The sequence below is a fragment of the Xenopus laevis genome, chromosome 9_10S, assembly GCF_017654675.1.
Source record: "Xenopus laevis strain J_2021 chromosome 9_10S, Xenopus_laevis_v10.1, whole genome shotgun sequence".
NCBI classification, from domain to species: Eukaryota; Metazoa; Chordata; class Amphibia; order Anura; family Pipidae; genus Xenopus; species Xenopus laevis.
The window spans coordinates 41,071,882-41,143,970 of NC_054388.1; the positions used below are offsets into that span (position 1 = coordinate 41,071,882).

Here is a 72,089-nt window from a genome sequence, read left to right on the forward strand (position 1 = left end):
CGAATTTGAATATCGAAATTTATCATGTACTGTCTCTTTAAAACTTCAACGTTGAACATTCGCCATATTAAACCTGCCGAATGCTGTTTTAGCCTATGGGGGACCTCCTAGAACCTATATGGAGTCAACTGGTGGAAAAACAAAGTTTGTTTTCTGTATTTTGGACCTTTACCCCCTTGAAAATACCCCATTCCTCTAGAAACCACAATCTCTCATCAATCTATAGGTATATGTACAATTTCCCATATTTGTATTATATTGTATTTATTTGTCTTCTAAAAGGTATACCTGGCTACTTTCTCTTAGGTAGGGTACTTGATAGTGGTGCAAGATGCTTCTTAAAAAAATATGTCAATGCATCTTGAAATCAAAATTAGAAACTGCTTTATTGCTGGACAAAAATATATTTCAAACTAGTAAATGGATGCTTAGTAAATAGAAGTTTAAATATATTTGTAGTCAGATTATAGGTAGTAAAGCAGGTGTCCAGGCCAAGCACACAAATCCTTATACTGGTGTCTCAAAGGGAATTTTCTTTAACTTGATGACTCTCTTTGGGTGTATGTAGACTGTGGAACCGCCCTCTCTAATCTAATTGGAGCAGAGGATTGCTCTTGATAACTGCCCAAAATCTTTCACTCATAGTGCAAGCTATAACAGAGGCTTGTCCTCACTAGACCTAGTCCACATTCACTGGAACTGCACTTATTCTGTCTGGCGTTAACTGCGGCAATCTCCTGCGGCAATCTCCTGCGGCAATCTCCTGCGGCAATCTCCTGCCTATGGGTCCACCATCTTCTTACTGATGCCTCCTGCCCAATACCTCCTATAAAGAAAGAAATACAAAGAAAAAATAAACCTGGTATTTTCTTTCTTTCTTTTTCTGCACTGAGGAACACCAACTGACACTCCTGGGCCAATAGGGGTTTTCCACATCCAACAAGACTGGTGTAGCCTTCATGGGTTTAAACACAGTAGGGTCAATCTGTAAATCTGCTGTGATGGAATATTCTAGTGCCTTAAAACAGTGCTGTCCAACTGGCGGCTCATGAGCTGCATTTGGCCCGCAACCTCCCTTTGTGTGGACCCACATGAAAGTCTGCCTGCTGTGACTGCTAACCTTGTGTAAGCTTTAAATGTTATCATTTGATTGGCCCCTGCATTGTTTACACCTCAAATTTAGACTATAAACTCCTGAATTGTTCACATCTGTAACACCTCTGTTGTTCATATCCCTAAAGCCATATACTGTTCATACCTCAGCCCAGACTGAAACTGCCCACATTGTTCACCTGTTTACACCTCATACAAACTGCTGGACGGGCACCAATATTGTGTCACTGTATGTAGCACAGTATGAACTGTTCATCTTATATTCCTGATAGGTTTACCTATCCTGCTCTACTCTGCCTGCCCTATGCTCCCTGTGTGTGTCATACTCTGCCTGTGTGTGCCATACTCTGCCTCCCCTATGCTTCCTGTGTGTGCCATACTCTGCCTGTGTGTGCCATACACTGCCTGTGTGTGCCATACTTTGCCTCCCCTATGCTTCCTGTGTGTGCCATGCTCTGCCTCCCCTATGCTCCCTGTGTGTGCCATACTCTGCCTCCCCTATGCTTCATGTGTGCCATACTCTACCTGCCACACTTTGCCTGCGTGTGCCCTATTCTGCCTGCCCTACGCTACCTGTGGGATGTGAGCCTGTAGGGTTTTTTTCTGTTTTTTTTTGTTGGTATTTGCAAATCATTGTTAGGGGCCCCTAAGGTGTTTAATCTTGTGTTGGGGGCGCAGCATTATCCACAGGGAAGAGGAATGGCATATGTATCGAAGGGTATGTTTTAATGAGTCTTACATTTTTTACATATGATTGATGAGTGACATCCCTGCAGTGAGCACCAACCATTTGTTTTTTTGGTGTGTTACCACCATTAATGTGGACATGGTCTTGTGCAGGCCCGGATTTGCGGCAAGGCCACATAGGCCCGGGCCTAGGGCGGCAAAAAAATAGGGGCGGCATGCCGCCCGGCCGCATTATGGGGACGTGTGCCTCCCCATTCAATTACAGCAGCTGCGCTGGCGTTTTTTGCCGGCGCGCTGGGAAGGGGAGGTGTCGGTGGGCGCTAGGACCGTGCGGCCGCCTGATCGGACCGCGCGGCCTAGGGGCGGCCGGCAATGAAATCCGGCGCTGGTCTTGTGATAACATGGGTGTTTTTTAAAGTGGGTGTGGCTTAAAAACACTGACTTCCATTATTGGCCCTCCACCATGTAGGTGTCACAGAAGTTGGACAGCACTGCCTTAGAATATATATTATTTTAGAATGTTGTATGTCAATAGTGAAATTTCCCTTATCAGCACTCTTATTGGGTCGTGATATAGAGGCAAATATCAGTCGACTATGAAGAGAAAACTCAAAGTGCATTAGAGGGGTGGGAGTAAAAGAAGAAGGACTAAAAATAGCACTTTAGGATTAAAATCAAGGTACTTACGTGAGCACAAGTCAACTACCAAGCACACGGATGTTGCAGAGCATAACAGTAATGTTCCAAGGAAGTTCATTTCAGTGAAAGTGAAGTGAATCGTGAGTAGGCAACTGAGAGTGAAAAACTGTGTAATGGGGATTTGGATAAAAAGACAAACCCAAATATTCATAGTTACTGTACATATTTATAGATAAAGTTCATTCTATTGTACAAATAAAGACATGTAAACCCTTAAAACAAATTAAAGGGTTTGTTCACCTTTCAGTTCATTTTTGTATATTATAGAATGTCCATTGCTAAGCAACTTTTTAAATGGTCTTCATTATTTATTTTTTATATATTTTTCAATGATTTACCTTTTTTTCCATAACTCTTTCAAGCTTTCAAATTGGGGTCACTGCCCCCCATCTAATAATGCTCTGTAAAGCTACAAATGTATTGTTATTGCTACTTTCACACTCTATCGCCAGGTGACAATTTGCTCTGGTGAATGGACGTTACTCAGCAAATTCAATGAAATGCGGATTTTACTGATCGTTACCTCATTCGCCAGACTTGCCTTCACCAGCTCAGACCAGGTGAAGTGTACTGGAGTGCATAGATCTTCCTCAATCTCCTGTTACTTATATTTTTTAGTGGAAAACACTCTAGTCCGAAAACGCTGGCGTCTTTTCCTTTTTTCAGAGTGATAGGCTGCAAAAGTCCTTAAAGGGATACTGTCATCAGAAAACACGTTTTTTTTCAAAACACATCAGTTAATAGTGCTACTCCAGCAGAATGCTGCACTGAAATCCATTTCTCAAAAGAGCAAACAGATTTTTTTATATTCAATTTTGAAATCTGACATGGGGCTAGACATTTTGTAAATTTCCCAGCTGCCCCTGGTCATGTGACTTGTGCCTGCACTTTAGGAGAGAAATGCTTTCTGGCAGGCTGCTGTTTTTCCTTCTCAATGTAACTGAATGTGTCTCAGTGGGACATGGGTTTTTACTATTAAGTGCTGTTCTTATATCTACCAGGCAGCTGTTATCTTGTGTTAGGGAGCTGCTATCTGGTTACCTTCCCATTGTTCTTTTGTTTGGCTGCTGGGGGGGAAAGGGAGGGGGTGATATCACTCCAACTTGCAGTACAGCAGTAAAGAGTGACTGAAGTTTATCAGAGCACAAGTCACATGACTTGGGGCAGCTGGGAAATTGACAATATGTCTAGCCTCATGTCAGATTTCAAAATTGAATATAAAAAAATCTGTTTGCTCTTTTGAGAAATGGATTTCAGTGAAGAATTCTGCTGGAGCAGCACTATTAACTTATTAATTTTGGGAAAAACATTTTTTCCCATGACAGTATCCCTTTAAAAATGTTTTTTGGGTAACCTGGTTCCCCCATACATTTCCTAACATATGGAACATTAACTATACAGTGGGCTCATGTGTAGGGCATTATAACAACTCTATTTTCTTTATTAAGGTTCCCTGGACTTGTGTAGGGTAATGTATTTGCAGCAACATATACATCTATTCAACTTTAAATTTCTCACCGTATGCAAATGAACCTGAGCGCAAGACCTCTAGCAAATTTGCGCTAGGCAGAAATGATCACTAGCGCATCTTCGCTTTCAATTGCTCGCATTGTCGAAGTGACGCTAGTGAAAAGTCGTGAACGTTCGGCACCCACAACGAAACTCCGCATTCCAGTGAATTAGCATTGTCTAAGAGAATTCTCGCCTGGCGAAGTGTAGCGATGGCGCAAAGCGGTCGCTGGCAAATTTTCGCCCTAGAGTGAATCTGCCCCTTTAAATGTCAATTCAAAGGTGAACAACTGCTTTAATGTAAAATTCAGAGAAAGTACGCTACCTTCTGGTTATTTTGACCAACTGGCTACTATCATCTAAAAATGCATTTCTGCTTAGAAAATAAAGCTAGCAATTCTCACAAATGATTTCTATTTTTGGTCAGTTATCCATTGTTTGCTTTAGACATTACAGGGCTCATCTACTTAACGAATACAAAGTAAAAGGGAATTGACCTTGGTTTTTTTTTTACCCACAATGTGACATATCCTTGCCAGAAATTCACTATAGTAAATTATTTTGACGCACGCCAATTTTGACACCCGCAAAATTTTTATAAGAGTCCCTATTTTGTCCAAATATATTAGTCAATGGGTGTAATTCTGATGAGTGACAAATTTTTATGCGTGCCCCCAAATTTTTTTGATGCGCTGGATTGTTCGCTGGCGAATTTACGCTACAGCAGGCACGCGTCTTTAAAAAATAGAGACGGTAGTTGAAAGACCGCAGTTCAAGGTGATGGGAGGGTAGAGTAGGAAGAAGAGCTCAACCCGAACCCGCCACGCCACCCGCATATTGGAGTTTGTTGAGTCCCTAGTTGCTGCACACCATTGCCCACCACCAGGGCCGCCAACAGGGGGGGACAGGGGGGACAAGTGTACCGGGCCCGGGCATGAAAGGGGGCCTGGCAGCGCTGCATTTTTTGAAGATCCTGGCCCGTACCTCTTGCCTCTGCGTTGTCGAATGCGGAAGTGCCGAAAAGCCGAAGCCGATGTGCCGAAAAGACCCGAAGTCATGAAAAAAGCAGAAGCGACGAAAAGACCCGAAGTCACGAAAACAGCCGAAGCCGAAGTCCTGAAGCGGGACAAAGACCCGAAGTCACGAAAACAGGCGAAATTGAAGTCCTGAAGTGGCGAAAAGACCCGAACTCACGAAAGGAGGCGAAGTTGAAGTACTGAAGCCATGAGTTCAATTCTACTGAACAGCAGTTTGTGTGTTTTTTTTCAATCCCCTGGCTACCAATTTATTATTTTAATATTCTATAGGCCCTTGCCACCAATCTTTTTTTAAAACATTTTTTTTTTGGGCCCCAATTTTTTTTTTAACATTGCCACCAATGTTTTATTTTATTTATTTTTTTTTAAAAAATTTTGTAATTTTTTTTTGGGGCCCCAATTTGTTTTTATTTAAATCGAATTGGGAGCAGAAACAGTAAATACTATTAGTAAGCATGTCGGAGACCTCTAGTGACCAAACAGAGGTAAAACCACAATCTCAAAAATTTCTCCAACACATGCTATTGAAGTAAAAAAATATATATTTTATTCACATCATTAGTTAAAAAACATGTATAGTATTCCCTCTAACGCCTGGCGTTAGAGGGAATACTATACATGTTTTTTAACTAATGATGTGAATAAAATATATATTTTTTTACTTCAATAGCATGTGTTGGAGAAATTTTTGAGATTCCCAATTTGTTTTTAACTTGTAAGGGGGCCCCTGCCACCAGTTTTGTTTTTTTTTCAAAAAACATTTTTTTTTTAATTTTTTTTTTGGGGCCCCAATTTGTTTTTAACTTATAAGGGGGCCCCTGCCACCAATGTTTTTTTTTTATTTTTTTTTGTTGGGGCCCCAAGTTTTGTTTAACTTATAAGGGGGCCCCTGCCACCTATTTTTTGTTTTTAAAAAAACATTTATTTTAAAATGTTTTTTTTTGGGGCCCCAATTTTTTATAAGGGGGCCCTGACCATCAATAGCTTTTTATAACTTGTGTGGGGGGGTTACTTTTTTAGCGCAGATGTCTGTGCGGTCTTTTAACTGCAATGTGGAGTGGGCGGGATATGGGGTGGAGCTTGGTTGTCAGTGTGGGCGGGGCCCAGGGGGCCCCAAAAATTTTGTTGTACGGGGCCCCGTGATTTCTAATGGCGCCCTGCCCACCACAACTGCCAACTGGAGCAGAGCCTATTGTCTTATTGGCCCAGTTTGACCCTCTGTGAAGTGCCAGAGACATTTCTGAATCTCAGTCCAGACAAGTAAGTACCTGTAAGCACAACACAAAAAGGAATCCCGGTACTTGCTACTCAGCCCTGATGCACCTTGCACTAAAGTAAGTGTAACCAGCAATCCCTAACTCTGTGGCAACTTGTCATATATGACTCCTTCTATACCACTAACAAGGACATTTTGATAATTTATTTATGTGATGTACGTATATCTAGAAATATCCCTGTATTCTTTTACGTATTCTGAATCCACTGTTCCGAATACATGGAAGAATACAGAGTTGACCACAAACAATAAATACAAATATTTGTGGTATTCCAGCAGAAAGTTATTGACAGATTTAGGAATAGTTTTCCTTTTAAGGACAAACATACTATCAACGGGGATTATATGTGTTTTTGCTGTTATTGAATCTTGAATTTGCTTTCCTGCCAATGACAAGTTCTGCTAGCTTGCTCTTATGTCATCTCTGCTATTATTTGTACAAGGCAGTTTTGGTTTGGTGACTTACGCCCCATGGGGACATTTCATTCCCAGTGACCTCATACAGGTCAGTGATTTATTATGATTCAAATGCTCCGTATAAAGCATACACTGGTAAGAAATATGATGGAAAAGGTTTTATGTTCGCAAAAAGTCAAGACGTTAGTTTCCTACCAGAAAACTCTGAACTTAAGCCTAGGCATCCTAATCAGTGTTACTATAACAAATAAGGGAAAGTTGTGCTCACCTCTATTTTTTAATCCATTAGGCGGGGGTGCAATGAGGCTGTGACCACAAAATACATATAGAAAAATACAAGAGTCCTCTGCACTCAACCCATTATCAATATATTTAAGACAGAGACATTTTGTGCATACTGCTACTGAAAAATGCCTTACCCTTTAAACAAAACAGGGATTGTTTGTCCATATATTGCAATATATTTAAGCTGGCCAACTACGTCAAAGTCATCCCATATCTGGCCAGTCCTATGCTCAATTTTCATCTGATTCATTAAGAATTGCTCATTATACATTTTACACAGGGACTAAGTTTTATCTGCAACTTACTTGCTGCTTTCAAAGTAAAACTCCCAAACTTGGCTGCCCTTTTATTAGACACCAGTGGGATCACCTGACTATAGCTGGGAAGGGTGGGAGCCACAACAATTCTTAATGAATCAGATGATTCATATATGGACAAACAATCCCTGTTTTGTTTAAAGGGTAAGGCATTTCCCACTGTTACTATAGGCACCATCTCTCCCTACTATACCTGCTATCCCACAGTCACAATCCCTTCCCAGAGACTATTATCCCACTGTTACTATAGGCACCATCTCTCCCTACTATACCTGCTATCCCACAGCCACACTCCCTTCTTAGAGACTATTATCCCACTGTTACTATAGGCACCATCTCTCCCTACTATACCTGCTATCCCACAGTCACAGTCCCTTCCCAGAGACTATTATCCCACTGTTACTATAGGCACAATCTCTCCCTACTATACCTGCTATCCACTGGCTGCACAGACGGGTAATAAATGTGAAGTGTATTATTGGGCAGTAGGTGAACTAAGCTCTGGGGTTTTCCCCCTTGAAGTGCCTCTGACCATTACAGTGGTAAGTAAATCTTTATTCTCCCATAATGCTTGTTAAAACAACACTGTGCCATTCTCCTATGACATAGCAGTATTTACTCAAGGAGTGGGCAAAGCCACTTGCTGAAGGATCTTATTTATCTTTCAACAGGTGATTAGTTTGTTTAAATTCTTCTTTACACTGAATAAATAGATTAAGTCAGGTCTCTGAAACAACATAATGGCACAAAAAGAGACTTCAAAAAGGCACAAGTTATATTTATAACAAGGGTTTATTTGCTCAAAAATAAAATAAAATACATAAGTTCAGTGGAAGGGCAACTGATCTGACCAAAGTAGCTACAAAAAGTATGAAAAAGAGGGGGGATTGATCAATTGATCACAGGGGCTTATGTAATATGGACGGGGTGTAAATGCTGCAGTGCTAAGGGTAAAAATGTAGCACTCTGTAGAGCTCATCAACCTTTCAAAATGCACCCCAGCTCGTCGACTCAGCACCTTATTAGCACCTTGTGCCCAATTAGAGGTGTAAAACACAATTTCCATGGGTGCAATGGAGCCCTTTACTTAAAAAATAGCAATCAAGTTTGCTTTTTGTTTGACACTCTAGTCTCAGAATTGCTGCAGCAGTCGTACAATAGTCATAGTAAGGCAGATGGTTCAGTAGGTGAAACGTTTACAGCTACAGATGACTGGAGAGGCCTGTAGCTATGAGAGTGAAATTTGCATGTTTAGAAGAGTGACAGAGAACCTGAACATGTGGCAATCACATTATCAGACTCTTATAGCTGGTGGCCTGGATGGTGAAGAGGCTTGGCGATAGCACATGGGGTGGGGGCAGGGCTATGAGAGGAGGAGCTACCTATGATGTAGATGGGGATGAGGTGCAATGTAGACGGGATAGCTTGAGTGGAGGTTGGTTGAGAAGGCAGTGTTAGAGAGTTGTCGGGAATATGCTTGCCATACATTAAGAGTCACTTATTTGGTAAAGATGTCAAATACGCAGATCTTCCCCCACTATGCTCACCTTGAGTTGTGCGATCCCACAGAAACAGATCACAACGTCAGGGATACAGGCCACCGGGGTGAGGACTACATCAACAAGCCAATTCAGTCATTGCGCCAATTAAACCTGTTCAATCACTATCTGCCCAATTGTTGGCAAGATATTGATAAAGTAGGTCCCCCTGAGTGATCTATACATGGGCAGATAAGATGCTGACTCAGACTAAAGGAGTCAAATCAGCAACTAAAATCTGCCCCTATCTCGGATAGCTGAGAGAGAGTTAAATTGGAAGGAATTGGGGTGGGCTGGAGGCAGAATCACTGGGGATTACAAATTTACTGGCAACAATTTTAACACTGGCACCGGTTCTGGCCTGTATGTTACCAGTTAGGTGGCAATCCTGATACATGATGGATTTTTTAAAAGCGATAGAGGATCAGAGGACTTTTTGGGTAGACAGATAAAGGGTAATGGGAAAAAGATCAACAATTAATAATTCTGTAAACTCTGCTCTCCAATGAAATTTTCAATGTCTTTCCAATTTTTCTTTATAATCCAGTAGCATGTGCGCAGGGCACACAGAGACAAGCTATCACAATGACAATAAAATTAGCAGAGACGGGGGATTTACAAATTCCAAACCACAGAGTTCAAATGTCACAAAAACTGAAAATAAATAAATAAAAAAGTTCTGTTTAAGGTGAATAATCCCTGAGGCAGAGCAAAGAAAACCAGTCAACCTTTAGCATCAAACGTGACAGAAAGATACACAGTGTTCTTTAGTGCTATGATACCAAACAAGTGCCGGACTAAAACTTTATCTTATTCATTTTTTCTAACATGGGGTTATAAAAAAAAGCCTCAATACAGGCAATCAGGACTTTTATAAAATAAAAAATGTTACAGAAAATAAGGTTTTTGAGTGAGTACAAGCTGGTGTGATTGCTAAAAGAGTGACACCTACTGGCTACATTAAGGTTTATACGGTGATATGGCAAAAGGGGTGTTTGTACTGGACATTTGTATATTCAGAAATTGCAGTGCAACTAGACACCCTTAAACTTTGAAAACAATACATTTTCATGAGGATATATTAAAACTTATTTTCTGTTGGTACATCCTTCTTCAGTGTTGGAATTGGGTAGCTTACGCACACAACATACAACCTGATGACAATGAATCACAAGACAACAGCTTCATTATTTCTTAATAAATAGTTAAATGCAGTATATATGTCAATTATCTTTTGTTCTCTCCACTAGCTTCTATTCCTTCACACTTCACTCTTGTTTTTCACGTTTTACCTTCTTCCTTTTTCTTCTCCTCTACCTCTCTCCCACCCATATCTTCCTTAACCTCTCATTCTCTCTTCTGATCTCCTTTCTCCTGTAATCTTTCCTTTCTATTCCTTAATTCCACTTCTCCTTTTGAGTTATACCTTAAAGGGCAACTATCGCGGAAAATGAAAATTTAATATAAGCTTAAGCATACTGAAATTAGAAACTTTCTAAGTACAATCAATTAAAAATTCTGTACAGTTTCTGAAATAATCAAGTTTAGCTTTGCTATCCCTCTCTCAGCATCTGTTTCTCCTCATTCTCTCTTCATTCAGGAGTTGGGTGTCAGATGTATGATCCAATATATCTTATAGGGGGGGGCTCTTTTTGCCTAGAAGATGTTCACTCTATTAAAATCACCAGAAATCCTGTCTCTCTACCTGCACAATTTGTTAGATTTTATTTGTACTGGAATCGGTTATTTAAATGAGCTCTAATACATCTGCTAGGAAAGGAAAGCCCCCTAAGATATATTGGATCTAACTGTCAATGAATATCTGACACCCAACTGCTGCATGAAGACAGAATGAAGAGAAACAGATGCTGAGAAAGGGATAGTGAATATAAACTGATTTTTTCAGAAACGGTTCATAATTTTTAATTGTATGTAGAAAGTTTCTTATTTCAGTATGAAGCTTATATTAAATGTTCATTTTCGTTATAGTTCCCCTTTAAGTTGCCCCACTTCCTTTTTATTTTGTTTTAATTTTTGCAGGACCAGAACTAAGGTAGGCAGAAGAGGTACATGCAGTGGCGTAACTAGAGTGTGCTGGATTCCCCCTGCAAAAAAATCTTCAGAGGGGCCCGGCACAACCCCAATCCCCACTCTGTTTTTACGATCTCCAGTTGTTCCTGTGTGTGTGCCTTTGTTTTTATCCACTTTAAATTTTTCTGGTTATAAGGTCAATCTCCCAACATCCTCCTTTTCTATGTCATTCTCTCTTCTGTTACATTAACTTCCCCCCTGCCTGCTCTCCACTTCTATAAAGAGCTAAACTAAGACACAACCACACAATCCTACCTGCATGCTGAAATATTATTTATTTGGTGCATGGGACCAGTCACCCAAAATAATTATTCCAAATCCTATTTTATCACATGTTAGTCAAGGAGAATGAAGTTTATTTACACTATATAAATTATTTGAATCTTGTTTCCTTCAGTCTGGGAATTCATAATTATAACAAGCAGGCAGGAGCCATTTTGTGGACACTGTTATTAAGGCAAGTCTTGTATCATCTCAGAATCTTGTTTGTGCACCAGAATGGGGGACCTGATGTCCATCCCCATGCCCTGGCTACACAATTAAATGATGAAGACAAGGGGGGAATGTGGGGAGAGCAGCGATATCTACGAAGTGCTGAATGGAAAGTGAAAGTAATTGCTTGCCCTGCCTCTATGCCGAAGGCATAGAGGAGGGGCAGGCAATATTTGATTGACAGCTGAGATTTTTAAATGAGCTTACAACAGCTATGAATGTTTTAATAAAAAAAACAATTTGGATTTCATGTTTAATTTGAAAAGGACTTTTATTATACAGATTTTTATGTCTGGGTGACAGGTCCACTTTAAAGGTGCCCCTTCAGAAATACTAAGCAGTACCATTGTGTCTGGAGCTACTTAAGAAAACCAGTCCCTGTCCTGAAAATTAGAGGAGGACATGAGGGCCCATCTGGATACCAACATTGGCTTTCTCTGTAGTTACTTCCCCTATGATTTTCCCAGGATCGCACGCATGAGCATCCATTGATGTTATGTCAAGAAGTACAGAATTCTGTGTGCCTAGATCCCAGAGTGCCCCACATGTGGCTGTATTGCCCCTTAATTGGGGCCCCTAGTCCCAGGCCTTTGTGGCCTTGTCATAAATCCTGGTCTGACCATAGCCGAGGAGGGAAGAAAAACATTAGGGCAAACAATATAGATATAGATATAGGCCAAGTGCACAGAAAGAGCACACACTTCAAAGTTTAAAGACTAAATGCACTCTGTTTATTAGAAGGGTTTACATTGCCTTTAATTTGTTGGAATAGTTCATTCTGCACTTGAAGATTATCATCTTATTTATTTTGCGTTTTGGAAACAATTTTAAATGCACTTAAGAGGTTGTCCGATATACAATACACATATTTATATTTAGATACAAAGAGCTGTGCTTGCTAGTATTTAGAAATGGAATTATGGGATGCTGAAGGCCATGATTCACCCCAGCTATGTATGTGATCTGCTAATTATATGCTAAACCCAATCCCTTTGGATATCAACTGGCTGGGACTATCATGGAATATTCAAGAGAGCTGGCCACTAAAAGTTTTTTTACATAGATATGGGTGATCATTTCTAAACACAGAGCACATTTGCTCCTGGGCAGCAACGCATAGTAACCATATCACAATAAGCTATACCCTCATGCTCAAATGTCTAAGGGAAACATTATGGCACCTCCTGATATACAGAGGGAAAATGTTCTGGGCATATGATAAACCATCTCCTCTAAAAAGGAAAATAGAAGGTAATTGTGTATAGTATAGAATCCCTTAAAAACAAAACAAAGTACCATTTACCAGCCTCACACTTTTCACTCCACCATCACAGTTACTTTTAGAGACAGAAGGAGGTTACTAAGTGTTCTGTTTATAAATCCGTGTGCCCTCCTGTGCTAAACACTGCCACGTTATTGCAGAACTCTATTGGCCGGTCACCGTTTCTGTGTCTTTAAGCATCTTGCGCTGCAGTATCACCCACTACCACTAGGTGATGTGTTACATGTTGTACAGTTTGAGCTGCTCCTTCAGATCCTCTTCAGACATTGTCCCGAAAGTGTTCTTGTTGTTTTCCATCAGTTGAAATATGGCTCCCAGCTGTTCCCTCTGAACCCTGGCAAGGACAACACAAATGCATCTGTTTTTGGACAACAGCAGTAAAATCCTAATATGAGATTCCAACTTTCACTTCATCTGCAGAGCTTGCAATCTATATGTAGAACATGCCAACAAGGGCTGCTGGGACTCTGGTAACTCCCACTTTAAATCTGAATAAACCATTTGACCTCAGTACTCTTATCCCTGATTTCAGGTAGGGAGAACAGACAGTTTGGGGTACCGTTGTAAGATTTTTTTATTTGGAACCTGGGTATTTTTGCATTGCTTCTAATTGGGAAAGGGGAAGCATCTACAGTACACAATACTTACCTTGGTACAGAGCTTTTATTCTCTGTGTTTCTCTCCTGGGCTGCCCTCTTACTCAGTGGTCATGTTGGGTTATTAGGTTATTATGCTCCTGTGTGTTAATATGTAGTTTGGCCACTAGAAGGAGATATTTCTTTAGGGCAGAGACACACGCTGCTAGTTTGGTAGATTAGTTGCCCAGTGACAAAACGCTTCTTCTTCGCGCAACTAATCTCCCCGTACTGCCTTTCCGCCGGCTTGAATGTAAATCGAAGGCGGGATGGCACTCGAAATGCTTCGTTTTCCAAAGTCGCCCATAGTTGCCTCACGAGGAAACCAAAATGGATCCAAGTGCTATCCTGCCGGTGATTTACATTCTAGCCAGCGGGCAGGCAGTTTGGGAAGATTAGTCACCTGAAGAAGCGATTTGTCAACTAATCTACCAAAATAGCAGCGTGTGTCTCTGCCCTAAAGAAGTTTGATGGAGAAATATCTCCTTCTAGTGGCCAAACCTAGATATTAACACGCAGGAGCATATACTAAGCTCCTCCTACCCGATCATGAGCAGGAGCAGCCGCAGAGCAGGAAGTACAGAGATTCAAAGCTGTGTCCCTAAGTAATGACCATAGGTGTGACTGTATTCACTGACTTAACGTTAAATTTCTATTTACTTATACTAAGGAAACTTCGCCCTATTGTCAGACCTGTAAATTATCAGTGATTCTAATTAACTTTTTAAGGGGGGAGCAAAATCATATAGGACCAATAGCCTTAAAGGGATTCCGTCATGAGTTTTAGGGTGTCGTTTTTATTACACTGTTTACATACAAATAATTAAAAATGCTGAACCAACAAGTTTATTTGCCATGCAGCAATAAAACATTTATCAGAGCACAAGTCCCATGATTGAGGGCACCTGGGAAACTGACAGCACATCTAGCCCTATGTCAGATTTCAACATTAAATATAAAACAAATCTGTTTGCTCATTTGAAAAATTGATTTCAGTGCACAATTCTGCCAGAACAGCGCTATGAACTCAAACAAGGACATGTTTTCTTGTGGCAGAATCCCTTTAAGGATTAGGTGTCTGTCCTTTTGTCTTTCTGCAGCATGAAAGCCAGAAAGTAGAAATTTACTCTCAATGTGGAAGGCGTTAGGAGACAGAGAGTGGTGAGCAGAGAGGGGGGGGGAAACTATAATATGAATTATCACTGATATAATATGCTACTACATAATCCTCATAGACCCCCAAACACACAGTAAGAATACAAGACAGAGCCTAGCAGACTCTAGTCAAAATCTGATATTTTATTCTATCATCCCAGAATGTACAGAAAATAACTGTGTGCATCTCGCTAATGCATCTATATAAACATAAGGTGCAACTTGCATAGTAATAAGCTGGCGATTGCATGTCCAACCTGGCACGCGGAAGCCATGTAAGACACTTTAAAAGTGGGGAGAATCAAAACCCCATCAAGAATAAAGAAACAAGACAGACTCTCATTGCATCCAGTATAAGTCCTTATCGGCTGAAGATTTTCTGCAACTCCCACCTTCTTGTCTATAAGATCTATGCATATCCCTTGGGGAATTAATACTTTTTTTTTTTTTTTAGCTTTTGGTGGGTTTGGGGTGGATAGGGAGATTTTTGTCATTTCAGAAAATCTCTTTAGCTGGTGTCTAAGGGAAACTTCATATCATCTTCAGATCTGTAAGGAGAGAGAGAAAAGGGAATAAGGTATTTCACATTGAATGAAATTGGCTAAAGGATTGCTATAGTCTTGTAGCACGTTGTGTTACCTTTTAGAGGTAATCAGGCAAGCTGGCATCGCTCTCTCTCTCTCTCTCTCTCTCTCTCTCTCTCTCTCTCTCTCTCTCTCTCTATATATATATATATATATAGGAATTAAGGAATGCCCTAGGCACACAATAGGCTATATCACCATACTGTATTGACAATATGGCAGCTATCCCAAGCTTTTTGTCTCTTTGTGTAATATTGGAAATCAGCTATGGGAAACATTAAGGCACGTCTCATTAAATATAAATATATACATATAGATATGTAAATATACAGAGAGGGAATGCTCTGGGCACACAGTCAGCTATACCTTCATACTGTACTGGGAAACAAAAAAAGCTACTCCTACCCATATGTAGAAATACAAATATACAGAGAAGGAATGTTCTGGGCACACAATACGCTATACCCTCATAATGAACGGTCTAAGGGAAACAATATGGCACCTCCTACCCATATGTATATATACAAATATACAGAGGAGGAATGTTCGCGGAACAATTTAATTTATGCCATCATACTCTACTGTTTAAGTGAAACATTATAGCATCATAAGTTTTTTCTGGAATACCAGGAAACCTCTAAGAATAAAATATGGTAGCCCTCCCTAAGGATGCGTATAAATACAGCTATACAGAGAAGGATTGGTCTGGACACAGAACAATCTATTTCATTCTACAATCAATTTATGGGTAACAAACAGGCAAAAATCTGCAGACTAAGAGTTGGGTGTGTAAACCTATTACCTAAAACAGTGAAGCTTTGAGAGTTTAATTTTCCAAAACCCCATTGTGGTTTGATAACACAAAACAAGAAATTTACTGGAGTCAATGAGGGGTAGTGGTAAAACAGCATGTGTAAGTTTTATATGGGTTCTCAAAATACACTGCATTTATAGAAATGGGATATGGGGGGGGGCTCCAGCTGTAAAAAGGGGTTGTTCACCTTCCAAACACTTTTTTTCAGTTCTGTTGTTTTTAGATTGTTCACCATAAACAAATACTTTTTCCATTTACTTTATCTTTTACCGTTTTCCCAAAATTAAAGGTTATAGTTGGATGTTCGTGTCTCTGGTGTCTCAGTCTGGCAGCTCAGTGATCCAGGAGCAGATTCTGAACTGTTACAATTTGCAACATTTAGTTGATACATTGAGTTGATACATTTCTCAGCAGTATCTGTGGAATATTAGCAACTATTGTATCAATTCTAACAGCTGCCTCGAATGAAACTCAGGGATTCTGCTCAGCAGGGCTAAAGATAACAAATGTATCAACTAAATGTATCAATTCAGAATAGTTAAAGGGTCAGCGACCCCCCCCCCCTCCCAGAGCTGCTTTAGAAGGGGAAAAATAAAACTTTACACTTCTATATTAGTAAAATCAGCACAAATAGAGAAAATAAAAAGTAATTGGAAAGAGTCTTAATTTCTGGTGAACTATCTGAAACCAACTGAACTGGAAAAAAAAAGTATTTGAAGGTGAACAACCGCTTTAAGGGACTAACATTTTGCAGCACAGCCAAATCAAAACACAATGCGGTTTGTTGTTAAGGACACTAGAGGGGAGCAGTGTTCTACTTAATTCTCACTAGAAAAGTACAGTAGTGCTGCTTGCTTTGAAATTAATTGTAGGCAACTGTTTACTTGAATATATTACGTTTAGTTATGTCATGACCAAGGGATGAAGCATGAGCTCTGGGCAAGGTCTATGAGGATCAGAGAGAAGAGTTATAGGAAGGGAGATATGAAGGAATAGGAAAAGTTATGGGGAGGCGTTAAAGGGGGTACTTAGGAGGAGTGATAGGAAAGTTCTGTCATATATATATATAGGTCTACTGAATAACACGCTATGGTAATTTATGTAAATATGGGTCACAGAACTCACAAAAAAAAAAATTCTGTATAGAAAAGTGTCTGAGTTTTTACTACTCCTTTTCTTTGGGTTAAAACATTAACCCCTTTTTGTGGTGGAGATACAGTAGTAATGGACTTTAAAAATGGTAAATAATACAGATGTGGGGAATTTGGGCTTGTGTAGCAGACAAATTAATGAGTAGTATGGGGGGGTGATAATCACTTACACGAGGGTGGGGGGAGCCGAATCTTACCACAAAGGAACATTGTTTGGGCACTGCCAATTTACAGGGATGTGAAGTCAGAGGTGAACTCAATCCTGAAAGGAAAATGCATTACACATATCACAGGAGTGTGCGTCATGAATCCTGCACCCACCATGCACTGTGGGAAGCCACTTTTCAGGCAGGGCACTTATTTGATCTTATCATACTTCATTTCCGCTCAATCAAAACATATTTGTCAAACCCCTCACATAGCAAAATTAAAAGAAGGCTTTTAAAGTGGATGACACCAGAATGAACATGTATGCCTCGATCATTGGCAGACAATAGATTGCAAGCTCTTCAATCCAGTACCTAGGGTGTATTTTTGTCTACAATATTTAACAGCGTGATTTGATATAAACACTAGAATTTCCAGCCTGCAGCTGTTATTCAGCTATACTGTAACTCTCTATAGCCCTTGAGGGCTGTTTGGAGTTGTTTTTTGCCAGCTGGAGGGCTGAAGTTTATAAATCTCATTTAGGACTGCAGTTCAGTTTGCAAAGAGCAGTTACCGTGTTCTTCCCCCCCCACTCATGCAGCATTTCTTTTCTTCCCACAATAACAATAAAATTGTGGCCACACACCGTTATATAGGCTGCACTTGTGGTTGCCTCAATAAATAAGTCTTTAGAAGCCTAAACTACATTTCCCAGCATCCCTAGAAAAGTTAATGGGTTGTGCAGAGAGTTGTTTGTTTTAATCCATACACCCCTAGAGATTACTCCATAGATAGAGATACTCATGTCAACATCACTGACCTTTGCTCTTCGTCTAGTTCATCTTTGGTAAATATCTTTTGGAATTCACTTCCACGCATCTTTCCAGGATGGTATTTAAAGGCAGAATCCTCATCATCTTAAAAAAAAAAAAATCACGGAAGAGCAGGAAGTGTCAATGCACAAGAAACAGACAGGCAAAAAGATGGAATACACCCTATTATATATACACCCATGGCTATTTAGAGCGTTTAGGTCAGTTTTACCCAGGCCACTATTTCTGATTTTCTACTAGTATGGTAATTTTTGGTATGGAACCTATGGTTTGAACCTGATCTCAACCTGGTAACTATTTGCCAGTAAGTCTGACATCTGTTGTGTTCAAATTAGTTATTCACATTGACGTTTGGGCATTGAAACATCACAAATGGTTTAGGGACGGATCATGTCAAATATATGTAATTGATCAAACATCCTCCCACCAGCCCAAGTAAATAGTGACTGTCTACTGCAACTTACAGCACCCCCTTGGCATTTGCCAGAACCCACAGACAGTTTGGGCCTGAATTGTACATGGATAGGGAACTGGCTAATAGATGTATCCATTTGCTGATGACAGAATTATGTAGGACAATTGAATCCAATCTAGATAGATGGATAGACAGACAGACTAAATCATTTAGTATCATACAAATATGTAAGAATGCCTCAATGTATTTCATAAAAGCAAGCACGAGCAAGGTTTAGTTTTCCTTTATATCTGCTCTTGTGGAAACTTATAACCAAGTCTCCAGGCAGCAATTCCAGGAATATGTCATTCTGCTGCATTGCTTATTTCCCCTGAGCCTACAAGCATCCCACTTTAGAACAGGCTCCCTTGTTCTCTGCCATTCACAGTACCCACTTCTCTTAAAGGAACAGGTCAAGGACCATTCCTACGATTGAAACATACTTGTTCTTGCAGTTTTTCTGAAAAGGGGTAACAATCGTTAATCTGTTGTTTTTTTCTTATCTATGGATAATATTAAATTTAAAGGATACCATATGCTCTTAAGTGAAACTTTTAGGGAACGTATTGGGTAATATTGAAAAATGTCACAGGAGATCCCCCCCAACTGTGGGGGGGGGGCTGGCAGGGCTGCAATCAGTAATCATGGAGCCCTATAAACTAAGTTAGGAGGGTCCTACTCCCAGGGGACCCAATTATCGTTTAGTTGGTGGGCCTGCCAAGTAAAGTGGCCCAGGGGCATGGCATTCAAAAAGTACTCGGATGAGGAGGGCTTGCTTTCCACTTCAAACCCTACACCTTTCTCAGTTGACGATAATTATATGGCCAGCCCCATGTAGTTACCCACTGTAACAAACAATGATAGTATCCCTTTAAATCTAACTTGCAATGCTACAATTGGGTGCAGGGATTTGATAGGTCAGTTTGATTCTCATGTATACAGGAGATGTGTTTATATGGTGTGAATCTGCACAAACACGTACAGCTAAAACCGCTGGGCAGATAAAGCTGGTCATTGAGATTGCTCTCATTAGTGTCAGACTGTTAGCAGACAGGCTGGGAACACAACCCAACTGCCAGAGGATATGCCATGTCTCTAGCTGGCAGCAGAAATAGACTATTCACTAGGTTATGCTGCTTGTAACAAACTGATAAAAACAGGTTTTTGTTCTTGCTTGTTTTCTATTGGCTGGAAACACCCCTGCATTTGCCAATGGCTGAAGAGGTGATGTGTTACTAATATTCTATTTCGGAACAAGATGATGTCACAGGAGGTGGGATGTATTAGTAAGAAGTGACCAGACTCCTGTCTGATTCCTTTCTTCCGTCCCTTTATCTCCATGTTGCCCAGTCATAGTGGCAGAATCAGAATATCTACCTTAAATTGGTGTGTGAAGTGCAAATCCTATGCATGGGCAGTATACAAGACCAAGTATATAGTACATTTATATATATATATATCTATATATATATATATATATCTATATATATATATATATATTCAGCAATGAAACCACTTTTTGCACACCATAGAGTGCAAGCTTCTTTGCACAGAAATCTCTTGCAAAAACTACTTAGTCTGTGTTATTGATCAGACCCTTAAAGGAACAGTTCAGTGTAAAAATAAAACATGGGTAAATAGGCTGTGCAAAATGAAAAATGTTTTCAATACAGTTATTTAGCCAAAAATGTAATGTATAAAGACTGGAGTGACTGAATGTCTAACAGAACAGAACACTACTTCCTGTTTTCAGTTTTCTAACTCTGAGTTAAGCTGGCCATAGATGCAAAGATCCGATCGTTTGAACCCTCGAACGATCGGACTTCCCCATCTCCCGACCTGCCACTAACCATTCCGATCAAATAAAGTAGTAAAAGAACAGATCAGAAAATGTTCTGCCCCTGACAGCAAAGTTCTGTTCTGTTATGTTAGACATTTAGTCACTCCAGCCTTATACATTACATTTTTGGCTAACTATATTAGAAACATTTTTTTATTTTTCACGACTATCTTTTTATCCAGTTTTTATACTGAACAATTCCTTTAAGGTCAACAGTTGGAGCAGTCTTTGGGTTTTTGACAACTGTGCATGCGCCCAAAATTGGCAGAAATTGCAGAAGCACCGGAAGAAGACATGAAGATTACCAAAGAAAAGAAGATAAACTCTGATGCCCTGAATCTGCACCGAGGGGTAAGTAAAGAGTTGGGGGCATTTACCAGGGGTAACAGCTAGGCTAGGAGGGGGAGGGAGCAGGGAGAGGGATCTATGTAGAGTAGGGGGGTAGGGTTTTTCTTAATTTAGGGTTTAGTTCTCCTTTAAGCTGCAAGTCACAGTTTCCTCAAGAAACCTGCTTATCCTAAATAGATACAATTGTTTCTTTGCTTATCTTAAATTGTTACAAAAATATCTAAGTGCACCTGCCACGTATTCTGGGCTCTCTGCCAAAAGCCAATTAGGTTTTAGAAACTTTGTATCTTTTTCTGGCTGTTCAGTGCAGGAGATCAAGAGAAAGTCAGGACATTTTCAGGGACCGTGGATTGAGCTGTCAAAATCGTGACTGTCTGCGAAGAACGGGACGGTTGAGAGGTATGATAATATAACATGAGATAAGAAATATAGATAAGACCTGCAACCCAGGACCTACAGACCTGCATCTATACCCACACTCAAAAATCCTACCCGCAACCCACAGGGTACCCTTTTTGTGAGTGAGTATGTGACCCACTACAGGACTCTAACACATACAGAGTATGTATGCCAGCAGAGAAAAGGCCAATCTACTCCTGTCATGTGGGCAAATTGCCAGTTAACTACTAAACTAGTCACAGTGTTACATATATTTAATAACTACTTACCTGCATCATCAGCTTCACTGATCTTCAGCACTTTGTCACCTTCTGGCTCCAACTCATCCTCCTCCTAGAAAGGGGAAAAGAAAGAGAAGTCTAATCCAAAGAGCCAGCTGAATAGCGCTTGCACCTGCTCTCATTTACTGGCCCCTGTATTCAGGAGACAACATCATATTGCAATAACCCTTCATGGAATTTCTGCCATTGGTTACTCAATAAATATTCAGCATAAAATGTATATTGAGCTCAGAATATTCCTTCTTTGTGTAATTGCGTTTATAGGCTAAATATGGGTGGGAGTTGCCGCATTATTCCTTATATTGGCTTATTTTTCTTAAACAACTACTCTAGCTATTGGTGCCTGTGGATGATGCTTAGCTCAGCATATCTGCACTGCTGAAGGTATTCCCTCTTGTTAGTGCATACAAAGGCTACATTTTCAGTCTCAGATTTTCCAGTTATTTTGTTCATACATGGTCAGTAATACAGACATTGCAGCCTGGCACTCTCACACTGAGTCACTAATATCTACTGACACCAACAGTAATATATACAGAATATATACACAATGCCACTCTGGCAAATACAAGGCCACACTGTCTGCTGCCCCCACAGAGGCTAATTGGTACAGAGACAACAACGCATAGAGACAGTCCACACAAAGGGGATGTTCTGTGTTGACGGAGACGCCCTTTGTGACAGAGACGTTGCCCAGACTCCGTTATACACTTCCAGCCACAGCATTGTACACTGGCTACGTGCAAGTCAGTTTCCATTCACATTCATATCAGCAGTGATGTCATCTCCAGTAGTTATGTGTGGGTTGACAAAAAGTACCTACCTCGTCTCACTATGACATCACAGAAGGAGAGAAACCAACCAGGTCAGGCTAAAAAGAGCCAAAAAGCCTTTAAGTATGCAAGACATGCAGCGTCTTCTGAAAACAAAAGGTATTTGCTTGCCTCATGCTACACATATAGCACTGCCTTAATACCAAAAATTAAATTTCAATTTTCACCTAAGGCGTTATGGGTCGGAGACATGCAAACCTTTGGCCAACTATGCATTCAGAACCTCTGGTTTTATAGCACAGATACAGCCTATAAGTTCAAAGCCCAAAATACAAACTTGCAGACTCTGAACTTCACAAAAGGGGCAGGTGGAAATCTATAAAAATGCTCACTGGAGGTGGAAGCCGGCAAAGGTTGCAGGAGGAGAAAGTGTAAGGAAGAGCCAACCTGAACCTGCCTGCTACCCAACAATCGTGTGTGGAAGTTAGCCTTAACGAGCTAACATCACTAATCTCCAGCCCCAACATTAACAGTCTGTGCTGATTTTTTTTAGGATTACCCTTTTATTAGAATACCCTTTTTTATATTAGAATTACCCTTTTATTAGAATACCCTTTTTTATATTAGAATTACCATTTTATTAGAATACCCTTTTTTATATTAGAATTACCCTTTTATTAGAATACCCTTTTTTATATTAGAATTACCCTTTTATTAGAATACCCTTTTTGATATTAGAATTACCCTTTTATTAGAATACCCTTTCCATTCCCTGTGCATCCTGCTTGAACAGATTAAGTGATCCAATCGAATACTACATAAAGATGGAAGGCATCAGCACCAAAAGGCATCAGCACCAAAAGGTTTGGCCATATGGGCAGAATCAGGGAGATTAGTCACTGGGCGACAAATCTCCTCTTCTTCTCAGCGACTAATCCCCCCGATCTGCCTTCCCCTGCCTTCTGCCGGCTAAAATAAAAATCGCCTGGGGACAGGCACTCGGAGCGCTTTGTTTTCCGAAGTCCCCACAGTTTTGTCGTGAGGCAATTACGGGTGACTTCGGAAAAAAAATCGGTCCGAGTGCCTGCCCCTAATCGATTTTCATTTTAGCCACTGGAAGGCAGGGGAAGGCAGCCGGGGAGATTAGTCGCCACGACTAATCTCCCAGAATCTGCCCATGTGGCCAGACCCTAATAACCACCAAAGACAAGGGTGCCCTAGATGTTATTTGGCCACAAGCTAAAATGTATTTTCTTCTTAAACCTTTGGTTGTCCCCCCCTGCCCCCCCCAGGCTAAGATGGGCGATCACACTCAGTTGGCTTTCTAATAGGAAGCCCCCAGTGGTTTATGAAGCCACAATCATCATGTCCTGTTCCCCCACAGGTCCTTCTACCTCGTATTGTTCTCTGTGTTAATCTATAACTTTTCCCAGTCACGTGCTGTCTGCCCTTGTTATAAAAATGATATGGAACATGATCAATAAGAAACTGCATGCAGGGATGCCCCAGACAGTAGGACTGTCCAAAATAAGGCACTTCAGCTGCTGAACTAGAACTTACAACTCCCCTGGTAGCAAAGCAGGTTGATTTAAACAATGGGCTGCTATTTTTGTGGATAATGCAAAGTAATTCAGTTTCAGTGTCCAGATGGTTTATTTAAAACTGCTTAATTTTTTTTTATGTAGTTGACAAAGACCATCAGGACCCCTAGCAGAATGGTATAAGGAATAACCCAGCCAGTGGCTCCATAGCATAGGGTTTGCTAAAGTTTGATGGTTGCAAAAGGGGCAGGGCTTGTGGGAATGGATATGGTCAAGAGAGTTTTTACGTAATGGGGTGTGACCTGAGCTAATCAGGAGTGAGACCATGAAGCCCCATTTTACTTGTTTCCACGGCGACCACCCAGGTGACCAATGGGCTAATAATTGGTGCCTCCTTTGGGGAGGGCCCTGCTAACTTAATAGAATGGGGGCCCATGATTTCTGATGGCAGCTCTATCACCAGTTTAGGGAAAGGTACCCATGGCCACCTGGTTGTGTGGCCATGGGTACCATGTTAGACACAGGACCACTGTAATTGTGGGATGGGTTGTCCCATTCCAGTTGGGATGGAGCTTAATTGAATATGGTGGAACACAGGTGTAATAAGGTGTGACCAAGATATACTGCAAGTGTGGGCAAAAGGGTCCTATTTTTGAAACAGGGTATATGGAAGGGGTGGAACATCTCAAATAAAATAAAAGGACACATCTCAAGGGGATAAATAAGACACTCTTTACTTAAAAAAAGATATATTTATACCAGAACTAATTTGTTTTATTAGCCAGAAAAACCTAATGCGTTGCGCAGCTGGATAATACCTATGTATTAAGATTGCTTCCCTACAACGGATAAACTATGATATCCTGTACCACGTAAAAAGGTTTCTGGCAGTTGTGGTTCTAATGCAAGACTAAAATAAAAATGCAACAAAGCTGTAGCAGCTTCTGGGGCCCTGCTGTCGGTAACATTTACTCCTGCTGCAAGAACCTTATCCAAGCTGTTTGGTATCTGCCCATTGCATTGTTGTGATTTTATAGCAATGATGTTAGTTATGCACAACTTACAGTTCCTAAAAAGGGGAACTATTTTCCATGTGAGCAATACCCCTGCCAGGCCAATGATATATTACACTGGAAAATTCAGGGGCATCAAGGTCAAACAAACAGTTCACAGTGTTAAGCAGAAAAGGGAATTCCAACAAATGGCAGCGCTTTGTATGACAATACTGCCACAAGAAAAGGAATGCTAATTATGATCTGTTTAGTGGGTTGCTGTTAATGCTGCAATAAACATATTTGTGGCCCCCACAATTTCTCATAGTGGTTGCAACTAAACAAATGCATGTGCTGCTTCCCCCTAGTTCTGGGCCTGCCACTGATTGCACAAGCACTTTGAGGCCCCCTGACTTAAAAAAAAAAAGCCGAACTTTAGCGACAAATTTAACTCTACTGTGCATGCATCTGCCCTGGGAAATTTGAAGATAGAAGAACACTAGCTAGATAGAACACTAACCTCACGATAATTTGATGGATTGGTCAGATTGCACTGAAATCGATCGTTCACCAACGAAAAATCTTTGCGTCTATGGGGACCCTTAGAGCTCACAGCAAGACCCCTCATAGGTGATGTGGAGATGACACTATTACCTAACTCAAACATGTTTATCTTTACAGAACCCGTACTTTTTATTCCAATGCTATGGTTATAGTAGAAGATTAGCTTTCAAAGGAGTCCAAACAAGAGTAGGTTTGTCACTCGGTTCACCAGATGGGAATATCTGAGCAGGGACTGGTCACAAAGTATTGACGTCTAGAAAAATGAATAACCAATGAATATAATATAATTTCTCCCATATATTCCTGTAATGAATTATGGTTATTATATTCTTGGCCCAGTTCCTACTTACGGCAGGATACCAAAAACTCAATCTGTGTCCTGCTAGGCCTTACCCCCTTGTAGTTCTGAGGAAGGGGGAGTGTCCAGTTACCTGATGCCCCTGAAATCAAAGCTAAATAGTCAGCTCTTCTGACTAAACTTTGGATTTACTAAAGCTGGCCATGGATGCACAGATCCTATCGTACGATTTTCGGATCGTGTGTGGAGAGTGCCGACATCTTTCGTCCGGTGGAGATCGGTCGTTTGGTCGATCGGACAGGTTTGATTTTGACCCGACCAATCCCGCCGGAGCCCATTGCGCATTGTAATCCATACGCCCGAATGTTCAGATTACCCCCGATATAGCCATGCTCGATAATGGCATATCGGGGAAAGATCGACACATTTGGCAATGTCGCCAAACGAGCGGATCTTTGCGTCTATGGCCACCTTTAGGAGGACCATCCATGGAAGTTTATCCTGTTTGTTTCCCCTTGGAAATTCTTTATTTATATTATATATTTTCTGCCCCCCCCCTTTTTATTTTATAAACTGTTTGTCATATTTTAATGTATTTCATTTTTGTACAAATGCACTGTTGTACCTTTTATAATATTAAATATGACATTTAATAAGTTTGTCTTTGATAATCTAACCCTAGCCTGAAAGTGTGTAACTAGGAGCCTTAACCCTCTGCATGCTGAATGGAAATGCTAGTCTGTGTGAATGCTAGTTAACCCTTTAGTAGCTGTGGAATCAAGTGTGTTTGTTGTATAATGAATGAAGGTGTATCTCAAGTCCTGAAATTGGTGACAGCAAGTTCTTTGTATGAATTTTGTGTGTGTTGGTTGGTGTATGGGTGCTTTAACGCTAGTCTAACATGTGTACAAGGTGTGTGAGTGACCCCTGATAGCCACACCTAAAGTCCCGTGCTGTTGGAAGTGCCATAATCGTAACAATAGGTATCTAGTTTACTAAAAACTATTTTGCAGCAACAGCCCCATAGGTTTTCTCATAGCCCATACAGAGACACACAATGAAACTATGCCAACATAAGTATTCCACTGTATTAAGCACAATCCAGCAGGAACAGTCCACTCAGTTTGCTCGTAGCCTGTATAGCGAGAGACCATAAAACAGCATAGCATTCCCCTGTACTAGAATAATTGAGAAACATTATTTGGAGGGTATAATGACCCATTAAACCCAGACATAAAATTCATATCCTTAATGGCTGCATTCACACTCTTAGCAGTCATCCAAAATGAAAACCTGAAATGTGAAGGGTGATCAGATATTGGGAACTATATAAGTGGCAGCATACTGATGCTATTCTGGGTTTTTTAGGCAGAAAATTGCTGTGTGTTGTTAGTTTACTGTATCTGAAATTGGTGATCCACAATAGCTAAAGGCTTTCGCTGTAATTTTGTGAGTCATAGTTCAAAAACAGTTGGAGGCAGTAGGTTGGGCATACCTTGTTGGCTACTGGGGATGCTGGGAGTTGTAGTTTAAAAGCTCACAAGTTATGACATTACTAGTGTAAACAATGCTTCAAAGGAATCATGGCAAAAACCACGTGCTCAGTCCTGTATTTGGTTACATAAAAACCCTGGGACAGTGATTGGCCTCATAATTGTTCTCTGTGAAGAATTAGATGCTTTAATCTCTAAATCTCCTTAGTTCCACTGCCTATTCGCAGCTCAGATGATTTGTATCTGTCAGACATAAATAACAAAAGGCCCAGTGAAATATCTACAGTATATCTCTGTTGGCAGAAGACAGTTATTTGACAGTGCCAAAACTAGGAGTGGGCAGAAGAGGCCTCTGTCTAAGGTGCAATGATGTTAAGGCACTAGGTAGGTACCTGTTCTGCCAAACCCCTAGTCCAGGCTGTAACCGAATGCTCTGTTATACAGATAGCTAAAATATCAGTCATAAAGCAGAGCAGAGACCCTAGTGACTGCATCTGAAGCTGTGGATGATGTGTGGGTGCAACAGATGATGGAACAATGGAGAGAAGGGAACAATGGAGGAGTTGAAAAGCAAAAGAGGGAAATACTATAACTAAACACATAGGGAAAGGATTTGGGATTTCTCCATTCTGTACAAAGAGAGACACGGGAGTTCACACTGAAGGAGATGCAGTGAGTCAGGTTCCAGGGAAGGATTCCTTGTAAGGTTGGATCTCTAGTTTCTGCAGCAGTGACTCACTGGGGAATGAGATGTTTAACCCTCTTGCTTCAGTTATGCAGTAACGTTTCCCTCTAATTTTAAAGTATACCCTTACTTTCTTAATCCATGCACTATGTTTGGGCAACGCAACATGTTGCTGGACTAAAACTTCCAGTGTGCCCTGTATGAGGATTCTGGGAACTGTATGGAAGTCATTAGGTTTTTCCAATCCTACCTTATAAAGATATCTAAGCTTCACATCTGTCAGCAAAGGGGAATACAGAAGTCTATTGTTCTACCTGCTCTGCTTCAGAGCATATTGGGTAAAGGAGCTTTATGTTGCAGTGGTTGAACAAAATTATGTAATGGGGTCTATGTTTTATTTTGTGGAATTTTAATTTCAGTCTGCATATTTTTATGGGGAATGCAGAAATGGCAAATCCAGCACTGGGAATTCTGCCAGGACTATAGAAGTAAATAAAGGGAACCCTGTCATCAAAACATAATCTTTGTACATGCAGATGAAAAACACTTTAATATTTGGTTAAGCAGAGAAGCATTGGGGAACATTTTATTATGAAAAAAAGTTATAATCACTTTTGATGATTGAAACGGGGAGATTATATCCTATTACACACTTTGTCTCCTGCTTATCCAGCAGTCTTGTCCTGCTTTATGGCTGAGATTCTAGCTATCTTTATAACAGAACATTCTGTCACAGTGACACAGATCTTATCTGATAACCATTGTAAGCAGCAGTCCTATCCTGCTTTATGGCTGAGATTCTAGCTATCTTTATAACAGAGCATTCTGTCACAGTGGCACAGATTCTGTGTAATACCCATTGTAAGCAGCAGTCCTGTCCTGCTTTATGGCTGAGATTCTAGATATCTTTATAACAGAGCATTCTGTCACAGTGGCACAGATTCTGTGTAATACCCAGTGTAAGCAGCAGTCCTGTCCTGCTTTATGGCTGAGATTCTAGCTATCTGTATAACAGAGCATTCTGTCACAGAGACACAGACCCTATCTGATACCCATTGTAAGTAGCAGTCCTGGTGTGTTTTAAAGTTGAGTATCAAAATTCTTCTTTTTATGCAGTGTGACAGTACCAAGAGCCTTTGCAGCAGTGTAATTTTACAAGGATTCTGGGTGAAGCCCAAAACATAGAGTGCACCATTTTTAGCCTACGTTTTTGTTAAGCTTTAGTTCTCCTTTAAATTCTAAAGACAAGAGCTTATATATATGGTGATATGGAATTTGCCTGTTGGCTGGGGCAGCACTAATAGGGTACTAAATAACTAAGCTCATCCTATGGGCACAGGGTGGGTACAGTTGGCAGCTATATAAAGCCATAGTTCTGATCTCTAAAGTTAGAATGTGCCCCTGGGATTCCAGTAGGAGACAGGGAGTAGTGTAATGTGCAGCTGGTGTCATTGGCATAGAATGGGTCCCAGAGCTGGAATGTTGGGAGGAAACCAGCCTGCTTCTGGCTATTCACATTCCACAGTGAGAGTGCAGGATTTAGAACAAACACAGACAGACAGACTGACATAGGGGTGGGGGCAGAATCCTATATATCCTAGGATGGCATCTACCTGGCACACAGATAGGTACACACCATACTGTAACCAAAAGACGGCAGGATGCACAAAGACATGTAATTATACAGCGAGACACAGACATCACATGCACAGCCTGGCACACACAGTGGTGACACGCAAGCAGATATCCTGAAACACACAAAGCTGTGTATATACATAAAGATCTACAAAAATATATACACATAGAAACATGCATGTATAAACGGAGTCCTGACAACTGTCCCAGACAAGGCTGTTGAGACATATTGGGAGTTGTAGTGCACAGCCTGTGGCTTTCAATTTGACCTGATGCTGACATATAACTTTAAAAAGTTTTTGACTGTAGCCCTGTGCGGACTAGACTCCAACCCAATCCTAAAACCATTCTATGGGGTTATAAAAATATCTTAGAGGGCAGCATCAGGTCCATGAGTCTTCACTTGCACAGGCCTGGTTTAATGCATGCTTTACAAACAACAAGAGAACTTTACATTATGGTAACTACAGGTTGCTGCTCATTAGAGGCTTATAGAGAATAGTCACAAGTTCAAAGAGAGAAAGGAATGCTCTGGGCACACAATAAGCTATACCCTCATACTGTACTGTCTAAGGGAAACAATATGGCACCTCCTACCCATATATAGATATTAATATACAGAGTAGGATTGGTCTTGGCACACAATAAGCTATACCTTACTGTACTGTCTAAGGAAAACAATATGGCACCTTCCACCCATATCTATAAATACAAATATACAGAGAGGGAATGTTCTGGGCACACAATAAGCTATACCTTGTTACTGTATTGTCTAAGGGAAGCAATATGGCACCTAGGCCCGAATTTGTGGAGAGTCCATCAAGGCCCGGGCCTAGGAGGGCAGTATTTTAGGGGGTGGCATGCTGCCCAACCACACCCACATTGGTTCAGAAACACTGGAGATACAATTGTTTTTTACATTTCCTGTGCGCCAATCCCCAATCTTTTTGCACAGGAGATACAATTAAAAATTTTAAAATTTTTAAAATTTCCTGTGCACCAATCCCCATTGCTTTGGTCCAGATGATGAAAATTTGAGCAAATAAGGAATGGTCTTGGCACACAATAAGCTATACCTTCTTACTGTACTGTCAAAGGGAAACAATATAACACCTACCAGCCATATATATAGATAGATAGATAGATAGATAGATAGATAGATAGATAGATAGATAGATATCATATATATATATATACTGTATATATATAGCGCAAGAAAAAAACGCACACACAGGTCTTTTAGTGAAAAACAAAACTTGGCTTTATTACGACGTTTCGGCTCCTAAACTTGAGCCGTCATCAGGAAGGCTCGAGTTTAGGAGCCAAAACGTCGTAATAAAGCCAACAAGTTTTGTTTTTCACTAAAAGACCTGTGTGTGCGTTTTTTTCTTGCGCTATGGATTACTGTTTATAACCACAACCGAGGCATTACTATATAGTGACTGGTGCACCAGCATATATATAGTTATCAATATACAGATTAGGAATGGTCTTGGCACACAATAAGCTATACCCTCATACTGTACTGCAGGGGTGTCCAATCTTTTGGCTTCCCTGGGCCACATTGGAAAAAGACAAATTGTCTGGGGCCACACATGAAATACACAAACACTTTTGATTTGTAACAGTAAAAAAAATACACAGAAAAGAACTACAATACCAGATGGGTCTTTACACTGGAATACGGGACACCTGGATATCAAATAGACTTATTATTATATTATTATTACTAACTGGGCAATGGGAAGAGTCCCCCCCCCTATTATATCATTTGCAACATGACGTTTCCTCAGGAACCGAGCTTTTCAAGCTGGGCCGCATTCATATCCATCCTCGGGCTGCAGGTTGGACACCCTTGCTGTACTGTCTAAGGGAAACAATATGGCACCTCTTACGCATATGTATATATACAAATATACAGAGAAGGAATGTTCTGGGCACACAGAAATCTATACCCTCATACTGTACTGTCTAATGTAAACAATATGGCAGCTCTTGCTCCTAGGGCCAGCCGTGCACAAAATGAAACATTGGATTTTAAATAAATCACTTATTTGCAATATTTGTGCAATACTACCAAATGCAGTTATAGTTTCCTTTCAATAAATGTTGATGACCCCACCTATGCCAGTGAGCTGATGCAGGAATCCAGCAGTATTCAAGGCAATAGTTTTGGGACATTCCATAAATTCCCATCCTCTTGCTGAGTGTAGTGACTGGGGTGGGGGCACGGGACTGATATGGAAATCACCAGCAGCATACCATCTGAATACCAGTTACACATTGGTACCTTGTTATTGGTTGGGCAGTGAGAAAGTACTTAGCAATGTGTCGCTGGATGGGCGCCAAGTCCTATAAGCACCATTTGCTCTTACCTTACTGTCATCTTCTTCCTGGCTTGATTGGCTGGGCGTCCTTGTCTGATTGGCTGGAGATTGCACTGGCTCTGGCTCTTTTGCCTCCTCTAGAGGTGGCTCTTCTCTTGCCCCAATTTCCTCCACTGGAATCTTTCCACTATCCGTTTCATCTGTCACCTCCGTTACGTCTGCCGCTTCTTCCTGTATCCTTTCCTCTTCCTCTTTCTCCAAAGTCTCTGTTACTTTTTCCTTGTCTTCCTCCACAACTTCAGCCTGAGGTTTCCCCCCTCCAGAGCGTAGTTTAAGCAGCAACGTAGCTAGGACCAGGGCCAAAGCTGTGATTATGATTGGCAGGGCAAAGGGGTATTCTGCTTCGTACTCCATGCTGGCTGGAGCTCAGGAGGCTTTTGTTCTGCTCTGGGGCTGAGCACACTGGAATGATTCTTTCTCCTCCCAGCTGCCCCTTCCACAACACAGCTGTCATTCCCATGGCCCGGCCTCTTCAGGATTCCTTTCCCAGCCACATCCCTCCTCCTTCCTTGGAGCACAGGGAGCCAGAGGGCCAAACAAGTCTACTGTAATTGCATATATAGTCACATACTTGACTCTTACTTGGAAAATATTTGCGAATAATCTTTGTCCAGTTACTTCCTCTAAAATAGGTATAGCTGTATTTAGTGGAAGGTGCCATATTGTCACCCATAGATGTTTCCTAATATTCCAGAAACAAGTATGACAACTCGTGATAGCTGCTAAATTGTTCCATTATAGTATAGTCCAATGTATAGCTTATTATGTGCCCAGAACATTCTTTCTCTGTATATTTTATTTATATATTCGGGAGGGCGTGTTGCTTGGGCTGGACTTGGAGTAAAAAGCACCCCCCCTACAAGTTAAAAAAAAAAACATTGGTGGTCAGGGCCCCCCCCCCCATAAAAGTTTAGGAAAAAAATGGTGACCCATGTATTAGGGTTAGCCCCCCCTGGTCCTCTGTCTAAGTAATTCAATAAATATGCAAGTGCATGTATTTTTTTAAAAAAACAGGGTTTTCTTGTTACAAAGTTATGGTCATAAAATTGATAAGCCACCATACCACATCAAGGTAAACCCCACACGGTGGTCCCTAACATGTTTACCTCTGGTCATAGTATAAAAAGTCTTTTACCTCTCTGCTTAATAGCATTACTTGGAATAAATGTCTCCTGAACCTTGGTTTCAACCTGAGGGCTAGACCCTGCCACCTGCTTTTGCGGCTTTTAAGAGAGAGAGATGCCCTAACTAACGCCCATTTTTTAAAAAAAATTGATAATAAAGGCAAAAGTAAAATGATATGTATAGGTGCACACTTGTGTAAATATAGATATGAGTATAGGTGTGCGTATAGATGTGAACAAGAAATAAAAGGGAAAGCTAAATGAAGAGTGTGATAAGTGTAATATGTGTAAGTTAGTGCAAAAGTGTTACCTAGTGACAGGCGCAGCAAATATAATAAATGTCTCATGAGCGTTGGTTTCAGTCAGGGCTAGATCCTCCCCCGCCACTAGCTTTTGTGGCTCCATTTACTCCAAGTAATGCTATTAAGCAGAGAGGTAAGGGCAAGGCCAGACATGGAGTTTTTACGTTGCGTTTTTAAAAAAGAACAGCCAGGCGTAAATACACTGCACTATCACTAAAACCAATGGAAAACACACTATGGCAATTCACACAGGGTGCTTGCGAGCTGAAATTGGCGTTTTTTAGCAGAAATGCTAATACGTCAAGAAACTACCAAATCAATAGACTCTATGGGATCTGCACGTTTGAAACCACACTTTGCATAAAATGCGCTGCATATTTTAAATATGGCGTCCAAATTCTCAATGAGAACAATGAGAAGTGCATGTTGGGAAAAGAATCCTACGTGCTGAAAAACGCATGTTGACGGTCGCATGTGGTTTCAGTGGCGTATTTACGCCTGGCTGTTCTTTTTTAAAAACGCCACGTCTAGCCTTGCCCTTAAAGGCCTTTTATACTATGACCAAAGGTAAACAAATTAGGGACCACCGTGTGGCGTTTACCTTGACGTGGTATGGTGGCTTATCAATTTTATTATGATCATAACTTTGTAACAAAAAAACCCTGTTTTTTTTTTTAAAAATACACGCACTTGCATATTTATTGAATTACTTAGACAGGGGACCAAGGAATGTGCATTGATTAACTGGCCAGGTCAGTAGCACTTCCATTGAGCATATTATAATTTGGCCTTATAAGTGCACCCACAACCCCCCCTTTTTTCAGTGGAAATTTACCTTTAAAATTTGGCAGGCAGTGTTCTTACTTCTAGATGACAGCAGCTTCTTTGTACGGCTTTGTCTTCGTCTCCCATTCAGCGGCTTCGGCTTCATTTCCAGCCTCAGCCCACTTTACCATAAATGTAGCTGACCACCTGGCATTTGCCTGATTGGACAGATTATCAATCTCAGCCTGGGAGGTGCCATATTGTTTCCCTTAGACAGTACAGTATGAGGGTATAGGCTATTGTGTCCAGAACATTCCTTCTCTGTAGATTTGCCATCTGGACTGGGATTTAGAATAGGCCCTGGAATTTCATGTACACAGAGGTCCAAACAGCCCCCACAGGCCCAATAAATAGGGACATTTTATATTTGCCAGAATCCACAGTTTGCCAGTCCGGGCCTGGGTATCATATTGTTTCACTTAGACAGTACAGTATGAGGGTATAGCTTATTGTGTGCCCAGAACATTCCTTCTCTGTATATTTCTATTTATACACATGGGTAGGAGGTGCCATATTGTTTCTCTTAGACAGTACAGTATGAGGGTATAGCTTATTGTGTGCTCAGAACATTCCTTCTCTGTATATTTGTATTTATACATATGGGAGGAGGTGCCATATTGATTCCCTTAGACAGTACAGTATGAGGGTATAGCTTATTGTGTGCCCAGAACATTCCTTCTCTGTATATGTGTATTTATGCAGGAGATGCCTTATTGATTCCCAAACAGTATAATGTCTAAGTAAAATGGGGAATCTTAAAATCAGGTTATGTAAAAAAAAGGGGTTTCACCGTATATCAGTATGGGATGAAGATAGAAATATGTGTCAACCCCACACTACTCCCTGTATCAGCTAAAGCAGAAACAAATAGCAGACACGTATTTGACATATGCCCATGGGAAGACAAAGGCAGATTCATGGGCTTTACTGGTGAATAAGTGTCCTGCAATCTGTGGCAACGCAGCTGCTGCACGACTATAACTCCCAGCATTGAACAGCTGTGCAACTGAGTGAGACAAAGGAACAGCTGATAAAGAAAGAGGAACTTCAACTTCACTGCAAATAATGGAGTGACGCACTGTCTTCATTCTTCCTTCTGTTCTCTTTCTTTAGTTAAATCACACCATAGTGTCTTCTACTCAGAACATAAATTGTACTTGTACAGAGAGAAAGAAGTGATGGGCACACAATAAACTATGCCAGCATACACCAACCAACAAACACTATGGCAGCTCCCACGGTCCATGGTTAGAAAGCAGCACCCAAAGAAACACAAAGATACCTGCTCACGTATACCCAGTTGTGTTTTTTCCTTGCCAATGACTGCTTAGGGCGTGCTGTATATTACACCAGGGTAGAGCTAGACAAGTAGATCTGTTAGTAACACTGATGCTTGCCACTATTCTATGTTATTTATGGATCAGTGACTTACTAACTTCCAGCAGGTGCTCCACCTTTAGGCAGTCATGGAGTGTTACATTTAAAGGGTCTAGAACAGTGATCCCCAACCAGTAGCTCGTGAACAACATGTTGCTCTCCAACCCCTTGGATGTTGCTCCCAGTGGCCTCAAAGCAGGTGATTATTTTTGAATTCCAGGCTTGGAGATAAGTTTTGGTTGCTTAAAAACCAGATGTACTGCCAGACAACATAGGGACTACCAATAGCCAATCACAGCCCTTATTTGGCACCACCCAGGAACATTTTCTGTGCTTGTGTTGCTCCCCAACTCTTTTTAAATCTGAATGTTGCTCACAGGTGAAAAAGGTTGGGGACCCCTGGTCTAGAACAATGTCAGTGTTGATAGACATGGGGGGCAAGGAGGAAGCAGCACAGGCGAAACGCGTCGAGTGGTGACGAATGCGGAAGTGAACCAAAGAAAAGTGGGAACGCGTGCGGTAAAACTGGAAAGACGCCAAGAACCTTGCGGGAACTTCCCTTCATTTGGTTTCAACGCGATTGTAAAGAGAAACATTTGTGAGTGCAATTTTATAGTTTATTAAAGTCTAGAATAATACGTTTTTGCACATGATACTCTTTATTGTCCATTAAGGAAAGACCCTTGCTGGGAGCTGGCGAACACAATATTTCAAAAAGTTTTGAGAGACGCAAGCAATTTGTTTTAACGTTTGTGACAATAATAGATTACTACAGCGATTGGGATTTAAAGTGTAGGTATTAACCCTTTCAAATAACTCTCCTCTCTGTGTTTGCTCTAATGATATGATGGTATGAAGCACATGGTATATTAATGGTGAAGGCTCTCACTGATCTATTTTATTCACAATAAGCACTGGGTGTGCATTTAATTAAAGAAATACTACACTATATTCCATTCCCATATTTCTTCTTTGAGGAATACAGCGATCTATTTTGAAGTTGGGCATGAATGGGTGCTAGCAAGCGCCATCTTTTCTGCTATAATCCATAAATGGCTGGTTTAGGGCACAGGCAGAGCTTGTAGGAAATGCTGAGCCAATATAGTAGGAACTAGAAAAAGTTTCACAACGAAAATGATGCCCATAGGGTGAAAATGTATTGTGCACAATTTTTTGCTTGTCAAACAAAATGTTGTTGCTCATAGACTTCAATACATTTTGGCTAAATTTCCCCCTTATGAGAATTTTTGGAGAAGCAAAACAGGTCAGATTCATCCATCACTAATGCTAGCACTAGAATATATGAGTAAGGTGTAAATTGCCCATAGCAGCATTGCTACATATTCCCTGGAGTCAGAACTACACTTACCAATCATTTTGCTGCCCAGCTGCTCATGTTCACACAGGCAGATATTTTTAGCAAACGCTGCATCTCTGGAGAGACTGCAGAACAATAGCTCAAAAAAAAAAAAAAAGAAATAGCAAAGTAATTAAGGCTTATGGCACACAGGTTGGTTTCTCGTTTAAACGCCAGCGGCAGGACTAGGGTTGCCACATGTCCGGTATTTTACCGGCCTGGCCGGTAAAAATGATGGCTGATCCCAATGTTATTAATAAGGAAAAAAGATAAATATATAGGAAGGTATTTTTTCCCAGAAAACCTGTGTGCCAGTAGCCATAGAGCCAGCCTTTGGCTTTTACTCCTGCTCAACGAAGGCAAATAGTCTATTCTTATTAATACCTGTGAAAGTAAATCTCACTGTGTGTTGCTTTATAGCCAGCCAGAAGCCATTTTCACCTGCACTCCCACACTCCGTGTCTAGTGTGCTGCCTTCTACTACATAGGGGCGGCCAGGAAGTGAGGTGTGCAGTGGGTTATGGCTTCCTGGTCCTGGTGGAGTAATTTCTAGAGCAGATTGTGCTGCTCATCTGTTTTGATTTCATATTAGATTTTGAAAGCTAAAAGTATTGGCCTATACCTGTCCGCACTGCTGGTACTGACTCTTGATTAGGCCTTCTTCTGTGACTAGATTTTTTTCAGTGTTTCTGAGCATCTAGATCCATTTCTTTGCTACTTTCCTTCAGGGAGCAAATGAAATTTGAAACAGAAAATGAAGGTGTACTACAGGTATTGTTTGCCCTGCAGGAATAACATTGATTGGCTGGTTTAATGCATTACATGTGTTTTGGTGTCATTTATCGCATTATGCGGTTTGTTCAGGCTCCAATTAAGCACCTGAGGCCAGCAGAGCATCTACAGGGTAATAAAAGGAGTATTTGAGCACACAGAGATTTAACCCTTTTGTTAATACGTGTGTGTCAGAGACAAATGAAACAGGAGTATGCTCAGACCAGCATCCAGTAGATACTACCAGATCTGGCATTTCCATTTGCCAAAGGTGGGAGTAAGGCAAGTTTTCAGAAATATATTTTTAGAAAATTAAAAATACAGCAGGCAAAATGCCCCAAAGCGCTCCTGCGGTAAAGTTGTAAAGCCACTCAAGGAGGTTTTGGCCAAACCACCATCAAAGGCCAATGATTCGGTATACACCAGTTTGGTTGAAATTGGGCAAACAGCCCAACCGAATACGTTTGTTTGAACACAATGCTGGCTTTTTTAAAGCAAACGCAAGAGAAACAACAGAGTCACAGGAATTCACTTTGGGTCTGACTTTTATTTGTTAGAAAAAAATATATATTAAAAAAACAAGAGAAAAATTACAGTTTTAAATTAACAGAGCAATCACAGACTTTAAAAATCTCAGTTTCCAAGTGATATTAAAGGTAATTCCACCACAAATTAGATCAGGACTTATCCATTTAAAAAGAATTCTCTGGGACTATCGGCATGCAGTAAATCAGTACTGCAGGCGGAAAAAGCATGGTTTTAAAGGGAACAGACAATATAAAAATGGGGGTTTATGTTACTTATGCTGCAGTTCAAAGTACAGTGCTTTAAGTACCAGGCATTGTTAAAGTGGATCTAAATGACTTCCCAATATACAGTTGTTACATATTTGCACTGGCTTTAAAGTCATATATAACAGTCATAGCTATTGACCGCTTTATTTGTTGATCTATTGCTGTTCCCTGCTACAGAATCCTAAAATAACGTAGCAGAAGTCAGCCTTGCAGGTCTGCTAATCAGCTAGTTCGTCTACATTGCTTTAAAAGCCAGACCCACCACTGCAGAGAAAACAAAATGAAGGATACTGCAGTTATAGTTTTAAACCATTGGGAATGTGTAATGAATGTATATTGGAAAGTTGTAGCCGTTGGAAAGTTGCTTTGAATGGTATTTTTCTTTCATTTCGCAAATTCGATCTTTGGCTTTATATTTCCTTTAATTCCTAGACAGATAACTGAAACTTATGACATTGTACATGCTGCTCTATCTATCGAAGGCAGAGAAAACTCAGACAATGTTAAGTGACAGCTGAATTAGCTGAATCACTGCCCTTTATTAAAGGACCATTCTAGTGATCTCATTCTTTTCCCTTTAAGACACTTCAGAGCTTCCACTGGCAGAAAGCAGTATCTGTTGATCCTTGAATACAGACATTGTACAGATAAAAAAGGCTACCTATTTGTGTTTGGAAGGAGGTGGATATAAAGCAGCAGCGGAGTTGAAGGAAAGATGGAGCTCACAAACCTCAAAAAGAAGCAACATCTCCTAAAAGGCATCCCACTTGCTGGATAAAAACTGATAATCCCATGTATTCTGGCCTAATAAATACAGTCTGTGTGCAATCTAATATAAAATAGCAAGACTGCTTTGCTCTGCTGGTGTGTAGCAGCACGGGGCAAAAGGGAAGGATTCACCATATTCTTTGAAGAGCATCAAGGAACAATTGTTGCTTGGCCTTTCCTACAACCTTGTGTCACCTTGAAGAGCTACGCTCCTTGCTCGCGCAGTCATCCTGTGTAGTGATGTCACCATTCCCCATCCCGTTGCAGAGTCTCCTCTTCTTCTTCCTACGGGACATCATTTCCGCTCCAGAACTGGAGTCATCCTGAGGGTTAAAAAGTCAGAGGTCATTAAGCAGAGAAGTTTCACTAGAACATTGGAAGGAGAGCGAACACTGCTGAGGGCTGATATGGCAGAACGACGCACTACTGCCAAGCCAAACATTCAAATTCTTGTTGAGCCCTAAAGTTCCAGCCTGCAAATTGAACACATAAATCACATTCGGTATATCCATTCCAGTGGCAACTACTCATACTGTGTGTGCCAGCTTCAAAAGTCTTTAGGTATAGTATTATAGTAGTATTATACTCAGTTCAGCAGTGGTAACAAAAGAAACGTCTCACCTCTGAGCAGGACTCAGAAGAGCTGGAGGAAGAGGAACTGGAAGAATCGCTGGAAGAGTCCGATGCGATACCCGTGGATTCTTGAAGGTCCACAGTATCTGCCAGTGCTGCCAATTCTGGCCGTTCCTGCTTCAAAATCCTGTTGGTATTGAGATGCATATGTAAAGAAGAGACGTTGAGTCTACTACCTACAATGAGCAGCAAACCATAGCAACTACTCAGATTTATAATCATTATTCTACAAGCGGAAGGCTAATTGAAGGTGATCGGTTGCTATGTGTAACCATATTACAGAGCAACAAGATACTGATGGTATTCAGGATGATCTGTATGATAATATATGGTATACACGATACTATTCAACCTTAAGCCATGTATCTCCCATCTTACCTGTACCACTTCCTGGAAAGCTTGGGCCTCCCTCTCACAGTTTTGTGCCAAACTACAGGGAAATTAGAGCAGCTAGCGAAGTTCTGGGTAACCGCAATGGCGGTGTCGAAATTGAGGACCACATGCCACCAACCTCCTGTGCAAGAAACAATACAGTCACTTGGTTGGTTTTGGGAATCTTGCACCTTGTGTTTCAATTAGGGATGCACCGAATCCAGGATTCGGTTCGGGATTCAGGCTTTTTCAGCAGGATTCGGCGAATCCTTCTGGCCGGCCGAACAGAATCCTAGTTTGCATATGCAAATTAGGGGTGGGGAGGAAAATCATGTGACTTTTTGTCACAAATCAAGGAAGTAAAAAAGGTTTCCCCCTTTCTACCCCTAATTTGCATTTGCAAATTAGGATTCGGTTCGGGATTCGGCCGAAACTTTCGCGAACGATTTCGGGGTTCGGCTGAATCCAAAATAGTGGATTCGGTGCATCCCTAGTTTCTATAGCAACCTGCTTGCTTACCCGGCACAAACACCGTCTCTCCAGGCTTCTGCAGGATCTCTAGAGGTTTAAATTCAGGCGGCCATGATGGAAGCTGAGTGCGTGGGTAAACAACATTGAACCAAGTGATGGCCTCATCCTGCTGATTCCCCCCCTCATCCCTTGTTACTTTGATCAGTTCACGCGGTGTGTTAGTGGGAAAGAGGCACCAGCGCTTATGCCCATGGACTAGAGAGTTCCAAGCACTGGTGCCCAAAGGGTCAATATGAATTCCAGTCCCAGAACGTGGCGGTCCCATCACAAACCACCTGATGGAAGCAGAGGTATAAAAGTCAATTTAGAGCTGTGCTACGTCAATTAAGAAAACTACTCCTGCTACAGTCACAATGTGGCCAGCAGGGGACTTAGTTCAACAAAGTCCGTTGAATAAGTATACATCACCAAGAACAACACAGATAAACATAAAGATGCACAGATATGGCCATGCCTTGCCACCATCCTCTCTTCTGGATAACTTATTTTCTAAAGAGGATTTTAAATTAATTACAACAGAGAATTTATGGCACTACAGCTGGATTAGCGCTACAATTCCCAGAATCTCTCGGTAGGCAAATGAGATTCTGGAAGGGATATAAGGGGTAGAAAAAAAGGATGTCATGTGAAAAGGCATGAGATCTGCTACTTGATGGCCCAAAAATCGGCTGATTCTGTTGAGATTTAAGAGGGGCTTGCCAAATAAACTGGATTGTAGTGGGTTGTGCACAGCTGTGCTCTCTTTTCTCAGCCCCTGTGTTGGGTTGGCTATATTTTCACTTTATTCCATGTATATTTATTCAATAGAAATCCTTTAAGAGATCCCAATCCTACCTGTATGGAGGACGTCGTTTTTCCCCAGTGAACTGGAACAGGTCGTCTCGGAAATATTTGGGCACCTCGTAATCCTCCAATATTTTCTTCCTCTTAGGGTGTTCACCATAGCTGCTATCAAAGATGTACAGGGGGCTGTCGTCCCGTGTCCCCTCCATGTAATCTATGTAGTACTTCATTTTCATTTTCACAGAGTAACCGTCATTGTCCTCCCCACATTTGAACTTCTGGTTGCGATACTTGCGCTTCAGCCGTTCCAGGGTCCATTTTTCATTGGCCGGCCAGCCAGCGGTGGCGTTAATGATAACCACCGGCTTGTAGGGTTTTTCATAGCGTTCGATGAACTCCTCTGTGGTGAGTTGTGCAGCGTCGACGCGCTCAACATTATCCTGCACATAAATTAATGCAATCACTCTAAACATCCTTAAAGGAACAGTAACACCAAAAAATGAAAGCGTTTTTAAGTAATGAAAATGTCATGTACAGCTGCCTTTGCACTGGTAAAACTGTTTGCTTCAGAAACACGAATATAGTTCATATAAACAAGCTGCTGTGTAGCAATGGTGGAAATTGAAAAAAGGCTATATGGCACTGGTTAAATAGTGGATAACAGATAACATTAATTTCTACAGAGCTTATCTGCTGTGTAACCTCAGCCTTTTCTCCTTTGAATGGCTGCCCCCATTGCTACACAGCAGCTTATTTATATAAACAATAGTAGTGTTTCTGAAGCAAACACACCAGTTTAACCAGTGCAGGGCAACACTGCATTATTTTTTTATTACTTTAAAACAATTTCATTTTTTGATGTTACTGTTCCTTTTAAGCATCCTTACATAATTTAAGGCGACGGCACACATTGAGATTAGTCACCCATCACAAATCTACTCTTATCGAGGGGGGCCAACTTTGGAAAAAAACAAAGCAATGTGTATGTTTGACCACTGGGATATTGCCAGTTTGAAAGCATTTGCAGAACAGTCACCTACGGTAGAGTGTATTTATAGTTGGCGATTAATCTCAACATGTGCCATCACGCTTATAACCAAGTCATCTGTCTATTACATCATTTTATCAGCCATTTACGGTGTTCATTAACATCAGGCAGCAAGAACTGCACCATGTGCCATTACCCTGAAAAGGGAATTTAACATATATATATATATATATATATATATATATATATATATATATATATATATATATATATATATATGATAAAGATATTAATAGTCTGAGATTATCTGTCTCTATATGACAATACAGCAAGCAGGTTGCTGGGGCCACAACGCTCGGTAACCACAAGGCAGATTTGGCTAGAGGTTTGATATCCTATATACCATCGCAGATCATTCTGTTTTTGGCCTCCCATATCCATCTTCGAGTCAGTCACTCAAATCACTGCCTTGTTGCTAGGGCCTGTAGATCCCTAACAACAAGCCAGTATTTACATTTGAAGAAGGAAAACAACAGAACAAAAACAGAGCCCTGCAGGAAAGTTAACAAGCTTTGCAGTCCTTCGCAGGACACAGGGGCCCCTGTTATTCAGCCTCTGAGTATAATTGTCTGCCAGGGGATGCTTGAAGTTGTCATTCATTAAAATCTGCCCCCAAAATCCCTCCAGATTTGTGTGATTCTCTGTCTAGCCTCTAACTGCTGCTCATTGCTTCAGGAAGTCCAGGTATTAGGATATTATTAGAGTATTGCAAGACTCTGAAGTTGCAGCTGATGTTACAAACGAAAGCAAAGAGGTTGTGCAGCAGGTGGCAACTCTCTACTTTCACAAGGGCTATTGGGATATGTCTCACAGAACAGTGGTTCCCTACTCTCCCTCACCAGCACAGTACTGGGGTTTAACGAGAAGACCTCGCAGTAATTATGACGGCACCAGTCCTGCGAGTCCTTGAGCTCGGGCCGGGCGCTGCGTTTCGCCTCCTTGATGCGCTTCTTACTCTTGTGGTTCATCCCCGGTGTTTCCGGTCCAACTCTGCCCCGACAATCCCTCCAGCAGCATCACATTCAACCCCTCTCCTCCCATTGGATAAACATCGCCGCCTCAGTCTAGCTTAAGCAATGGGAAAAGAGGAGCAGAAGGCGGAACCTGTGTAGGCATGGCTGAGGATGGGCGCCATATTGGGAGGGTCAAGCGTTAATGGGGGGAAAACAAGTAACATAATTTGAGGGAGATATGACCACAGGCTTAGTATAGAGTCATACATAACACATTTATGGTAACCATTGAAAAATAATTGAATATTAATTTATCTCCAGACCAGAAACTTTCGCGCGTTATATAACTGCGTTGTTAGTGGCCTGCGGCCATCTTAATATTTTTCGACGCACCTTTTGTTATTTAAATGCGTTAAAATCGCCTGAAGCGTTTTCTCGCAAATAGTCAAGAAAAAAAAAACGTGTGAGATAATGGCTGACTGTACTAAGATGGCCGCGAATAGAAGCCGTGCGGCGCATTAAGCGTCACCACTTCGCGACACTACTGCCCCCCACGTATTGCTGCGCTGATACGGGGTCCCTTTGATGTCTAATCCGTGGAAATGGGGGAGGAGAACGAGCAGCGGATCGGGGAAAGGGTCTATGAGTTTCTGCGGAGAGAAGGGAAAGACGAACAAAAGATGCGTGTGACCATCCCCGAGGTACTTGGGCCCCAGTTGGTGATACACGCCATGGGCTACGTGCGGGGCTGCAGCAGCGCTAGAGGAAGAGGCGGGGCTATGTAAACAAGATGGGCGAGGCTGGGGGTTGTCCAGCCTATTATTGAGCTTTGCTTGGTACCAGGGACCTGTATGTGCGCGACCCGTTTCTTTGTATCAGAAGGGAAGCTGCTTGTCACTATAACTTGGCAGCAGTGGGACAATAGCACCATAATAACCCAATTGTTATAGGCCACACGTTGCATCCTTACTTTATTATGGGTCATTTATATGTAGTATTTATGACTGTAAATAAAGCAGAACTGCCTGCAATGTGTTGGATGTAGGATTCCCACCATATATCCCTTTAAAACGGAACACATATGGAATCCACAGCCTTCATGGCTAATCCGCAATTCATTTAGATGCATGGCTGCACATAAATCAGTTTAGTCTGCAGCATGCATCTAAATGAATTGCTGATTAGCCATAGCTGTGGATTCCATATCTGTACTGTTTTCATGGAGCTCTAAACCCTAAAAAGGAATATGGCTTAAAATGCCATATTTCATATACTGAACTTATTGCACCAGCCTAAAGTTTCAGCTTGTCAATAGCAGCAATGATCCAGAACTTCAGACGTGTCAAAGGGAGGGGGGGGGGTCAATTAAGTCATTCCTTTATACAAACTCATCCATATAAGACAGGGATGTCATGATAGGTTTGAGAAAGCGTGGGACCCCTGGGTGAAGTTGGGGTGCTGCTGTAAAAGACCACCCCCCAGCAAGCCACAATTATCAGTTGCAGTAGAGGCTCACTACTTTGACATCCTATTGTGCATTGACAACCTATCATTGTAATCTTGGTACGTTTAGAGAACACCTTTGCAGCTGACACATCATTTTACTTAAAGTGATACTAACACTAAAAAAAGTATTTTCAAAATGTTAATCTACATAAAAAGTTACCTATAGGTCACGTTGATCGTTTTTTTGCGGATAGTTATACTTTTGTAAGTAATTGTTACTTGAAGTTCCTAAACCTGGCTGGTTTGCCGGCCTGACTGTCCCTTCTTAACCTGTCAGAGTTTCTAACGCTAACGGATTCCTGCTGCACAAATATGGCAGCCCCCTCATAGAGGAACAGGGTAGTAAGAAAGTTTAAGTAAAAGCATTAGGCAAATGGTTTTATCGCAAAATTATAAATTGCATTCAAAGAAAATTTTATGATAGATAATAAAAAAAGGTTATTTTCTAATGTCCGTATCTCTTTAAAGGTTTTTTTTTTTTTGTTCCCTAAATTTCTTACATTAGTTGCACTGTAGAGCTTGCAATCTAATTTATGGATAAGTGACTCTCACTAGTGATGGGCGAATTGATTCGGCAGGCATGGATTCCCGGCATATTTCTTCACTTCGCCTACTGCGAATGTTTTCGCGAAGCCCATTGACTTCAATGCGGTTTGCAAATTTTTTGCCGTTTCGAGAATTTTTTTTTGAGTTTCGCAGATTTTTCGGCACAGACGGATTTGCTCATCACTAACTCTCACTAGTAATAACTTATTTTTCCAGGTGCTGAACTGCCAGTATGGCATGTATGTCTGGCCGTGTGCAGTGGTGCTGGCGCAGTATCTCTGGTATCACCGGAAAAATTTGGCAGACAAAAGAGTGTTGGAGGTAATAAGAACTTGCACTGTAGTTATTTGCTTTCATGTAGAATTAGGCTACAAGTCATTTCAGAGATGTTGCTACTTTATTGAATGATTATCATTCTGTATCCTTCCAGGTTGGTGCCGGCGTGAGCCTACCTGGCATTCTGGCCGCTAAATGTGGCGCCAAAGTAATTCTCTCAGACTCGGCAGAGATGCCGCAATGCTTGGAAAACTGTCGGCGCAGCTGTAAGATGAATAATATTGTCGGAGTTCCCGTTATTGGTCTGACCTGGGGGGAAGTTTCTCCTGATCTTCTGGATCTGCCACCTATTGACATTATATTGGGGTCAGATGTCTTCTATGAACCCAAAGGTAATGCAGGAACGTGAGCCCACTGGGGTGAATGCTGGGACCTTGTTCACTACAAACTCGGAGATTCTCTCCATTAAATTCATATCTTTTGTGCTCTGGAGGGAAGAAATGGCTTCATCTAATGACCAGAACACTGCTTTAAACCTTAGATAAAAATACAGTCTAGTATTAGCTCCACTCACTGCTATAAGAAAGATAACCACCCAAGAGCAGGAAGTGTGGCGAATCAGAGCTCTGTACTTGGCTAAAAAGTAAGGGGGTGAGTGGTACCCAGGGAGTTGTTTCTAATTGGACTAAATCAACCCTTTCAATAACAATAACATGTAATTCTTTGTTAGATTTTGAAGATATCTTATTAACCGTGCGCTTTCTGATGGAGAGGATGCCACAGGCTGAGTTCTGGACCACTTACCAAGTCAGAAGGTAACAGTACATTATTTCATATAGGTCCTTTAAAATGGAGTTTAGTTATTAAACTGTTTAGTTACATAATTAATCTCTTACACATAGGATCATAGATCTGTACTTATTCAAGTGTGCATTTACCATGCAAGTACAGTCACACCATGGAAAAATCTAGTCTTCGTGCAGCCGCTGATTAAACTGAACTGTTTGCACATGCTCATATGAGACTAGTTGGACACATTCCCTGCCCAAATCTATGCATATTAAAGGAGAAGGAAAGGTTAAAACTAAATAAGCCTCATCAGAAAGATCCATCTAAATATACACGTAAACCTCTCAAAGTAGTGCTGCTCTGAGTCCCCTGTCAAAAGAAACACTGCATTTTTTTCCTTCTATTGTATATACATGGGCTTCTGTATCAGACTTCCTGCCTTCAGTTTAAACCTCCTTGCCCCGGGCGTGAGCATGCTCAGTTTGCTTCTCTGCTGTAATCTGAGCCCAGAGCTATAAGTGAGCAGGGACTCAGACAGGAAGTGATGTCACACCAAGCTAATACTGCAGCTGCTATCCTAAACAGAGAGCTTTTTACTCGGGCATGGTAAAACAGTCTACAGAATAAAATAAAAATGCCTCCGTAGCTTTCCTTCTCCTTAAGACTTAAGGAGGCCTTATCATAACTTAATCCTGACTGTAGTGAAATATTAAATAAATGCATATGACAAGCAGGGTTCATTATTTCATTTTGGGGATATAAAATAATTTGTTATTGTGCCCTAAATCTAACACTATATGCTAGGGATGCACCGAATCCACTATTTTGGATTCGGCCGAACCCCCGAATCCTTCATGCAAGATTTGGCAAAATACCGAACCACATTTGCATATGCAATTAAGGGAAGGGGAAAACATTTTTGACTTCCTTGTTTTGTGAGTCATGCGATTTCCCTCCCCACCCCTAACTTCCTGCAGCGGGTCGGGTACCCGCGGGTTACCCGCATAAACTTCCAGTACCATGCGGGTTTTTCGTTGAAGCTCAAGGTGCGGGTATACCCGCGGGTCAGCGGGTCGGGCTGCGGGTCTTCTCAATATCAATATTTGCTCCTTTTTTCTGGTCACGTCCACTTCCGATGATGCCATTTCCGGTACACAATGACAGCACTTCCGGTTTTACTCCCTTTTTTCTGATCATATCTACTTCCGATGATGTCACTTCCGGTTTATAATGACAGCACTTCCTGATTCTTGATGGTCAGCGGGTGGCGGGTTCAAGCGGGTAAGAATGCGGGTTGCGGATTGCAGGGTGCGGGTCCCAAAAAATGGACCCGCGCAGGACTCTACCCTAACTTGCAGATCCAAATTAGGATTTGGTCTGGCAGAAGGATTCAGCCGAATGTAATGTACCTCATGCAAACACCACAATCAAAGTTACACTATGTTATGTTGTAATTGGTTCCCCTTTAAACAGCCAATAGGAAGACCAGATCCCACCCAGAGACTGCAATGGCACAAGCAGCTGATTTGAAAGTTATGAGTTTTGATCACATTAAAAATGAAATCTAAAGCATTCTTTATTTGCAGTGCTGATTGGTCAGTTGAAGCCCTGCTGTGCAAATGGAATCTGAAATGTACCAACGTTCCACTTAAAACGTTTGATGCAGATAATGAGTGTCTGGCTGGATCGGAGCTTCCCGGAAGGCACACGGTGCAAATGATGATAATAACATTAGATAGAAAGGGGGCTGGCCACACTGGGTGAGCTGATTGCCCCCTGGGAAGAGCAGCAACTGATTTATTTATGAGCAACATTTGGAACAGAAGCATCTTCACCGCTTTCCCACTGTGCTTCATCATTCCACTTCTGGAGTAAGTAAAGGGGAAGAAAGAATTGCAGATGTTTGTGGGAGGAGATTAAGGTTCACTTTATACTGTGGCCGGAGTCTTACCCTGGTCATAAATGTATAAATCCTGTTAGCAATAAGCAATTCCTTGCTTTGACCTATATAGTGGGCCAACAATCTTATCCCATAAGAAGCCTGTTGTTGGCACATATATTAAGGGTATCCAATAACCCATAGCAGCCAACCAAAATACATCTGGATAGTGAACTTAAAGGAGAACAATCACAAAATGAAAGTTTAATAATACTGAAATAAAGGTCTAAACTGAATTTCACAAGTCTGTAGTTTTTCTTTAATCAAGCTACTATTTCATATGAATAGTGGAGTGACTGGATTTCAGAAATGGTACAGCATTTTCACGAAGAAAATCTAATTTTAGTATGATGTTAACCTTATTATATTACATTTTAAAATTGAATTCAACATTTATTAAAAAGTTCCCCTTTAGAAAACCCAGTGATGTTGGAAATATACTTATATCATTAACATTACTTATTAAAAACTGTATTGCTAAATGCCTGCAGATCTTTAACTCAAACTTTTATGGAATGGTTAAAAGTTCTAGCCTCTCAGACCTTGTTCCCTCAAAAAATATCAGGATACCCTGCTATTTTGAAGTGTATATTAACAGTTGCAAATCAAGCAAGTATTGGACCTGCTATCCAGAATGCTCTGGACCTAGGGGTTTCCAGATAATTGATCTTTCTCTAATATGGAAATTAAGTTACCAAAAACCCAATAGGATTATTTTGCCACAAATGATCTTAGTTGGGATCAAGTACAAGGTAATATTTTATTAGAGAAAAATTTAAAAAATAAGTTACTATGGAGCCTCTAAGAAATCATGTAAGCATTAACAAAAAAAAAAACCCACACGTTTTGCTGCCAATAAAGAATTGTATCTGTTTGGATCAAGTACAAGGTATGGTTTTATCAAGTGGATAAAGGTACTTTTTTTTTTTTAAAGTAAATTTAATTAAAAGTCTACAGGAGATGGTCTTCCCATAATTAAGAGCTTTCTGGATAACAGGTAAAGGACCCCATACCTGTACAATGGGGGAACATATCTGGGTATATAAAATTGTGGTTTCACTGCATGAATAATTGGATCATAGACTAAAGTTGGCTGTATCCCATGAGTCAATTTGGGGCTAGAAGTACACACCAATAATCAATTCACAACAGAATGGACTCATTTACAAAAAAAAAAAATGGCTAAGTGCAGCTGACAGTAACCCATGGAAACTAAATAAAATGCTTTTATTCCACCTGCAGATGGCTAAAACTGCTAGGTAGCTGTGTCATTTCCCAGGTGCATGAAAAGCAGGTCAGTTAAAATGGTGTCATAAGGGGGGGGGTTGTGCCCAGAAATGAAGATAGGAAGCCATCAGTAAGAGACCAACACTTCATAAAGCTCTACAGATTGGCCTACTAGTAAGGTTGATCTAAGTACTGCCCCAATAGCACTGGAGGGGAAAAAGGAGATGCTTTTTTTTTTAACTTCGATTGGATCAATAAGAGCAGTGGTGTAACTTTGTCCATGTCTGACAGAAATCTTGGGAGTTGCCTGCTTCACAGTCCCACCTACTGCATCCACCTTAGTTACAACACTGAATAAGAGGTAGATCTACCAGGTGTTACCAACCAATACCTAAACAACTGTATCGCCCCTGTTCTATTGTGCCCAGAAATACTGTAGGTTTAGGGTACATAAAAAGGCAATGGTGCCGGCCATATTTAGCATTAACCTGCATTCACGGTTGCCACCAGGCTATAAAGATTACACTGTGGATGATTCCAAGACCCCTGCAGGAGCTATGGATGAAGTAGTATCACAATGAAATGCCTTGTATGGACATTTAAGATTGAAACGTGGACATAAAGTGACATTTGCCTGAAGAATCCTGAAATGTCGAATTTGCAAAAAAAAAAACCACGAGCCAAAGAAAGTGGACACATTGTATAAAGAAAAAAAAGTTTTATTTACTACAGAAAACAGTGGTTATAGTACAGAATGTGAGAGCCAGATATATGCAGATCATTACATACAAAGGAATGACACCAGCATATGATATTACATATTGATGCTCAGGATTTACCAGGTTTAAAACATAAGGTGTTTCTCATCAGCTAGATGTGCTCACTGTATGCTCCGTAATTTTACACAAGGCCGGGCGACTGGATGTGCAGTTGTCGTTAGGCATCCTAATAAACTGGACAGCCATGTGTTTTCTGCACGACAAGGCAGCGTTACACAGGAGCAATGAGGAGATAACAGGAAACAGCCAAGCACTCTGCACTGCAACACGCCACCTTATACAGCTAACCAGCAATACAACTGCTACACAACTGCGCCTAGTGCACAAAAATACACAAGAGAAGAAATTAGAGTTGTGATCAAATAAAAAAAACACACCCTTGCAACATAGTTACATGTACATTTCATTAACAGTTCCACGCATTACAAGAACATTTCACTTGGAGGAACCCTGGCCAGTCTGATGAGTGTCCATGCGCTATATAAAGGGGTGGAGCATGACAGCTGTGAGATACCTTTATTTCCCCCACAGAATTTCAATGATACTTTAACAAAAGCAAGTTACCTCAGATATCCAAGCCAATATTGAAATCTGTAGTCGGCCATTTCACTAAATTACAAGAAATTTGAACAGGAACAAAATTGCACATAAAATGTAAAGTCTTGCGACACAAAGCGCAACTGAAATAGGTAAAAAGTTTAAGAAATCATACAAATAACCACCTTTTCGGCAGGCTGTTGCTTTGCTCTATTTCTCCATGGGCTAATGAAGAATTATCACCCAAGAGATGATTTTCATCTTGTAGAGTTCCAGATGTTGATTCTAATGGTGGAGAATAAAAACAACAAGGATTAGATTAGTTGCACTCAGACCCTGTACAGGTTATCTTAAATACCAGTCAGGGAACAATAACCATAAGCTTCTGTGATGGCCTCTATTGCATGTGTGCTCCGCCTGCTATAGGTAAGTGGCAAATACTGCGAGCAGGCAAGTTGTGAGGAGACATCTTACACTGGGACATTTGTAACTCACTAACATGAGAATGACAAATGCCCTTTATTTTACCTCAATATGTTGATGGACTATGACACTAACAAGATTGGTTTGCTGGGAGGTGAAGCTGCCCACCACCACTCCCATTGGGTGTGCATCTCCCGAAGAAATAACTTCATATAGTATTTACATGAAATGCTGATAGTGATGTTAATATCCTACAAGTATTTAGTAGGACTCACACATAGAAAACCTGCAGTAAGGTTGGTGTAGGCAGTTGCAAATGCCATTTAGCCAAGCTATGCTTTTAGAGAAGGACAGTACTACAGCCTACTGAGCAACACTGCAATAGAGCGGCTCATAGAATCCCAGACAGTGCATCTTTAACATCAGACACAAACCTGCTCCAATACACGCCCACAGAAACTGGTCCCTGGAGGATCAGGAAAAACCACTTAATATCTGCAATACAGCCCAATACTCCTTAAGCAACTGGAGCCCGCAGCTTTGAGGGGAAAATGCAGATATTGGTTTAAACATTCATTCAAAAGGACAACAGCACCCCAGCCAATTCCCAGGCGGCACAGTAGTATAAACGCAAATTTATAAGAGCAGCAGCTTCCACCCAGAATCCACCAGGGTCTGGGGAAAAAGGAAGAAAACTCTTGCACTCATACTAAAGGCAAACCAACTTTACACGTTATACTTAATCCCCATTGTGTTATAAGAGCACCTTACCTTCATGAAGACACTGCTCCCTCTTCTTCTGGAGACTTTGGAGGGCTCCGAGAGCGGGATCTGGATTTGGATTTCTGCGGAGGAGGCGAATTCCTTGATCTGGATCTAGACCTGGAGCGAGACCTTGACGCAGTCGACTTTGACTTGGATCTTCTCGCCGAGCGAGACTTTGAGCTGGACCGAGTACGAGACCTTGTACGAGAGCGGGACTTGGATCGGCTGTAGCGAGATCTGCTGCGGGACCTTGATCTACTCTTGCTTCTGGAGCGGCTGCGACGACGCCTTCTAGGGCTGAAAAAGGAAAATCTAGGATCAAAACATGATTTATACACTTCCCCTGCAACAGTTTAGTGTTACCTATACTAGGGATGCACCCAATCCACTATTATGGATTCGACCGAACCCCCGAATCCTTCGCGAAAGATTTGGCCGAATACCGAATTTGCATAGGCAAATTATGGAAAATGGACTTCCTTGTTCTGTAACAAAAAATCTGTTTCCTTCCCACTCTTAATTTGCATAGGCAGAAGGAATCAGAATCCTGCTTAAAAAGGCCGAATCCTGGATTCAGTGCATCCCTAAACTGCAAAGCTCTTAAGGCTCTTTTCAAAATCTGCATGTAGCTCAAATGTTTGATGTATATGACTTTTATTACAGGCATGGGATCCTTTATCCAGAATGCTCGGGACCTGGTGTTTTCTGGATAGGGGGTCTTTCATAATTTGGGTCTGCCTTAAGTCTATTAGAAATAAATGTAAACATTAAACCCAATCGGCTGGTTTTGCTTACAATAAGGATTAATTATATCTTAGTTGGGCTCAAGTACAAGCTACTGTTTTATTAGAGAAAAGGAAAATTTGGATAAAATGGAGGCCATGGGAGGCGGCCATTCCGTAATTTGGAGCTTGGATATCGGGCTTCCGGATAAGGGATCCTATACCTGTACCGGGAATACGATTTTATAATTACAAAAAAAAAAACAAAAAAAAAACAGTTGAGCCACTGGGGGGCATAGAAGCATACAAGGCAGGACTATATTCTGTAGATCCACAAAACTCATTCTTGGATCAGAACACAGGCACTGACTCAAACTGCACAAGAGAGAGAGAGAGAGATGAGGCGGCCATTGTGGCAGAACAAAGGGAAATAAAGGCATGGCCCCACTCTACTATAGAGAAATCAGAGCTCTCTGCCCAGGCCTACACACTCCTGACGAATAGCTAAATGTATAGGTTGTAAAAAAGGCTGAAAATAAATTGAAAGGAAGTATAGTAGCGCTTAAAAAGGTAGGTTTAGAAACGTGAAGCGAGCGCCCCTATGCCGCCACGAAAAAGGGCAGGAATCCAGTCACCGCAGGGGAGAAAGCTCGGGCGCCATCTTGGGCGGCTCACGTGGCTTCACAGCGCTTTTGTGCCGTCGCTATTCCCCTGAAGCTTTTCCATCCCCATCTGCCCGAGATAAACATCGCCCCTGCCACCCTCGCGTCACCTTCTGCTGCTTCGCCGGCCATAGTCGCCGTATCTCCGAGGAGGAGGCCCTCGCCTTCCGTGGTGGGAGTCGGGAGGGCGCCCGTAGCGGGCCATCTGCACCCTCAGCTCGCGTCCGTCCAGCACGGCGCCATCCATAGCGTCCATCGCATCCTCGGCATCGCGCTTGTCATGGAAGCGAACGAAGGCGAAACCCCGGCTCTCCTTTGTGTAGCGGTCTCTTGGGATGTAGACATCACCCACCCTGCCATATTTCTCGAACACCCGGCGCAGGGTCTCCGGGGAGGTTCGGTAGGTTAAATTATCAACCTTGAGAGAGGTCATTCCCTCCACGTCCGGCGGAGGCCGACCGTAGCTCATGGAATCAAGAGGAATTTGAGGGAATAAACACAGCCACAACCGATGAAGAAACACAGGCGCCGCTGCCGGGACCTCAGCCCTGCAATAGAAAGAACTAGTCACTTCCTTTCCTAGTTATACCCGCCACAAAATGGCGCCGACTCTGCCCACGGCCCCGCCTCTCCCATCATCTTATTTGCATGTACCAATGGTAAAATGAGCGGGCTCTTTACCGATTGGTGAACTGTGTTCCGCCCTAACTGTTGCCGTCATCCTATTGGTTCTCTGTTCGACAAGCCTTTGCTTTGTTTTCTGTTCTGAGATGGTGGCCGAGTTTGCTGGTTGCGCATGTTCCACAATGGAAACCTGTTATAGTTGTGACTGCACTGAATTTCATAGAGAGGGCGAGGCTAATGTACTACTACTGTAGTTTATAGGGCTTTAACCAGTCACAGAGGCATAGCCTGTGGGGACTATTATGTTTTAATCTACCAGTTTGGTGTGTTAGAGAAAAAAACAGAAATCATGGCGTTTGCCAGCAAATCCTATGCAGGTCCGGATTTGTGGAAAGGCCCGGGCCTAGGGCAGCAGGATTTTAGGGGGTGACATGCTGCCCAACCACACTCACATTGGTTCAGAAACACAGAGGATGCGCTGGAGATACAATAGTTTTATACATTTCCTGTGCGCCAATCTCCATTGCTTTGATCCTGATGAAAATTTGCTTGAATAAATGGGAGGGATGAACTGCAGTGGGCGCAGGGGTGCCCGCTATGTAAAGCCGGCCTTGATCATATACTCATACATATTTTGTATTGTAATACCCCACAACAATTTGTCCTGTTCCCAAACAGGTGCCCTCTTTTTATTGCTAATATTATGCATGAATTCCAATATATACACACTTATGGACACCAAAATGGGCCAAGTAGCATGGCACCTAAGGCAAAACTACTTGACCAAAGTATCTGCCTGCCCCCTTGCCACCCCTCCCCCCTTGCCACCCCTCCCCCAAAATTCTATCTGCACAGCTCTCTTTCTACAGCTTTAGTTGCCAGGGCCGGATTTACATAGTGGGTGCCTCTAGGCCCACTGCCGTTTGTCGCCCCTGTCCCCTCCCCTTTATTCGTGCAAATCTGGGCTGGAGCAATGGGGATTTAAAAAATGATTGTATCTCCAGCCCATCCCCAATGTTTTTGAACCAATGTGGGTGTGGTTGGGCAGCATGCCACCCCCCCTAAAATCCTGCTGCCATAGGCCCGGAGCTAGGTGGCCTTTCCAAAAATCCGGGCCTGTTAGTTGCACTGCAGCTCCCTCCTTCCCAGACAGCAGATGGTGATAGAAAAGGCCCTAGTGGTCTAGTAGGTTGGGAGCAAGGAGGAAGCTGGTGTACAGACTTACAGGAAAAGTTCAATACACAAAGGGTTCAAGGAGAAGGAATGGCTTTGTACACTTGGGGGTGCCGAATGTTAGGCACCCCAAAGTGATTGTATTAACTCACCTGAAACCTCGGGCCAGTGCTCCTATCAGCAGAAAACTGCACCGGCCCGGGGTTATACAAGTGAGCACCACGGACTCGGAGTGATCCTCTTTTGGCGTCTTCTTTCTTTAAATTTCCCAGGGCAAACGCATGCACAATTTAGTTTGGCTTTTCGTTCTACTGCACATGCACAGCCGCACGAAGGAAAGAGGTAGACGGAAAAGGATTGATCCATGGTGCTTACTGGTAGAACCCTGGGCCAGTGCAGTTTTCTGCTGATAGGACCACCAGCTGGGGTTTCAGGTAAGTCAACGCAATCACTTGGGGGTGGCTAACATTTGGCACCCCCAAGTGTACAATGCCTTTCCTTCTCCTTTAAAGGAACAGTGACACAAAAAAACCAAGGGATGACAATATAATGTAGTGTTACCCTGCACTGGTAAAATTAGTATGTTTGCTTCAGAAACTCTACTATAGTTTATATAAACAAGCTGCTGTGTAGCCATGGGGGCAGCCATTGAAGCACAGGATATACAGTAGATTACAGTAGTTCTGAATAATCTCATTGTATACTACAGAGCTTATATTTTATCTGCTGTGTATCCTGTGCCTTTTCTCATTTTACACAGCAGCTTGTTTATATTAACTAAAGTAGAGTTTCTGAAGCAAACACACCCGTTTTACCAATACATTACATTGTCATTCTTTTAAAACCCTTTCATTTTTGGGTGTTACTGTTCCTATAAGCAGGTCAAAGTTCAGGCAAGAGGGTTAGGGAAGGCAGCAGCAATGTAGATGTAACAACACCTGACGCAAACTGCTTTCCCCTGTTTTCCCCACCCACTCGAGCGCTCATGCACCTGCACTCGAGCGCCCCTGCCATCGGTAACGGGTGCACACATTTGCAGAAAGCAGCTATAGAGGAGCTTCCTCTAAAGTTACACCACTGGCAAGCAGTGAATCAGAGTCGGCTGAAGGGTCAGGGTCCAAGGATCAGTGAGTAGAATAATGATAACAAACTGGAACAATTGGTCAGCACTCACCCAAACCACAAACCTGTCAGACAGGTGCACGTGCAAGGTTGTCCAATCCAACCGGATAAACAATGCAAAACGAAATCACAGCACCATCCAAATTGTGTATAATCTTAAAAAGCCTTTATTGGATTTCTGGCTTGGATCTCAAACGAACAACATTTCAGGCCTGCGTGGCCTTTTTTCAACTTGAAAAAAGGCCACACAGGCCTGAAATGTTGTTCGTTTGAGATCCAAGCCAGAAATCCAATAAAGGCTTTTTTTTAGAATAATGATAACACCCAGGAAATCACAGAAGTTTGACTCTGGCGTCCTCTGGTGGCCTTTTATTTAATATTTTCAATCCAGCACGCAACAATATCATACAGCATACCTACATTACATTGCAGCTATGGGTGCCGCCATCTTTGTTACAAAGCGGAGTACTCCTTAATGGAGCGCACCTAACAAGGAAAGAGGGCTTAGTCTGTTGTACCACAAATCATCTGCTAACAATTGAACTTTATATTTCTTTAACTAAGAGGACCTTAATATTTACATTTTTTTGATAACTCTCATCAAAAGTTATATAGTAATGGCAAATAGAGCTGTGGAAAAGGCACCCTTGGCGAGTACCATGTTGAATGTTTATTTAATTTGGTGTTATAGTAGTGCATAGGTTAAGACGAACTTTAGAAAGGTGATAACAACTGTTGATTGTGGTAATTATTTTAGGGCGCAATATTGTTTTATTTATGACTGCAAATAAGTATGTAAAGTATGTATGTATTGTTTTTTTTGTATAGGCTACCAGCAGGCCTGGACTGGGAGTCAAAATAGGCCCTGCCATTCCAAGTACACAGAGGCCCAAACAGCCCCCTACCAGCCCAAAACAGCTTCCTACCAGCCCACTATATGGTAACTTTCTATGGAACCATACAGCAGCCCCTCTGGCATTAACCAGAACCCACAGATTGCCAGTCCGGGCCTGGCTACCAGGCTAAACTGGCCATAGACGTGCAGATTTTATTCTTTGCAACAAAAGCTTGTTCATTTCATTCTTACGATTTACCAATAACCAGATTCAAATAAGTAGGAAAAAGAAAAAATCATATTATGTTCTGACAATTAATTGACAGGGCAGCAATTGTACAAAAGTTATGTCCGACAAACAGTAGTGACAGTCACCCATTGATATTGTCGGATAGGCAATACATACATGCAGAGATCTTATCAGTAGCCAATATAAATCTTTTAACCTGTATGATCGACTAAACAACCGACTGCCATGGTACGAAAAATGTCGGGACATTCCACAAACAATCCGGAATTCATTCAAATCTTCATTTATATGACTGCATCTTTGCATCTATGGTCAGCTTTAATGGCTTTCCATATATTGTCAGGTGTCTTGTGGGTTGGGAAATACCTAATTTGGTCTTCGTGTATTATTGTAGTACTTGTAGGATATCAATTGGGAAAAGAATACCGTGGCAAAATCTGATGTAATGCTTTTGAAAAAATAAAGGACAAAATAGGATGAGAATTTAGTTAAATGCATCTCCTGCAAACAAAGTATGTTTGGGGAGAAGCGTGATACATCTGAAGTGCTGCCCTCCATTTGGTTGGGGAGTTTATACCTTGAAGTAGCAAGTCACTGAATTCAGGATTCTGTTCATGATTCGGCCAGGATTCTGCCTTTTTCAGCAGGATTCGGTCGAATCCTTCTACCCGGCTGGCCCAAATCGGAATCATAATTTGCATATGCAAATTAGGGCCAGGGAAGGAAATAGCGTGACTATTTGTCACAAAACAAGGAAGTAAAAAATGTTTTCCCCTTCCCATCCCTAATGGGATGCATATGCAAATTCAGATCAGTTTGGTATTCGGCCGAATCTTTCGTGAAGGATTCGGGGGTTCAGCCAAATCCAAAATAGTGGATTCGGTGCATCCCCACCTTGAAGATTATTATTATTATTGTTGAAGATTGTACTTATTTTAACTGACTGGTAGAAAGAAAAAACATTAATATAAATTAATGTACCCAGTCACTGTAAAACATGAACATGTAAAATAAGCATCTTTAAAACAGAAGAAAACTAAATAACTATTTGTAATAAGTGAGCACAGTTACATTGTGGCCTCCTTCCAACTTTGGAAGGGAACACAATAAGTATGCTTGTGATGGGGTAACAAAATCCCTGTTCCATGGAATAATCTCTAAGAGAACAGGGGGGTCTTGTCTCAGTGTTAGTGAATAGTCAAAAGTAGGCATTATGTTTAGTAGGGCAGTTCTCAAAGGACTATAACCAGTTGGGTGCTGTATAGAAGTTACCAGTTTCCCTTTCCCATTTAGTTGGTATCCTGGAGGCAATGAGGTTTTTAAACGTTGTTGGTGCTATATTAGCTTGCACAGTTTGCACATTATATCCGTCTGTGCCTTTGGTGGTAATGTGTGCATCTTAGAGAGCTTAAACGAGAACTAATCCCTAAAAATAAATATGAATAGAACTGACATCGTTTATATGCTGTACTTATTGAACCAGTCTAAAGGTTCTGCACCACTATAGTAGTAATGATCCAGGCCTTCAAATTTGTCACAGGAGGTTCCCATCTTGGATTTTGTTAAGAGTGTCTTCAACACGCACATGCTCAGTGTGCTTTGAGCAGCTGTTGAGAAGTAAAGCTTTAGGGGGGGTCATCACAAATCATCGAGCAGAAAATGAGGTTTACCTGTCATTTAGGCTGATGCTACAGGGCTGATTTTTAAATCCTGATGCTAATTGTGCTGGTTTCTGAGCTGTCATTTATCAATAATCAGGGCTGGATAACTCCAATCAGCGTCCGAGACCGCGTGGTCCTATCGCTTGCCGACTTCGAGCCACATGTGCACGCAAGCGCCGGAGCACTTGGGAGATATGCGTCTGAATTATTTACTTATCAGCCTTATATTGTGACATTTATATTATATGTTGAGTGTACTGTGTGTCGGTCCCTAAGCACAGTAAGTGAGAGCAGCACAGAGCATGTGCAGTGAATCAGCAGAAATAAAGATGGGTAGCTACTGGGGCATCTTTTTTTTTTTTGAAAGATTGTCTTTATTGATTTTTAAAACATAACATGAAAAAAAAAAAAGGGAGAAAGAAAGGAGGAAATAGATAGATAGTTAAGGGGGTGGGCATTCCCATTATATGATAAATTTTATCTTATAATACATAACTTGGTCGGCAACTTTCATGTTCACTAGGTTATATGGTTGCAGTACCAGTTTGTGCTTCAGTAAGCCACCTATCCCATATTTTTTTGAACTTGTCCAGGCATCCTCGTGTTAAATATGTCAGTTTGTGGCTTGGTAAGATGTCATTGATGATTTTTATCCAGAATGCTAGGGTAGGAGGTTCCAGGGCTTTCCATGTAAGCAAGATAGCCTTCTTTCCATAGTGTAAGAACTGCTGTAGGCGCAACCTGTCGCCAGATGAAAGAGTCCTAAAAGATGAAAGTACTCCTAAATGTCCCAGTAGGCAAAATGCAGGTGTCCGAATCGCTGGGAGTCCCAAAGAGATGTTAATGAACGCAAGAATTGCAGTCCAGTATTGCTTAATTTTATGGTACTCCCAAAACACATGCAAATAAATACCACTGCATAATCTGCATTACATTTTAAACACAGGTCTGGGTGCCCTTGGTATATTTGTGGTTAATGGAACATTTTCTAATTGGACCAGTGTTGTTAGTGGAGTACCGCAGGGCTCTGTACTAGGTCCCTTGCTTTTCAACTTGTTTATTAATGACCTGGAGGTGGGCATTGAAAGTACTGTTTCTATTTTTGCAGATGATACTAAATTGTGCAGAACTATAGGTTCCATGCAGGATGCTGCCACTTTGCAGAGTGATTTGTCTAAGTTGGAAAACTGGGCAGCAAACTGGAAAATGAGGTTCAATGTTGATAAATGCAAGGTTATGCACTTTGGCAAAAATAATATAAATGCAAGTTATACACTAAATGGCAGTGTGTTGGGAGTTTCCTTAAATGAGAAGGATCTAGAGGTCTTTGTAGATAACAAGTTGTCTAATTCTGGGCAGTGTCATTCTGTGGCTACTAAAGCAAATAAAGTTCTGTCTTGCATAAAAAAGGGCATTAACTCAAGGGATGAAAACATAATTATGCCTCTTTATAGGTCCCTGGTGAGGCCTCATCTGGAGTATGCAGTGCAGTTTTGGACTCCAGTCCTTAAGAGGGATATAAATGAGCTGGAGAGAGTGCAGAGACTAAGTGCAACTAAATTGGTTAGAGGGACGGAAGACTTAAATTATGAGGGTAGACTGTCAAGGTTTTTGGTGAGTTTTTTCTGGTTTTCTTGTAAGGCCAGAGCATGGTGTATCTACACTACCTCCCAGATTTTTTTTTTCGTGAATGAATTCAGCCACCACTGCAGAAAGTTCTGTTTTAAAAAGAAGTTGGAACACTTGAAGGGCAGCTAATGGTAAGTAATGGTGAGCTGCCTCAGGGCCTGTAACTCCTCAGCCTAAATTCTGCCCTGTGGCACTTCATTTTGAGTGCTCCCATTGCAGGAGAGCAGGCATATCCTGCATGTTCATCTGCATGCATGCTTCCTGGGTTATAATAAAGATATTGAAGTGCAAATTATCATTTTTCCATGATATGCATTCAAAATATCATTTCTGTCTGCCAACTATAGCACTATCCGCTGACCTAGTATAGTGTTCTGGTAACTACCACTTAGCTACTTACTGTCCAATAACAAACCTGTGCACCATCCCTACAGCAATGTCATTTTTCTTCAGTATATTAAAGTATGATGCATTGTAAAATGCATTTTGTAGATTATATAGTGGATAATTTTACTGTAAACTATAAGTATATTAAAAGTCACAAAGGAATTATGTGACCATATAAAGGCACAAGGCTACAGGCTGAGTAATACAGACAATTCTTAGTATCACGTTATTTAAGGGATAACGTGCCCCCCCACACTGTAAATTATAAGGATAAGCAAAAAGCCTCTCCTGATATTTTAAAGAGATACATTTTAAATTGGAAATAAAAAGAAGAATAAAATATGGCTCTTTAACCTAGATGGTATTGATTTGCTTCTTAAATGGCACCTATTGGCTGAAAATATTATCCCCAAACAAAGGTGTGGGCTAATAGACCCCACATTCTGTTTGGGGGTAACAGTAGGTTTTTAGGACATTCTCAGACTGAGGGAGCTCCTGGTGTGAGTGGCCATGTCGTGCAGAGCGCATGTGCATAATGATCTTTTGATGTAACGCTAATGTGTGCCCCAACATGGCCACTCGAACAAGGAGCTCCCTCCCAGTGCGAGTGTCCTAGTGCTGGCAAGGGGCAATTTCTAAAAAAATAACTAGTTACCCCCAACTGGTCTGTAGGCTCTATTAGCCCACACCTTTAGTTGGGGGATAATATTTTCGGCCAAGAGTGTCCTTAAAGTACGGCAGTAGGCAATGCTAGCATCCTGATAGAGGCTGCAATTGGTGATGCGTGTCAGTACTTTCTCTTGTCACAAGGACGAGGAGCAACTACCCAGAATGAACGAATGGAGAACATGCTGTAAGAACGAGTGAAACCGAATCCAAAACCACCAAGGGGTTGCTGGCAGGGGGTCACTAAGGGGCCCATTTACTAACAATATCAAAATATTTTTCATTACATTAAGGTGATAGTGTGTCCACATCAGTTGTTCAAATACCCTCTCTGTGTGTATGGATGTTATTTTAATGAAGGCTTGGGGTGGATAATGTTTAATGTGTGGCTGAACTGTCAAATGAGCTGTCTTTTGACCAAAGTATCTTAGAGAGTTAATCTAACAGAATATGGGTTTGCAGAGTAGACACATAATTGGAAGTATCCTCAGCTTTTTCTACTGTTTTGTACATCATGTGATTCTGCTGTGTGTGGTTGTATATTGGAATGGAAATTTGGCGAATCATGTGCAAGAATTAGGTCAGCATTCAAGGTCAGTATGACTTTTAAGTCTGCAGTTTTGGAAAAGAGTAAATATGTGATAACAAATAAACTGTAGAATGTAAACTGCAATGGTAGGTTGATTGTGGGTGGATTATGTTAAATGATTCTCTTACAAAGAAGACCATAGGTACACAAGAGGGACGTTTTATTCACTTTTTTAAGTACAAGTCACAAACAAAACAACTGTTTTGTTGCTGGTTTCCAGATTGTTGGGTGGATCCCATAGAGCACTAAAACAGTCTTTGTGGGGCCTATCTGAAGGCCAGTTAGATGACTTCAGAGCGAATATTTATCTGCTTTCTTAGAAACCATGATAGTATACTTTTGTTTGTGAAGATTCTCATTCATCCAGGTCATGGTATATCAGTAGAAATAAGTCAAATCAACTGGACTTGCTGTGTTTTTGTATACTTTATCTTGTTGTTAACTTAGGGGGGTGTCTGACCTAATACTGGGAAAACAAAAACAAATCAAAATAAACCTGGCCGTCAACAGAAGCCAGGGCATATTTACCCTATCCCCATTCCCTACTCCACTGCAACATTCAGGGGCTTAGTTAGAAAGGTATGCAACATAATAAATGTTCAGTGTAAAATACACTTCGTATTTTATAAAGATCAATTGTAGTTATTATGCAAGACATATTACCTTGCCCAGCAACTGTGGGAATTCATTAAAAGGTAATAAGCCACATATTTATAAAGGTGTGCATTTCAATTTTTACCACTTTCTTCACTATTGGTGTGTGAGAACTGAAATTAGAATGTGAAAAAGGCGAAGCAAAAAATTGAGTAGTAATGAATGGTACACTTCAAAATGCAATATCATTTCTACAGAGTAGCCAGCATGACAGGCAGGTCTAGACTGAGATTCAAAATAGGCCCTAGCAATTCAGGTATGGAGACCAAACAGCCCCCCATGGGCCCAATATATAGTAAATGTTTACAAATCTTACAGCAGCCCCTCTGGCCAGTTGGGCCTAATAGGGCCCCGCACCAGTGCATCACCATTCCCTTTTTACTTTTTTGCCCAAGCCCACCCACATTCCTGATTGGCTCAGCCTGCCCCAGTCAGGAATGGCCCAACCCGCCCTCAAATCCTGATTGGTCCAGCACACCCCCAATACCATTTGGCCCAGCACAACCGCAATCCCATTTGGCCTACCAACCCCCAAACCTGATTGGCCCAGTCTTGCCCCCATAGTGACAAGACTGGGCCAGGAAGACTGCTATGATGATAGAAAAAAAGGGACAAAAAAAACGTACAAAAGAGGTATAAAATGGGATGTAAGGGATTGTTATGGAGAATGGGAGAGTATGAGAGATTGGGAGATACAGAAAGGGAATGATAATGTATTTGTAGAACAAATAAGTGAGTAAAAGTAGGTGATCCACTGGGTGATAATATGGATAAAGGAGTTTTTAAGTAAGAAAAACCAAAGTAAGTATGTGAAAAACAACGAATGTGAAGTGGTATGTGAAAGTTGAGATACTGAGAGAAGAAGAAAAGATAATAGAAACCAGAGTAAAACAACAAAAGAGAAAGAAATCATTATTTTGCATATTTTTTTTTTATCTATGTATGATTCCTAGGTTGTTCTTGTAACTAGCAAGGCAGCAGTGGGGCAACATTTTTATAATCTCACAACATTGTGCTGGGTATGTGGCAGGAGGAAAAGCCATTCACTGAGAGCAGTTTAAGTTTTTTTTGTCTTTGGCAGAATTTTGGCAGATTTGTTGCCCGTGGGAAATCTGCTTTACCTCAGTCAACAAATCTCCTGTAAATACCCCTCCCTTCACTAATAGTCAGATTACAATATAGAACAATATAGCACTTTACTTGCTTCCAGAAAAATTGTTGAAAAATGCAGATGAAGGGATAGGTATTTTGGGGTAATTTGTCAGCCACAGTAGCAAAGATTTTCTGCAGCGACAAGTCTCCATTGGGCCGTAACAATGTGATTGTGCCAGTACGCACTATGTATAATGCGCTTGAGATGCCAGTAACCACTGTCTTACACTGTATATATATATAATATGCTTGGTGTGTCAGTGACTAGTTTCATGAAATGATTGGGGGACACATTGTGCCAAGAAATGTGTGTTAAAAGGCAGGGTTATAGCAGCAGTCACATGGAGAGAGGGAGAGGCAGGCACTATTTGCCCAACCAACCCTGGAATCCTGTGCCAACCAGCAACACTCCAGTTCCATTTAGGGTGCCCGCCAAAATGGTTCCAATTGGGCCCCACGGTTCTTAAAAGGAGAACTAAACCCCAATAACAAAAACTCCATCTGCTACTTTTCTCCTCCCTGCTTTCTCCCTCATAGTACAGTATTCCAAATACATCTTCCGCGTCTTCTGTAAGAGAACACTGACATGGAGGTATTTGGTGCATGCGCAGTTGGAGTAGTCCAGTATTCATACCAACTGTGCATGCCTGTAAAGTTTTGTAAATTGCCGAAGGGAAGAAAGAGGATCCGAAGAAGATTTAAGATATGGAAGATAGCTCCCACAAGCTCCATTGTACTACTCTCCATAAATAAGAGAGCATGCTATTCAGGGACACTTTTTGGAATACTATACTATGCGTGAAGGAAGCAGGGACGGGGACTATCTTATAGGCGGGCATTAGATGGGGCTTTTCTTATTGGGGGTTAAGCTCTCCTTTAAGACCAATCCTATTGGACCCATTTTAGCAGAGGCATCTTGCCTTCTCCCCACCCGACTGCTTGCACTGGGCACAGAATGCAGGGCAACATCATTCATCCTAGTAACTGGAGGATTCACACTGGACATGGGAAGTGGCTCCATGCTTTTTTTCCATATTCTTTTAGACCTTTTTCACTGTACATATCGCACTATTTTTGGGCTACTTTTGAAGTGGCTTTTGACTCATTTTGGGCTGATTTTGCGACTGCATTTGAGGTAATTTGAGTGGGTTTCAGGCTTTTGAGGTACGGGATTGTTAATATAAATTAAAGGGGTCGTACAGATACAAGCCCAATATCTAACTGAAGGGCTCATCTACAAATGTAGTGAAATGGGCAAAGAGCAATTTTCAGACACGTTATCGCCATATCTTTGAGTTAACTTTTAGTATGATATTGAGAGTCATCTTCTGAGACAGGGGTAGGGAACCTGCGGCTCCAGAGCCTCATGTGGCTCTTCATCCTGCTTGCTGCGGCTCAGTCTTGTGGCTTTGCCTGTCAGGTCGTTACAGCCCTCGCACCTGCTGGTGGCTTCTTGAGTGTGCGACCGCGGTAAGCACACTCAAGACAAGAGAGAGACGATCAGCATGGTGCTTCAGAAACAGAAGTCACATTAAACAGATCAGAACACTAGCATGTAATAGGGCTATTCAGTGCTTAATTTATTTAAAAGTAGCCCTGCATATACACAATGCACTTCTGTTTGTTGTATTCTGTTGTTGTAACAGTTAAAATTAAAAAAAGTTGTGTTATGTTTTGCGGCTCCAGACTATTTTTCTTTAGTGGGAGAGGGGCAAAATGGCTCTTTTGATAGTAACGGTTGCTGACCCCTGTTCTGAGACAATTTACAATTGGTTTTAATTTTTTATTATTTGGAGCCACTTCCCATTATTTATTATTTTTTTATTCCAAGATACATGTACTGTTAATATGAATGAATTGTGTTCCAACAGCACCACCTGCTGGTCAGTTTCTGACCGGTCTGACCACCAAGTAGTCAAGGAAGTTGTCAGGAGAAAGAAAGAGGCAGCTCTGATGTTCTTCTGCTTAGGAAAACAATTAGAAACCTTTCTCAAATCTTTCCTGAGCAGAAGAACATCAGAGCTGCCTCTTTCTTTCTCCTGACAACTTCCTTGACTACTTGGTGGTCAGACTGGTCAGAAACTAACCAGCAGGTTGCGCTGTTGGAACAAAATTCATTCATATTAACAGCACATGTATCCCTTAATATTGTGGAATAAAAAATAAATTAAAAAATGAATGTAAATTACAAAAGTGCTTAGAATAGCCCTCCCATAAATTTTACATTCACTTATTTTAAAGATTTACTTGTCCTTTAAGGTAACTTTTATTATGTTACAGAATGGCAAATTCTAAGCAATCTTCATTATTTATTTATTTTTTTATAGTTTTTTTTTTAAAAGGGGGTCAGTGACGAAGCTCTGTCAGGCTACAACGTCATTGTCATTGATACTTTTTATTACTTAACTTTCTATTCATATTCCAGGGTAGGGGGGAGGGTTTTTTTTATTACAGGTTGACTTCTCCTTTAAAGTTGAACCACCCCTATTAAATATAAATAAATCATAGTTTAAATCTGCCTGTGACTTCCCAAAAATGGTGTCCTCATTAAATATAAACTGTTTTTATTTTTTATTTTCATTGAGACAGTACAGTATTGTGTTTCATTTCTTATTGCTGTTCAGTCAGCCGCTTGAATGCTGCTGGTATGCACACGGCTCATTGTTCTGCTAAATCATACAGATGTCAGCTAACAATGGCTGCTGCTCTTTCATCTGTTTGTGTCAGCTTTCCTGTCACCGAACCGGTTCTCTAAACGGAAACCATTGTCTACGTCTAAGGTCAGCCAGCCTTTACACATATATAGTTAATGAGCCGTGTTGGAGAGCGTGTGATGACGTGGCATAAGACCAGTGCCTTCTGGGAAATGTAGTTACTCGCGAAAGTTCCCCAAGCTTACAGGTAGATAACAAAACTAATTTCCCACAATGCAATTGGTGTCTCCACCTATGTCAGCTGACCAGTGAAAATCTCTACAGATCAGCTGACTTAGAATCATGCTATTTCCTTGAGACCGGCAAAGTTCTCCACTGGGGACCCTGGGGTAAGAGCTTTTGCCTGTTTCCGTGCAGAATGAGTGGTGTCTGTGTGTCAATGGCATTTTTACTAATTAGTACCCCAAATGTACAGGGGAGACAAAGGCATTGTGTCAGTGCAACGTTGTGTGTGTAATTGTACACTGTTGCCTGTGAGCTGCAGAATTGTGTAGGCTGGGATGAATCTGATTTCCCCATAGAGCTTTCTGTTCTGCTAGTCCCAGTAAAGTTGCATGAGGATTGAATAGACCAGGGGTGCCCAAACTTTTGTACTCGTGAGCCACATTCAAATGTAAAATGAGTTAGAGCAATACAAGTTCCTGGGGTGCCAAGTAAGGCATGTGATTGGCTATTTCATAGCACTTATGGTACTGGTAGACTACAAGAGACTACAAGTAACCTGGTTTTTATTCAACTAAAACTTACCTCCAAGCCCGGAATTACAAAATAACATCCAAGGGGTTGGTGAGCAACATGTTACTCACAAGTCACTGGTTGGGGATCACTGGAATAGACTGTAGGGGTTAATTCAGATTTCGTCCTCTAGCTCAGGGGTCCCCAAGATTTTGTGCTCCTGAGCCACATTCAATTGTTAAAAGAGTTGGAGAGCAACCAGTGCCGGACCAAGCTGACTGGGCGCCCTAGGCGACGGCCACTCCGCTCCCCTCCGTGCTCGTATGCGTACGCGCGCTCCTCTCTCTGTGCGCGCTCCTCTCCGTGCGTGCAACCCCCCATCCAGCGTGTGCACACATGCGCACAGCGATGAAGGGGAGGGGAAAAAGCGAAGAGGTGAGCTCGGCAAGGGAGACGGAGGGCAGGGGAGAGAGAGGGGGAAAAAGCTGTAGGGGAGGGGGAGAGAGCGCGAACATGGACTAGTGGTAGACAGAAGACTGGTAACTGCCCAGCGCCCCCCTTTCGTTGCGCCCTAGGCAGGTGCTTTTTCTGCCTATCCCTAGTTCCGGCCCTGGGAGCAACACAAGCAGGAAAAAATTCCTTTGGGATGCCAAAAAGGACTGTGATTGTATATTTGGTAGACTGTATGTGGACTGGCAGGATACAGGGGTTCTGTTTGGCAGTACAGCTGTTTTTTATACAACAAAACTTGAATCCAAACCAGGAGTTCAAAAATAAGTACCTGCTGTGAGACCACTGGGAGTAACATCCAATTGGTTGGGGAGCAACATCCAATGGGTTGGGGAGCAACATTTTGCTCATGAGCTACTGGTTGGGGATCACTGCTTTAGCTTATCCTCTCCGTATGTGGCTTTAAGGGGACTTAAACTTTGCTGTGCAGGGTCGAACTGGGTCGGCGGAACACAGGGAATAAAACCTGGTGGGCCCTGGCTCTTTATCGCCTGCTAGCCCAGACCTGCTCCCTGCACTCCTCCTCCTTACCTCCTTCCCAGTCACGGTGATGCACCATAAAAAGCACGTGCACGCAGGGGTGGTGGAGTTTGGTGTCGTGAGAGAGGACTTTATGGCTGGGGGGGCCCCAGCCTGCGTTATAGCAGAGAGGTGAAAGCTGCTCATGCTGGTTGTGCCTTTGCTTTTACAAACAATGCAAGACACAGAGCAGAACCCTCTGTATGCAAAGAAACCCAGTAGCAACCACATCCTTATGTAAGGGGCATCCTCAGGGAACACCATGTACTTCTCCAAGCTGCACTTGCTAGCTATGGTTCATGGTTGGGCTCAAATCTATTCATCCAGATAAGGCTTGCACAACTGAACAAATCAAACAGTGTGCTAATGCAATTAATGTTCTTTATAGAATAATTCATACACACATTTTTGGATAAACTACAATGTTTAGCAACGCAGTTAAATATCAAGCAAAGCACCAAATAGTAATCAAATACATACCACCCAGTTAAAGTGCAGACAAGGTGCAGCAAGAAGCCGCCTCCGATATCATTAGGACCTGAATTTCTGTTTTTAAACTGGAAATTCGGCTCTGCTAGTGCAGTTGCATTCGAGATGCAGTCCCTCTTTGACCCGCCCAACACTAAAGTTTTACGCGCAGAGTGGGAGAGGTTGCGGCACCGGTGCTGCTGCTTCAGATGGCAGCAGCTCAAGATTTTTGGATAATAAAACCAGAATTTCAACTATGGCAGCAAGCGAGACTGAGCTCTCTCTACTAGCATTGCAGCCTTCCGGACCACCCCCCCAACTCGCAGCAGCTTCCTCGGGGCAGCTTAGAGGCAAGAATCGTCCCTGACTAATTCTCATGTGCTATTATGTTTAAACATTATTTATACATAAATGTTTATTTCTTTCCAGGATTGTTGCCGCCTCTTTTCAGATAAAGTCCTGCTACAAATCATAAATAAAAAATGTCTCCAGAATCCAGGAAACTGCTGAATATTGTCATCTTGGGTGTAGGCTTTATGTTTATGTTCACTGCCTTCCAGACAAGTGGTAATGTGGCGGTAAGTCTTTCCAAAAATGTTCATATTACAATGCCAATGCTATTCCAACTAATAGCAGAACACTTAGCTGTGCATGGGTTTGAATATCAGGGGTGATTCTGACCCTACCCCCACTCTTTTCTTATCTTGCATTGGAGCGGGTCCAGAGGGTGGCCCATCATTAGTTCCAATAGCGCTCTTTTGCACTAGTAGAGCTGATTTTTTTGTTTAAAACCCTGAAAATTAATCTCTTTAAGTTACAGGTGTAACTTGCGGGGATATTTCACCTTGCTTCATGGCAGGTGCGCACCTGCTTTTTGTTGAATCTCGTGTGTACCTTATAATCCCTAGTAATACACTGTATCATAATTGGAATGTTTCAGCCTAATATGTTATTCCTAATTTCTTTCCTCTTTTATACACAGCAAACTGTCATCTCCAGCTTGAACAGCACAAGTTTCCATGGAAGCGGTTATACAAGGTACCTTGCAATATTTATTAATATTATTATGGCTTTCTATAAGTGGTAGCCTTTAAGGATCAAAACCGGTATGTGTAGGAGGAAAAAAAGCTACATGATATTTAGCTTTTATATCATTTTAGGCACAAAAACAGGACTGGCACAGATACTGCTGAGAAATGTATCAACTAAATGTAGGAATTTGTAGTGGTTCAGAATCTGCTCCTGGATCACTGAGCTGCCACACTAGACAAGAACATTACATTTTAAACTTAAATCTGCAAACAATTGAACTGAAAAAAAGTGTTTAGAAAGTGAACAGCCCCTTAAAGTGACAGTTGACTACAGTATATTCTGGATTAATCACCTTGCTTAGTAATTAAATTGACAATGTACATAATGGACCCCTGTCAGATGATTTGGTCACTTGCAGTACTTTTATTGCTTTAGGGGTCTTTCCTAGGGTGATTTTTATTCTGCCCAGGAAAGTGATCTATAGATTTTTCAGGACAACCTAAGCTTTCAAATATGTTAGAATTGTGGTGTGATTCGTCTTCTGTAACAAGATATAGACTTTTAAATGTCTAAAAAGTTCAACAAAAATCGTATTTCCCATAATATAAGCACAAATATCAGAAACATAATTTATTTTATGCATGAAAATACAACTGATTTCATAAGTCCCATGTTTTCTGAATTTACCAGTACCAAAGATATATAGTTTATGGAAATTTCTCATTTGTATTGGTCAAAAATTCCCAGAAGTACGCTCCCAAATTTCAAAAGCACCACTCCAGCAATCTCCATACTTCAGATTTCAAAGGCAAAAATTCTACTTACAATAAGTTTATCCTAGAAAACTTTTCATTTTTAGAAAGAACAGATTCTGATATTCAAACTAAGTAAAATATGCCTTTCTACTTCAAACTACCAAGCTGCAATGCTTTCCTAAAATTATGTTTTTTTTTTAAATAAAAAAAAATTACAATTAAAAAAAAAAAAATGATCTCAAGATCCAGTCCAGTCTAAATCATCTTATCTTCCAAATATTAGATACCAAGAAAAAAACATTGTAGTGCCAGGGGTCCACTAAACAGTTTGATGCCCAATGTGTATAGGTTTACCTAAGTATGCGGCATGTAGGGTCCCCAAGATAAAGATATCCCAAAATCTGTAAAAAAATGTTCACCACAGAAAACCATAAAGTTTTAGAAAGTACATCATTTCCCCCAATTCCAAAATGGGTACAAATTTTGTTTCTACTCCGAAGTACCAAGCTGCAAAGGGAGGTGAATTTGATAAAAATATACAAAATCATCTCAAAGCTTCCACTTTCCAGCATCTTCTCCCCTATAGGTTATTAGGTAGCCAGTAGTGATGTGCGGGCCGACCCGATACCCGCGGGACCAACGGGTTCGGGTCGACCTCGCACTGCTCCTGGCGGGTGCGGGTTGAGCTCTTCTGCTCTCCCCGCCTGCCACCTTCAAATGCCGGCATCCGACTTCCGGGTTCCGGTTTTATAGTCTCGCGTCTGCTCGCCCCGCCCCTTTTGTGGCGTCATCGGCGGGCCGGGTCGGCACGGGTCTATAAAAGGACCCTGGAAGCGCGGGCGCAGGCTGCAGCAGGGCGGGTTAGTGTCGGGTGCGGGTCAGGAAAACCCTGACAAGCACATCACTAGCAGCCAGATAACCACCATAAATATAAATGCCAGGGGTCCACTAAACAGATGGAGGCCCAATGAACATAGGTTTATCGAACTACATAGCATGGTAAAACCCCAAATTATATATTGTACATACTAATTGTATGGCTTACATTTACACTAGTTCATAAACACACTGCCAGTTTTATGTGTGGAAAAAGCTGCAAAAAAGTATGGTGAC

General features: G+C 41.5%; 5 protein-coding genes across 12 annotated transcripts in view; 2 read left to right on the forward strand and 3 right to left on the reverse strand.

Moving 5' to 3' along the window:
- Nucleotides 1-12,169: 12,169 nt before the first annotated feature.
- Nucleotides 12,170-32,184, reverse strand: mxra7.S (matrix-remodelling associated 7 S homeolog). Of its 5 annotated transcripts, none has more exons than XM_041577825.1 (5): nt 31,741-32,184; nt 21,373-21,436; nt 18,050-18,146; nt 17,280-17,344; nt 13,059-13,077 (listed from the first exon to the last, which is right to left on the reverse strand). In XM_041577825.1, exons 1-4 carry the CDS (start codon nt 32,104-32,106, stop codon nt 17,311-17,313), a joined length of 561 nt encoding a protein of 186 aa, XP_041433759.1. In that variant the 5' UTR covers nt 32,107-32,184; the 3' UTR covers nt 13,059-13,077; nt 17,280-17,310.
- A 5,851-nt stretch (nt 32,185-38,035) lies between these two features.
- On the reverse strand, nt 38,036-43,418 carry jmjd6.S (jumonji domain containing 6 S homeolog). The gene is given in 6 exon segments (NM_001087045.1): nt 38,036-39,393; nt 39,692-39,830; nt 40,082-40,217; nt 40,595-40,881; nt 41,441-41,829; nt 43,277-43,418. Coding segments are annotated over 6 exon segments (1,212 nt in total). The 5' UTR covers nt 43,406-43,418; the 3' UTR covers nt 38,036-39,261.
- Nucleotides 43,419-43,951: 533 nt separating this feature from the next.
- mettl23.S (methyltransferase like 23 S homeolog) lies at nt 43,952-48,682 on the forward strand. Its single transcript, NM_001092920.1, is given in 5 exon segments — nt 43,952-44,091; nt 45,659-45,763; nt 45,873-46,110; nt 46,449-46,533; nt 48,094-48,682. Coding segments are annotated over 5 exon segments (705 nt in total). The 5' UTR covers nt 43,952-43,992; the 3' UTR covers nt 48,272-48,682.
- Nucleotides 48,683-50,376: 1,694 nt separating this feature from the next.
- Nucleotides 50,377-54,159, reverse strand: srsf2.S (serine/arginine-rich splicing factor 2 S homeolog). Of its 4 annotated transcripts, XR_005964512.1 has the most exons (5): nt 53,672-54,159; nt 52,184-52,474; nt 51,847-51,950; nt 51,175-51,274; nt 50,377-50,768 (listed from the first exon to the last, which is right to left on the reverse strand). XR_005964512.1 is itself a non-coding variant. In XM_018238544.1 (3 exons), exons 1-2 carry the CDS (start codon nt 54,028-54,030, stop codon nt 52,186-52,188), a joined length of 648 nt encoding a protein of 215 aa, XP_018094033.1. In that variant the 5' UTR covers nt 54,031-54,159; the 3' UTR covers nt 50,377-51,274; nt 52,184-52,185. The 4 variants fall into 4 exon arrangements, 1 of the variants encoding a protein (XP_018094033.1); XR_001933375.1 differs by lacking the exon at nt 51,847-51,950; XR_001933374.1 differs by having other exon boundaries at nt 50,377-51,274.
- Nucleotides 54,160-67,290: 13,131 nt separating this feature from the next.
- The window catches only part of mfsd11.S (major facilitator superfamily domain containing 11 S homeolog), a 22,842-nt gene continuing 18,043 nt past the window's right edge, over nt 67,291-72,089 (forward strand). The window contains exons 1-3 of the mRNA NM_001089766.1: nt 67,291-67,346; nt 69,619-69,767; nt 70,172-70,227. Coding sequence (NP_001083235.1) covers nt 69,672-69,767; nt 70,172-70,227 — 152 coding nt within the window. The 5' untranslated portion in view covers nt 67,291-67,346; nt 69,619-69,671. The remainder of the gene's footprint in view (nt 67,347-69,618; nt 69,768-70,171; nt 70,228-72,089) is intronic.

Bases quoted from the DNA above. Each gene is read 5' to 3' on its own strand.
- mxra7.S (XM_018237556.2), bottom strand. From the start codon at position 32,106: ATGGAGTACGAAGCAGAATACCCCTTTGCCCTGCCAATCATAATCACA. The intron at 18,147-21,372 runs GTAAGTAGTTAT...TTTTTTTTTAAG, and splicing joins CAGTGAAGCTGATGATGCAG to ATGATGAGGATTCTGCCTTT. The intron at 15,082-18,049 runs GTCAGTGATGTT...CTCTCCTTACAG, and splicing joins GAACTAGACGAAGAGCAAAG to ATCTGAAGATGATATGAAGT.
- srsf2.S (XM_018238544.1), bottom strand. From the start codon at position 54,030: ATGAGCTACGGTCGGCCTCCGCCGGACGTGGAGGGAATGACCTCTCTC. The intron at 52,475-53,671 runs GTGACGCGAGGG...TTCCTTTTTCAG, and splicing joins GGCCGGCGAAGCAGCAGAAG to CCCTAGAAGGCGTCGTCGCA.